Here is a 72,089-nt window from a genome sequence, read left to right as displayed (position 1 = left end):
GCTGCAGACATTCAGTGTTACTCCAAATCACCAACAAGGCTTGCAGTAGCCCTGTGCAGTGCATGCCCAGTTGCACCTGCATGTAATATCCCTTTGGCCCATTGAAGGACAGATGGAAGTCCCCTGTGGGCATGCGTTTGATCTCACTGCTTTTACCAGCAAGTGCTTCAGTAAGGGACTGGTTTTTGACTAAGACAGGGCACTTGATCTCCAGTAGTGTGTCTCTGTTCATGACACCATCCGGACTCGCAGCAAGCCATGGCTCACTCGGGCAAACCACCAAACCTTTCACATCGATGTCATGACCTTGGTCTTGCAGGTATTGCCTGGCGTGCTCTTCACCCTCTGCTCCTTGCCGGGTTGCCGCGTTACCGTGAAAGGTTAGGATGGAGGTGTTCAGACAAGAATTTGTCTGGTGCTGTGGTAGCCCGAACTGGCACATTCTTGGCTGTGCTTGCTGTTATCCGTACCCGTCGCATGTCATGCCACAGTTGTTCCCTGCTCTGTTCTTTTGTGTGCTGCTCAATGTACATAAATTGGGTTGTGGTCATGTCAATGTATGTGGTGTAGATTTCTCACATTCAAGTTCTGTGTTGTGATCACCATGATGTAGGGGCAGTGGAGCTTTTGATGTCTCGGCAGACTGAGCAGGGAGGCTGGTGTTAAAAGTGAGCTGCATTAGTCCACTGCCAGGTGCAGTAAAAAGTGCCGCTATTGGTGTGGAGAGACAGTAATTTTGCCATTCTTCCAGTGTCTCATGGACTTTTACCTTGCGACTAGGCGTAGAGACTATGCTGGAGGAGGATGCCTGTGATGCTGGTTGGTATAGATTATTTCTGCTGTGTCTTCGGAAAGACACATCTCTGATTTTTTGCTGCCCAGTATTGCTTTTTGTCCCGGCATTCCAGCAATTCTGCACATCAGTGCAGGCAAGCCCTGTCTTCCCTTGCCTCACAGCATTTTCTACCTGCAGACAGATAGAAACAAAATCACACACTTTTTAAATAATGGTTTGAGCATCACAGCACAATTGACTTCTTTTAGAGAAAACATTTTGTAAATCAAAATAACAAGGGTATGATGAAGGTAGAGCGTTTTTGTTACTTTTCAAAACAATTAATGAGCTGGGCCTGCAGCCATCAACATCAATGTTTAACCCCTTAATGCCTGAATTTATTTAGACTTATATAAAAAAAATCTGGAAAAATATGAAAAGAATAATAAAAGAATAAAAGAAAATATAATTAAATATTAAATAAATACATAACATTTAATAAAGTGATAAATGATACGATATGGTTACACGTTTGCACAATAAACTTAGACACAATCTCTCTCTCACATGCATACGCACACACACACATACACACACACACACACACACACACATACTCACGCACACTCATGCACACACACTTGGATATGTGGTTTGCGGGGACTCTCCATAGGCGTAATGGTTTTTCTAATGTACAAACTGTGTAATCTATCCCCCTACACTAACCATACCTCTAAACCTACCAATCACAGAAAACTTTTGGCCTTTTTTGAATTTCAAAAAACACCATTTAGTATGTTTTTTTAGCCGTTTGGTTTATGAGAACACAGATGTCCTCATAAACCATGTTTACGTTGTAATACCCATGTCATTATACACATTTGTGTCCTCATAAACCACACACACACACACACACATACAAGGGTTAAAGCACTGTCAAACACCCCCACATTCTGCGCTCACTGTAAACACCTTGCTGTTGTCTTAAAAGTAACTCTAAAAGTAAAAGTAACTCGCAATGTATGCAAAGTGTCTCTCTTCCTATCAGCGCCGATCAACGAGCATTTAAAATGCTAGGCAGGCAGGCTAGAGGGGATTACTTTTTATTTGTATTACTCTTCGTGTTCTGTTATAGATTAACACACGGATACATACAAACATCTTAATACAAGCATAAGATGGGCTAACGTACCTTCCAAAGCACGGCGGCTACATGGCTACAGGAACGTCCGGGTCCGGCGATACAGGTACAGCCTGCAGTCTCCACATCTCCCGTCTTGGTAACCAAAACCCAGGCGTTATGCGCTGAATTGTTAACGGACTGGCTTGGTTGAACATCGGCCTTTAGGTAAATTAAACTACCCATATCGTGTAAAAGTACACAGCCCACTTTGTCGGAATGTAGGTACTGAAACGCCTCTGAGCTTTTCAGGTTATTAATTGCATTCCCATCCACCGCCATGGAATCAATAAAATAAGAAAAGATCTTGGATGTTGTGATGCTGGGCCATATCGACATGTTGTCCGCCCATGATGTTACCTTACTTGGATGCGGAATGGTCAAAACACCATTTTTAATAAGATTTTCGGTCGAATGTTGCCATTCCAAAGCCATTTTTACACCACTACTCAGCCTGCGCCGGAAGTTCTTGGCAGAAACAGGAAGTAAACCGGAAGTGCCCGGGAAACTTGTCTATAGGGATCTCCCAGTCACGTGACCCCTAGCCGCGTGTCAGCCATTTTGACTGAATACTTCAGCGCACCTACATACATGAGAATGCGGATTATCACATCTTTTATGGCTGCGAATTGATTAAAATAATGAATAATGGTCACTGTATTAATTATCTTGAGCCTGCTGAAATGTTCCTATAAATATATTTTCTTTCCAACTGTGCAATCTGAATAAAAAAATAGGCTAAATATATTTTTCCACTAAGCTGCAGCAGTCCTATGCTCGTCTTCCCATTAACAGTTTTTTTTTCTCTTTCTGACATTTCATACCTGTTGGGTTTACATTTTTTTATTAAATTGACTATAAAAAAAGATTGCTTGTGTGTGCTGGTGTTTATTCCAGTCTTTTAAAATAGTTGAATGAATGCTCGCGAGGTGCCTACGATGTTAAATTGGCTAACGTTAGGCTATTTAATGTAGGCTACACGGGTAGAGGAGAACGACAGTCAACTTTGAATATTATAGCATTTTGGCCATAATGTAAATAGTGAAAAGATTGACATTGAAAAATGACACAGAACGATTAAAATTTAATATTTAAATATTTAATCCAAATAAATAAATGTTTGTGGTTCGCACTGATGTTATTCATTTGTTCTCACACACTTCAGCGTCGCCGTCACTGGTTTAGACGAACACTGACCACTATCTAGCGCAGCGGCCGTCAGCTAGGCAACTCTTCACGTCATGTCATCACAAAAAGAAATATACAAGAGTAAGATAAAGGAATTAGGAATCATAGATCCTTATGAAGCACCACAAGTTCTTTTTACAGGCATTAAACGTAGAAAAACTTCCTGACATTGAGTTCGGTGACATTTACAGCTACCCTATTCACTTCCCATCACGCTACACCAGAGCTTCATTAAAAGCATACAAAAGCATACAAAACTTTTCGTTTTGCCTGTTTATTGCCGCCAACCACTTGTTTCTCCGTTTTATTTCTTTTGGGATACAGTATAAAGATATTGCTTTTGTGTGATCCCGTATCTCATCGCATCCAACTGCACAGCATCGTTCAGGCATGATAGAAGAATAGGTGAATATTTCGCGACGACCTGTAGGCTATTATCACCGGCGGTTTAGCATTTTCTATACCGTCAAAATGGCTGCTCCGAATGGCGTGACGTCACGCGGGACGTCCCTATAGCTTGTAAATGCTTAGAATCTTTTCCACCTGTGCATTTACATATGCCCCTATAATCATCATATATTTTACAGGTAACAAACCAAAGGAAGAAAGAAGGCTGCAGCATTGCTGTGTCAACCGTGGTAAATAGCCTAGAGGAACATCCTTCATGAAGATAGCTATGTGCGGCAAGCTTAACATTCAAGATTACCTTTTCTCAGTTTGCATGGGTCATTTATCTATATTTGTGTGACTGATAGTTGTTTAATTCCCTGTAAAGTAGCAATACAAATGTTCTCTATTTTTAACCACTTTAAGCCCAGAGTCAGTGAAGATGGCGTGGTCAATGGAATTCTGGTGTTTGTAGGAAATAGAAGGAACCTTTACCAGCTTTCTACTACGATGTGACCCTGATGACTGAGGTAATTCATCACATCACACGTTCATCAACAGTTAGCAGTCAGAAGTTTATGTACGCTTTGCAGAATAAACTGCTTCATCAGGGTAGTACTAAATAAAAAGAGAACATGTAGCCTACATTTTTGTGACCCCTCTTATTGCTAAAATTATTAACATTTTGCAGATACTGCAAGGTGTAGCCTATATAAGGGGACCTATTATGCCCCTTTTCACAAGATGTAAAATAATTCTCTGATGTCCCCAGAGTGTGTATGTGAAGTTTTAGCTCAAAATACCCAACAGAATTTTATTTACAGCACGTTTAAATCATAATTTTTTGGGTCTGTGAAAAACGCACTGTTTTAGTGCTTCTCCTTTAAATGCTAATGAGCTGCTGGTTCACGGCACAGGGGGCGGAGCCTAAGCAGCCGCGATCAGAGCCAGAGAACAGTAAAGATGATAATAATAAAACAGACAGTCACAGTAATGGTGTTCATTTCGACCATAAAAATGCCTACAGAGTCAGAGAATATATGCTGTATGGAGTTAGAAAAGGTATAGTTTAGTTTAATTACGATTATAACCTATTTGGCATTGCTTGTACACAGTGGCGTATCCAGGACATTTTTACTGGGGTGGCCAAGATGGGACACAAAACTAGAGTGGGGTGGCCATTTATAGCCTACTATAAAGTAATGTTATGTAAACCTTCAAACTCTTATGAACAATAGAGGATTTTAATAATAGTAACAAAGTGCAAACTTTATTTTTAAATAATGGTACTATTTCATAAAATGTAAGATACAGTCACAGGCCTATTTAGGAAATGTGTTTACTATAGTCTGTTATTAATTACCGTATAGTGGGAATATGATTTAGGCTACTCAATTAACTTGTCCATTAACTTGTCTGAAAATGCACTTGTGTTTATCTGCAAAAAGGTTCACATACACTAGATTGCAGCCTAGGCTACTTTTAATGTAAATATAATGTTAGTCGTTTGTTTTTCAATTCATAACACATGTGGACAATATGGAGTGAGCTGTAGTCTCTGTCTTATATATTCTTAAATTCTGTCTTATATTTTTTATATATTTATTTATTGTTTTAACAATTTTTATATTTATTATGCACTGGCCGTAGAGCATTGCAATTTCATTGTATACTTGATATACATTGACAATAAAGATTCTTACTTAGATTCTTACTTACTTTTTAAAGTCTACATTAGAGACCTGCGCAGGACGGATTTCTCCCATAATAATTCCTAAAAAGCTGACATCTCAGTTCATCGTGATCTCACAAATCTCTGTTATTATCAATGAAACTGGCTGCATAATTAATCTTTCATAATATATACACTTTGTTTGCTATAATCAGATGATTTGCCAGTAGCTTATGCAGAAATCAGCACTGAACAAAAAGTCCATTTTGAGTTGTGAGGGGATTCTATCTTAAATGCCTCTGATTGGCCACTGCGTTCAAGAAATCAACACATATGTCTGTGATTGGCTACATTGTTGCAAACATGTTATAAATAGAGACTCTGGCCCAGGCCCGGCTGTAGAATGAAATGACTGAGGGGGCATGTGAAATTGTTAAGGGGGCTTAACTTTATACCATCAATGAACAATACACACTGATAACTTGCTTAGTAAAAAAGATAAGCCAGCGTCATTTATTATGTAAGGAATAATTGACGACAGGCCGTTGAATTATTAGAAAAATAATGCACACCCGAGGTGGTAATGCGGTCACGACGCGAAGCGGAGTGGCCGTTCACCTCGGGTGTGCATTATTTTTCTAATAATTCAACGGCCTGAAGTCAATTATTCCGCTTATACTACAGTTACCACACCTCGAAACATTGTTCAGATTATATATTTCTAGACGTTTGTAAAGTTTTTGTCATTAAAACGCTCTTGTATGTAGGACTAATTTCTTACGCATCTAATCCACTGCCTCCGTTGCTAATTCCAAAACGTCATTTTAGAGTTAGTAACGGAGGGTTGAGCCACTGATAGCAGACTAATGCTGGGACACACGCACACGACTAGCTGACACATTCTCTGACTGTTTTCATCGCAGCATATTTTAAACACAGACTTTGAACACAGACTGAACGCGCTGAACACGCGTTTGGACATGATCAGTCATAAGTATCAAATTACATTCATAACCGGCCTTAAAGTGTGTCCCCGGCTTTATGCAGTTATTAATGCAGATATTAGAGAGAGATGTTGCAATAATGAGACAGAAAAGCATGTGCGTCAATATTATTATTTATTTATTAATTCAAATCCTTTTAATTAATTCGAATTCATTCTTTTTTTTTTCTATTATTGACAGACTAGCCAAATAAATTAAACACAAACCCCTTTTAACAAGTAGGCCTGTCAATAATTATTTATTTGTTATATTATCTGCAATAATAATCCGTGCTGCAGGATTATCCATTTATTTAGCCTATATTCAGTTTAATTTTCTATTGATTATAGATAGGACTATATACTTTATTTATTCACATTAAACTGCATGTTTCCATTGATTGTGAAGCTAGACATTGAAAATTCCAGATCAAGAGTATGCGGCTAAATGTTTTTTCTTGTTATGAATTGTATCCTATTTTCCGTTATTACCGTTAACTACGCGAAGTGATATGGAACTGTAATGCGGTCAAGACCTGCCTGGAACTACTTTAGCCGTGCGTTTCCCTGAAAATAATGCACACCTTAGAACGTTCGTCAACCAATCAGATTCAAGCATTCAACGGCCCTGTAGTATAAGCATATATTAACCCTTTCACGCTTAATTTTAATATTCTAACTGACTCCCCATAGTGAATTTTTTCAAGGCTGTTATTTTAGAACGTTCCCCCTTAATGTTTCCATGGCGACGCGTCATATTTGTCACGTGACACACCGCAGCTACAATAACACTGACAGATGTATCGCTTTTATTTCCTTTTCCCTTTTTTTATTCAAAATATTCACAAACTTGCTTACCATGTCATCAACTATCTAATATTACGATTCTCAAAAATGTGTATGTGAGTGTGTTTGGTCATTCAAAAACCTTTATAAATAATCTTGATCTTGATCTATAACGTGAGATGGGCGCCACAATGTGAATGTTTCTTTGCGCCGCAGTTCAGAGAATCCTGTGAGTCATCAGTTTCTCCCGAAATACATGCAAGAAAGTGGCCGGTGTCGGTGAACTGTGAGAAGAATAGAGTAAACTATATAGTTACTTCCACTATGTTTGTCTGATATGAATAACACACGTCGGCAAATTATATTTGAATATATTGTTATTGCTGCTTCCACAGACATCAGTGTGTATTTTACAAACTCCAAATGTATTGTTTTACTAGTGCTTATGAGTATTTAAATGTCTGAAACCTAAAATAAACATTATGAGGTTGAAAACACTGCTTAGTTGTGATATATGACAGCGCTGAACGCGTCCGACTCTGGCTCAGCGCCAGCCAACGCGCGAAAGCAGTTGAATCTGGCAGTTATGTCGTCGCTGAATATTCTAAATCCCATATATGGGACTGTACCACTCAAAAGGTTAAAGATTTCATTTGTAACCATGAATACAAAAATGAAACTGAGGGGGCACAAATCAGATCTGAGGGGGCAATGCCCCCTTTTGCCCCCTCGTGGCGCCGGGCCTGCTCTGGCCTGTAAATCGTTTCTATTTTGTTTTAGTTGTTCTTGTTGCTTTTGTGCAACAGATGAATGACAATTTATTTGTTTTTAGATGTTCAATTTATAGATAATAGATTCTATTTTATAGATTCTATTTTGCGGGAGTCCCGCGAATCGTTTTACTCTCCCGCAACCAGCACACACACGAGTGCATTACCGCCCGTGCCCGCACTCGGCCATCAGATCTATATTCCCGAGCCGCACTCTGCTGCGTTGGGTCCCGACCATACCTCTCAATCGACTGAGTCCAGCGTTTTTATTGTTGTTGTATTGTTGCAACTGTGTGACCGTCACCGTCCTCTTGTTTCACGGACTAGCAGCAGCAGGTGCACCGTGCAGCGCACGTACTTTCATCTCATAAGTCACCTGACCTGCATGGCCAAACGTCCGCTGAGCAGAAATCAGCTCTCAAAGTCTCAGTTTGACCGTTACTGTGTTAGTTAAAAAAATTTAACTGGCCCTAAATCAGTTGATCAGCTGTCATCATTGATTGACAACATTTCTCATTTCTTGTGTTGACGAACTTGACCAACTACCTATCAGATCTGGGGTGGCCACAGGGGTGGCCAATGAGCTTTCAGGGGTGGCCCCGGCCACCCCAGGCCACCCCCTAGAATCGCCACTGCTTGTACACTATTAATGCAAGCCTGCTGTAGGACTGCTGTAGACGTCTGACGATCTAATTGTCTGAATGATGACAAAATATAGGCCTACTGATGAGTTTAATAAAGTTTACTGTATGTCACACAAAAGATGAAGCATCAGTTTTTCTTCAGAAAATCACTGTTAGAGCTGAGTAAACAGTATAAGAAGTGCATAAGTAACTTACATAAATTTCTGTTGAGTTGAGGGAGGATTTTCTTTGAAAACAAAATGAATCCACCTCCTCTTCAGTGGCTGGCAGATTTCAAGAGTAAAAAGAGAGAGCTATGTGAATGAATACATCCAGCTACAACACCTTCAACGCTTGGGAGATGCTTCGACGCTTCTCGTGAGTGCATTGCTGCAGCAATGGCTGATGTGTACAACTCGCAGTGAACTCGATCAGGGCGGGTCTAAGTTATAATGTCAGTCAACACTCGTGGGTGGGGCCTGTGGCTTTAGTGATGTCACTAAAGCCACATTCTGAAAACGGGTCGTTTGGAGAGACTGCTTATGCTTTATGGAGATTTAAAAAAAAGGAGTGAGTGGATTTTTATCACTGTAGGGTGGTTGTGTACACACACTGCCAACACACATTTATGTCCAAACACCATACAAAAGTGAATTTTGCATAATAGGTCCCCTTTAAAGCGCAACTGTATATCTATCACTTTCATTCATTTGAGCCAAATATAATAATGGTCTGGATCTGTTTTATAACCATGTTTTCCTTCTATTTTTGTTTTTTTCCTCAAGGTATTTTTTCTGACTTCCCTGCCTCGGAACATTTCCATTCACATTTACTGTGGAGAGCACCTGGGACATTGACATAAACAGCACTTTCCAATAACTACAAAAAATTTGGTGACAAAAGATTTTGGTTTTCTTGTTTTTGTGCCTTTGGATTTCTTCAGTTTTTGTTTTGTTTTTAGACAAACTTATATTCACTGGAGTAAGCATTTTGTCCTGTTTAATGTTGGTGCTATGTAAAGGTTTAAGAGCTAAAATTAACAAGGTTCGGTAACACTTTATTTAGGTCTCATTTGTTAATATTAGTTTATGTATTAGCCAACATGATCTAACAATGAGCATTTTTTTTACAGTATTTATTAATCTTCTTTGTTAATATTAGTTAATTAAAATATAGTTTGTTAAAGTTAGTTAATACAATTTATAGGCATTGTTCATGTGAGTTCACAGTGCATTAACTAATTTTCATACACAACTTTTGAATATAATAATGCATTATTAAATGTTGAAATTAACATTAACTAAGAATAATAAATGCTTAAAGTATTATTCATTCTTAGTTCATGTTAACTGAAGTAGTTAACTAATAATACCTTTTTGTAAAGCATTACCCGTTAAAATCTTAGTGTTGTACATGGAATGATACTTTTCTTCACATTTTGTTTGTATTAATTCATGAGTTGTGTGTTTGAGGTACTGTGTGTTTGCTTCTAAAATGTGTGTACTGGTAATCCCTAGGTTATGGGGACCAAATTACCCCAAAAGTATAGTAATACCAGTGAATTACATGGAAACAATCTTATAAATCATACAGAATGATGTTTTCTGAAAATGTAAAAATGCAAAATGTTTTCTGTGATGGATAGGTTTAGGTTTAGGTACCTTTGTATGAGGGAGAAAATGATTGTGCATAAAAAGCATCATTGTCCTCCAGACTCTTTCTAAATGAGAGGGATAGTTCACTTTAAAATGAAAATTCTGTCATCATATACTCACCCTCAAGCTGTTTTAAACCTGTATGAATTTATTTCTTCTGCTGAACACAAAAGAAGATATTTTGAAAATGTCAGTAACCAAACAGTTTACTGGTCCCATTGACTTCCATAGTGTGTTTTTTTTTCTACTATGGAAGTCAATGGGACCAATTAACTGGTTGGTTACTGACAATTTTCGAAATATCTTCCTTTGTGTTCAGCAGAAGAAATAAATTCATACAGGTTTAAAACAACTTGAGGGTGAGTATGATGAAAAAATTTTCATTATAAAGTGAACTATCCTTTTAAAGTGTTGTCACTGTTTATAGTGTTTCTTTGGTTTTTCTTGTGCATCAACAAAGGTTTTTATGTATGTATTTGAGATTTTGTCAGTAAATGTAGAGTGTTTTAAATTGAATGTGTTGATTGTAACTAGGTTAAGGTTTTTTTTTTTATTCAAATTTGAAATAAATTGCAACTTTATTATTAATTTTAATTACAAATGTATATTCAAGATTCAAGATGTTTATTTGTCATATGCACAGAGTTACACCATGCAATGAAATTCTTAAGTTGCAAAGGTTTCCCACAAATATAAAATGTACACAATATACACACAATATACTTAAAAGATGCAAGTGTAAAATTTGCATTCAGCAGAGAGACACTAAAAAAAAAAAAAAAAAAAAAAAAAAATTAAAAATAAATAAATAAATATACACATATATATATATATATATATATATATATATATATAATATATATATATATATATATATACATTGAACAATGCAAACATTCACAGTATAGTGCAAACAGTGATTAAAGTGCGAGTATGGAGTTGTCAAAAGACTGAGTCATTCAACAGCCTGATGGCCTGTGGATAAAAACTGTTTTTAAGTCTGGATGTTCTGGCTTTCATGCTCCTATAACGTCTGCCAGAATGTAGCAATGTGAATAGTATACGCTGGGGGTGTGTAGTGTCTTTGATGATGTTGTGTGCCCTCTTTGTGACCCGGGTTTTGTAAATGTCCTGAAGTGATGGAAAAGCTGTCCCACAGATGTATTGTGCAGTTTTGATCACACGCTGGAGAGCTTTCCTTTCCTGTACTGTGCAGTTTCCAAACCACACTGTGATGGAATTGGTCAGGATGCTCTCCACTGTACATCTATAAAAGTTGCTAAGAAGTTTGGTGGACAGACCAAATTTCCTCAGCTTTCTTAGGAAGTACAGCCGTTGTTGAGACTTACTGACAATGTGCTGGGTGTTGTGAGACCAGAAGAGGTCCTCACTGATGTGGGTGCCAAGGAATTTAAAGGTTTTCACCCTCTCTACCTGTGCCTCACCGATGTAAAGTGGGCCGTGCAGGTCTCTCCTCCTCCTCGGGTCGATAATCATCTCCTTAGTTTTCTCTGCATTTAAGGAGAGATTATTTGTGTGGCACCAGGACACCAGCTGAGCCACCTCCTCCCTATAGTCTGTCTCAGCCCCACCAGTGATCAGACCAATGACTGTTGTATCATCCGCAAACTTGATGATGGTGGTGTTGCGCTGAGTGGGGGCACAGTCATAAGTGAAGAGGGTGTACAGCAGAGGGCTCAGCACACAGCCCTGGGGTGTCCCTGTGCTCACCGTCCTTGTACCTGATGTCTGGGTACCAACTCTGACTATCTGGGGTCTGTCAGTGAGGAAGTCCAGGACCCAGCTGCAGAGGGAAGGTGCCAGTCCAAGGATGAGGAGCTTCTCAGCCAACTTGGTTGGGAGGACCGTGTTGAATGCTGAGCTGTAGTCGATAAACAGCATTCGAACATATGTGTCCTTGTTCTCCAGGTGTGTGAGGGCTGTGTGGATGGCAATGTTTACTGCATCAATAATGGAGCGGTTCCGACGATATGCAAACTGTAAGGGGTCCAGTGTGTCTGGGATGGTCTTTTTAATGTGGGTCATGATTATCCTCTCAAAACACTTCATCACAATTGAGGTGAGTGCGATGGGACGGTAGTCATTTAAGCAGGTTATGGTGTTTTTCTTGGGGAGGGGAACAATGGTGGTGGTCTTGAAGCAGGTGGGTACAAAAGATAGTGAGAGGGATAGATTGTAAATGTCCGTTAGTACGTCAGCCAACTCCGCTGAGCAGACCTTCAGCGCACGGCCCGGGATGTTATCAGGGCCTGCTGCCTTCCGGGGATTCGTTCTCCTCAATGTCCTGCGCACCTGAGCTGATGTCACCGTGAGTGAAGAGCTCTGTGCTGCCTCTGTTGAGATAGTCCCTCTGCTGGTGTTGAGGGTGTCGAAACGAGCGTAGAACTTATTCAGCTCATCTGGTAGTGTGCTTTGGCTAGTTGTGACCTCCCTGCTCCTCTGCCGATAATCTGTGATGTGTTGCAGGCCCTGCCACATGCGCCGGGGATCCGCGGTGGTATAGTATCCCTCCAGCTTCACTCTGTACTGTCTCTTGGCTTCTCTGATGGATCTGCGTAGATCGTATCTGGCCTTTTTGTAGCCCTCAGCGTCACCAGAGGCAAATGCAGTGGAACGGGCACGCAGCATGGACCTTACATCACAGTTTATCCAGGGTTTTTGGTTTGGGAATGTTTTGTAGCACTTAGTGGGGACAATGTTGTCTATACATGTGCTGATGTAGCTTATAACCACTGAGGCATATTCTTCTAAGTCCACAGTACAGTCCTCTCTCACAGCAGCAGTCTTAAACACATCCCAGTCAGTACTGTTAAAGCAGTCCTGCAGCACAAAATCAGTTTCTTCATTCCATACTTTAACAGTTTTACTTACTGCGGGAGCCTGTTTGAGGAGCTGCCTGTAAGATGGGTATAGAAACACGGAGATGTGGTCGGACTGTCCGAAGTGGGGGCGGGGTGCTGCCTTATAGGCACCCTTAACGTTGCTGTAGACGTGGTCCAGAATGTTGTTGTCCCTCGTCGGGAAGCTCACGTACTGGTGGTACTTGGGGAGGACAGTCCGAAGATTGCAGTGATTAAAATCCCCTGCCACAACAAACACAGCGTCGGGGTGCGTAGTCTCGTGCTTGCTGATAGTGTCGTGCAGTAGTCCGAGTGCTGCGGTCCGGTTTGCCCGCGGCGAGATGTAAACAGCCAAAATAAACACAGCACTGAACTCCCTCGGTAAATAAAAGGGTCTGCACTTAACCATCAGCACCTCTATGTCCACTGAACAATGTTTCTCCATCACCTGAGTGTCTAAACACCATCTATCGTTGGTGTAGACACAGACGCCGCCACCTTTATTCTTCCCCGAGGCCGATGTACGGTCTCCGCGGTGTACAGAGTGGGTCTGAAGTTGGATGGCTGAATCTGGCGTGTTGTCTGTGGTCCAGGTTTCCGTGAAAATCAGAGTACAGCACTCTCTGATTTCACGCTGTGTTGTTGTCCTGGTTCTTAGCTCGTCCATTTTATTTTCAAGGGAGCGGACATTAGCTAGCAGCAGACTCGGTAGCAGTGGACGTGTAGCTCTGGCCTTTAGCCTAGCATGTAGCCCGCCTCTCTTGCCTCGTCTCCGCCGTGTTCGTGCTGGCCGAATGTAATAGGTGTCCAGGTATGGTTGGATGTTAAAAAAAAGTTCTGAATTAAGCTCATAATGAGCTGCTTTAATGCTCAAAAGTGCTTCTCTGCTGTACACGATCCTTCTGTACCTGCACCTTACATTAACTGTACACAGTAACACTAAAATAAATACAAAAAAAAAACTGTAACGGGAGCACTTCGCAAACACGTCTGCCACGCTGGGCGCCATATATATAGTGGTGTACATGTATATTACATTAAAGTATATTTAGTTCACATTAATTGCTTGTCAGTATATTTGGAAGTACACTTTTACCATATTTCAGAGTTCATACAAAAATGTATTAAAGTCCCACTTAAGTTGTTCCAAAAAATCACTCTTAATTTCAACTAATTGCATTTAATTTGAGCTTAATCTTTGATACATTTGAAATCGATTACATATAATATGCAATACGTTTGTCGAAAACATTACTCTTAATTCACATTTAAGTGTATTGTTAACTGACATTAAAGTATATTGTAGTTCACATTAATTGCTTGTCAGTTCATTAAACTACACTTTAACTATATTTTAAATACACTTTTTGCAATTATGTAAGTACTTATTAAATATGTATTAAAGTCCCATTAATGTTGTTTAAAAAAAAACATTCAAAAGTTCAACTAATTGCATTTAGTATGAACTTAATTTGTAATACATTTGAAATTAAATACAAATAAAATGCACTTAAGCGGTGAAAACATTACATTTAATTCACACTTAAGTGTATTGTTAACTGACATTAAAGTACATTTTAGTTCACATTAATTGCTTGTCAGTGCATTGAGCAGTGCACTTAAAATCCATTTTAAAGACACTAGAAGCAATTATGAAAGTAAATATAAAGTTGTATTAAAGTGCCACTTAAGTTGTACCAAAAAAATCACTCTTAATGACAACTTATTGCATTTTATTTCAACTTAATATGTGATATATTTCAAATCAATTATACTTAATATGCATTCAGACCGGTGAAAACATTGCACTTAATTTACACTTAAGTGTATACATTTAAAGCATATTATTTGTATAATAAGTACACTTTATAAAAGTACACTAAAGTGCTTTTTTTTCACAAGGGTCCTTTGTTATCTTTCTAATCAATCATTCTTTTCTTGTGTTCTGATGACATTGAAAATATCATTGATACAAATTTTGTATTGTTTACAAAGTTGTGTCATTAATGTCATCTCTGAATGGTTTACGAACATAATTTTTTTTTTTTTAAATAATTCACTCACTTTCTACTGGATATGAGGACTATGCAAATTATACACCATCAAAGTCACAACTTTTTGCACAATTATTAACAACAACTTTAAAGTTGAACAGATAAATTCATTAATTGTAATCTATAAACATAATATTCTAGAATGTGTCATTCTGAGTTTTTACTTTTGAAGGTAGTAATAATTTTAATTAACACAGTTGACCATAATGGGCGAATACACAATATGAAACTATTCACGATATTGTAGAAGGTGACAAGAAAGTATTTTAATAGCCTATTATTTTCAAGAAATCAACAATGAAAAAAATATAAGACAGGGAATTAGTCTTTTAGTCACAAAATGCAAAACAATGTAGCCCAATGTTCAAATGTCCAAAATAGGGCTGTCAGTGTCGACTATTTTATTTATATATTTTTTGGTCATAAAGATAGATCTGAAGTGAACAATAGCCTTTAGTATGACTTAAATACATATTACAAATGAGGCAATATAATTGGTTCAAATAAAGTAGGCTATTAAAGTAATTAATTATTTTATTTTATTTAACAACACTATTAAAATACATGAAGAAATATATAAACAATGAACGTATATTATGTACAAATGCCAACAGAGGGCGCAAGAGGGCTGACGATAATTGTTACACTTTACATGAAGAGCAGAACTACGGGTACGGAAGCCCTGAACCGCAAGGTGAGAAAAAAAAAAAAAAAAAAAAACTTATCTCGTTATTTCGACTTAATAAGTCGTTATTTCGACATAATATCTCGTTATTTCGACATAATATCTCGTTATTTCGACTTAATAAGTCGTTATTTCGACATAATAAGTCGTTATTTCGACATAATATCTCGTTATTTCGACATCTTGTTATTACGACATAATAAGTCGTTATTTCGACATAATATCTCGTTATTACGACATAATAAGTCGTTATTTCGACATAATATCTTGTTATTTCGACATAATATCTCGTTATTTCGACATAAATATCTCGTTATTTCGACATAAATATCTCATAATTTCGACATAAATATCTCATTATTTCGACAGAATAAGGGGACATTCTAATATGCATTAAGCTACATTTAGCGTTCTTATAATGCGTTTCTATGGGAGGAAAATGCTTAACGTCAAATTAAACGCTTTGCGTTCATATTATACTTTATTATGATTTTAGTATCATATTGATTCATAAATGCACGCACAATTATCCGTGAACTTGATAAATGTTGCAGATATGTTTTAGGCTACTATCCACAAACAAATTGCTTTCAATTATGTGTGCAAAATTCAGAATTCAACGAATGCAGTGCAACAACAACAATAATAGTTAAATTAATATTAGTATTATTAATAATAATAATAATAATAGTCGCAGTAGTGCTAGGCTAAGGCAGTGCAAGCCAAGTCAAGTAAAACAGAGTTTCTTTGCGTTCATAGTCTGGACTTATCTGATTTTTTTGTAGTATACTTTATTATGATTTTAGTATCATATTGATTAAGAAATGCACGCACAATTATCCTTGAACTTGATAAATGTTGCAGATATTTTAGGCTACCCATAAACAAATTGCTTTCAAATGTGCAAAATTCAGAATTCAACGAATGTGCAGCAATTTGTACAAATAGAGACATTTTTGTGTATAAAAGACATTTTTGTTTTATTTTGTATTAGTGATTATAATTTGCGCGTCCATTTATTGACGTCTGAGTCGATCTCATTTGAGTGTATTCGGCAATTTGCTTAACGTGGAATTAAACGCGTATATTCTGAGCTCATCAGATTTTGTTGTACATATACTTTATTAGTATGATTATTTACTGTGTTTGGTCTGTTAGTAAATATGTTAAAGGACAAGTTCGGTATTTTACACTTAAAGCCCTGTTTACAGATCGTTTCTGATGAAATAGAACGGTTAAGATTAAAATTTGGACACATGCTGCTGTCCCGAGAATTTTAGATTTATTTCGCTTCTCCCCCCCACCTACACAATGGCAGCCTATGGGCACTGGAACAATCCTTCATAAAACGTATTAAACTTTCGTTTACAAAGACGTGAAACTCACCGAGTGGTCAGGGGTGTTCACTGATATGCTCACTCAAAAATCGCTGCAAAAGATGCTTTCCAACAGGTGTTTTACTATTCGTTGTAAAATATGGACCTATTTTTCCAAACGTCTCACACCCGTAGATTCTTCCGTTGAGAGCTTGAATAATAGACACTCCAGCCCAGTTGGTGGCGATAATGCACCTTTGCCAACTGCAAGCAAACCACTGGCATTTCATTGAATACACAGAAGAAGCAGAAGAAGAAGCGGCGAAGTAATACCGTACCGCACACAGCCCATCCAATTCAAGTCAATGGAGTTGGACAAAAACTACGATAAAACCTGTTGGAAAGCATCTTTTGCAGCGATTTTTGAGTGAGCATATCAGTGAACACCCTTGACCACTCGGTGAGTTTCACGTCTTTGTAATCGAAAGTTTAATGCGTTTTATGAAGGATTGTTCCAGTGCCCATAGGCTGCCATTCTGTAGTGGGGGGGAGAAGCGAAATAAACCTAAAATTCTCGGGACAGCAGCATGTGTCCACATTTTTATCTCAACCGTTCTATTTCATCAGAAACGATCTGTAAACAGGGCTTTAAGTGTAAAATACCGAACTTGTCCTTTAAGGTTTGTATTCATTTCGATATGCCACTAGAGGGCAGAATAAGACCGGGAATTATAGAATGCATGCATTGTAGTTATGTTGACCTACTGTTTTCATAACACTGGATATTCTACTAATTTATACTTTTCTAAAACGTTGCATATTAATGGCAATTAACTTTGGCAATTACACTAATAATAATAAAAATGATAACATCCGCAGTAGTGGTAAAAGGCAGTGCAAGCCAAGTCAAGTAAAACATAGTTTCTGATCTGGCCAATAATGACCAAGCATGAAGCAAAATAGGCTATCTGCGATTGAGTTGTGTAAAGTTAACAAATAAACCAAATCTAGATAAACTATAAAGCTGGCTGAAAGAGCAATACTGACAACAAAACTAGCACAAAACTATGTGTAATTGCCAAATGTTAAACAGTTTGAGAATTCATGAGTAGGCCTACGGTTTATAAACTGAGCGGACGGGATGGGTACTTTTCAATCAACATCTCTACATTCATAATCTGGACACCTGTTGGGTACGCACTGCGCAGTGTAACGAAATATTGTCTCTGCTAGTGTCTCAAGGACACTTCTCTTCACTTCAAAATCTTTTGTTTATTTGTGATAATCTTAGCACTTTATTATTATTGTCTAACCTGTATTATGACTGATATTTGACGAATTGCCTTGTTCCTTTTTTTGTAAGTTTTGGACAAAAGCGTCATCTAAATATGTAGCCTAAAATGTTATTATTAATATTTGAGTTTATAACTATAAATGAGTTAACTTAAGACAGTAATATGTTTATCATAAAATAGTTTATGAATGCTATATTTGTAAGCAAAAATTATGCAAAAAATGTAGGCCTATTTTATCCAAAACTGTAAAAGCGTTTATAAAAATAAAGCATTGATAAATCATATTATTAAATTATATTATGACAAACATATTACTCTATTACTAAGTGAAGTGAACTCATTTATAGTTATAAACTCTAATAATAATAATTATTATAATTATTATTATTACATTTTAGTCTACATATTTAGAAGACGCTTTTGTCCAAAACGTACAAAAAAGGAACAAAGCAATTCGTCAAATATCATAATACAGGTTAGACAATAATAATAAAGTCCTAAGATTATAACAAATAACCACAAGATTTTGACGCCCATCATTCATATTAAATCGTCTATTCCAACATATTCCACCATTATTGTGGAGCGCACACTGCATGATAAGTCCAGAATTCCACTGTTGATAGGAAGATGCAAGCATAGGGATGCAAGTGATCTCGCCGGCATGGAGGCGCCGGCGAGATCACTTGCATCTTCCTATCAACAGTGGAATTCTGGACTTATCTGATTTTTATAGTAGGCCTAGGCCTATTCTATATTACGATTTTAGTATCATATTGATTAATAAATGCACGCACAATTATCTGTGAACTTGATAAATGTTGCAGATATGTTTTAGGCTACTATCCACAAACAAATTGCTTTCAATTATGTGTGCAAAATTCAGAATTCAACGAATGTGCAGCAATTTGTACAAATAGAGACATTTTTGTGAATAAAATACATTTTTGTTTTATTTTGTATTTATATACACACACACACACACACAGTAAAATACATTTAAAATTCAAAAGCATATGAATGTTGTTAAATAAGGTTAGATGTTAAAAACATGGTTAATTTAATATTCGGTTTAAAATTTCGACCACACACTGCATTCTTACAATAGCCGTTCTTACAATATCACTATGTGTAATTGCCAAATAAGTTATTTGCCACTAATATGCAACGTTTTAGAAAAGTGTAAATTAGTAGAATATCCAGTGTTATGAAAACAGTAGGTCAACATAACTACAATGCATTCTATAATTCCCGGTCTTATTCTGCCCTCTAGTGGCATATATCGAAATGAATACAAACCTTAACATATTTACTAACAGACCAAACACAGTAAATAATCATACTAATAAAGTATATGTACAACAAAATCTGATGAGCTCAGAATATAGGCCTACGCGTTTAATTCCACGCTAAGCAAATTGCCGAATACACTCAAATGAGATCGACTTTAGACGTCAATAAATGGACGCGCAAATTATAATCACTAATACAAAATAAAACAAAAATGTCTTTTATACACAAAAATGTCTCTATTTGTACAAATTGCTGCACATTCGTTGAATTCTGAATTTTGCACATTTGAAAGCAATTTGTTTATGGGTAGCCTAAAATATCTGCAACATTTATCAAGTTCAAGGATAATTGTGCGTGCATTTCTTAATCAATATGATACTAAAATCATAATAAAGTATACTACAAAAAAATCAGATAAGTCCAGACTATGAACGCAAAGAAACTCTGTTTTACTTGACTTGGCTTGCACTGCCTTAGCCTAGCACTACTGCGACTATTATTATTATTATTATTATTAATAATAATATTAATTTAACTAGTATTGTTGTTGTTGCACTGCATTCGTTGAATTCTGAATTTTGCACACATAATTGAAAGCAATTTGTTTGTGGATAGTAGCCTAAAACATATCTGCAACATTTATCAAGTTCACGGATAATTGTGCGTGCATTTATTAATCAATATGATACTAAAATCATAATAAAGTATAGGCTACTACAAAAATCAGATAAGTCCAGAATATGAACGCAAAGCGTTTAATTTGACGTTAAGCATTTTCCTCCCATAGAAACTCATTATAAGAACGCTAAATGTAGCTTAATGCATATTAGAATGTCCCCTTATTATGTCGAAATAACGAGATATTTATGTCGAAATAACGAGATATTTATGTCGAAATAACGAGATATTATGTTGAAATAACGACTTATTCCCAGATAGCACACGTACGTCGGGCCGACGTTGGCCCAACATCGAGCGTCGGCCTCCTCCCTCCCTATAACATCGCAAAGGCGTCGGCCAGGCGTAGGCAGATCTCTGGCAGACAGTGCTCTATTTCCCAGCTCCGTGACCGTCGGCTTTAGGTCGGCCCACTATACGGGAGGCCGATGTCGCGTTGTGCGCGTGAACTTTCAAGTCGCTTTCAAACACTGGAGCGGCCGCGCCGCAGAGTTGCCATGGAAACGCCGCGGTACCACTGCGACTGGTAAGCAGGAAAACTCCCTCTCTCGCTGTTGTTTTTACTGCTTTCAGGTGATATTAGTCTCTAAAATTACACGGATAATACACTCAACTGTTCTTGACACTTCTCTTACTTGTAATTGATACGCTTATGTTGAATATTTACTTTTATAGACATGGTTTTGTGTCTTCGGAAAAAGTCCGTTAGCATCTCAACCATTTTCAGAAGAGGTAAGTTAAGCTAAGTTAACGTTAACTCGGTTGAGCTTTTGTTTATGAAAGTTTGGGCTTTTAATCACCTCTTATGTGTATATGAGAGGTTTTGTAAAGGTTTTTCTTGGAAGCGAGCTAATTTATTTTACACAAACGTAAACATAAACGTATGTAATCGGTGACGTCACTTACATGGAGTGATAAAATTGGTTGAAACTAGCTCAATGGTAAACAAATATTGATTAAAAAAAAAATGTTCTGTGATTTCAGCAAAATAACCCATAACAGAGGGAAAGCTCCACGACTTCAACATTTCTGAAGAAAGCTGCTGCCGGAGAAGTAGGAAATACAGGTAGGAAATCCAAAACTAAAGAATTAATTACTGATTTTAAGAAACAGAGCCCCCCTCTTCCCCCCACTATCATTGATGGCCAATCTATTGAGATAGTACAAGAATACAAGTACCTTGGCACAATAATTGATAGTAAGCTATGTTTTGAATCACACACTGATGCTGTTTGTGCCAAAGTCCAGCAGCGAATGTATTTTTACCGTAGACTGAGGAATTTTAACATTGACCCCACTTACCCAGGGGGCAAAACACCTGTTTTTTAGGAAATCAGACATGGGCTGCTGTAAAAGGTTGTCATATAAAAATGAAATCTATGATGTCTGAGGATCACAACCTGGGTGGCCAACCCGGTCAACAAGCTGCTGGAAACTTGTAGGATGTGTTCAAAGTATGCGTGTCCCCCCGCAAAAAAAAATACGTTTTTGAACTCGCGCAGTTCCCTACGAGGCAACTAGCAGCAGCGATCAAATGCCATCATCCATAACTGCTTTCATATCTCTGCTATAGATCATTTTAGTTTTGAAATCAACAGCCCTGCCGACACAACGGGAATACAGCTTTCAAACGATATCTTGATTGTACAAGCAGTATGAAATAAAGTTGTGATCATGTAGGCTACATTAAAAAACTTCTGTTGTTGATAATTGTATTCCATCTTTCTCCACTAGCACTAGTTCTAGCTTAGTCTGCTGCAAAGAAAATAGTTTTGATTGGTCAAATAGTTTTACTTATAGCCTACTTACCAAAAAGGTGACCTTGTAGCCTAAGACAGACCATGCAAAGTTAAAACAAATAACACATCAGTCGGTTCTGTCTTTGTATCTTTGCACTTTTACTGCAAATTTAGTCCACAAACAAACACATCAAAAACACAACTTCTGCATTGGTACATGTTTGCACGATTGTGTTAACGCTACTTCCTGTATTGTTGGAAATCTCATGTAAAATAGGCTACTTGGATTTTCATTACACCACTAGATGGCACTAAATAACCACTTATTGTTGCTGTGGACCGCAAAGACATCAACGTTAGCAGCGATACAATATCAAGAAGCTGGCAAATTCAAGGTCGAGAATTTCATGGTAAGTGCTTTTCAGTTTTCATTATCAAACAATCTTATTTCAAGTCGCTATAATATGAACACTATAATAATGATGATGGCCAGTAAAAAAATCAGATCCTCACTGAAAACAGTGTTTCAAGGACTTATTTTTAAAAACAGTAATAGCTCGTAACTCACCCCATGGGGGCATTGTTTCTTTCCATCCTAATTAAAATGGTCATGTTATGTGTCCTGACATCCATATCCATTGTGTTTTGCTAGACACATTGGCTTAGTGATTTAGACATAATATATGAACTCAATATTAAAAAAAAAAAAAACCTCAAGATAGTATCGGATTGCTAATGTTACCCATAATGTTAGCTATAGGCTAGCTATTTAACAGTTAATCGTATCTTATAGAACTCCTGAGAGTTTGCCTGGTGTGCATTTTATAATTGTTCTTGCTATTTGGGATAAGTAGGACCTAATAAGTATAATAACTAAAATTGGTTTTTGTACATGAAGTAGTTTTTGCAGAAAATGATGTCCTCATGTGAGGACAGTGGGTCTATGATTTACCATAGTACTAGCAATTATGTGAAGTGTCAGTACAAATGAAGTGATGAACACTGACAAAATCTGACTGTGTTATAATAGTAATGGTAATGGCCAGCAGAGAGCAGTAGAAGACCACTTATTGGCTCACTTTCATTTTAAACTTCTTGATTTTTACCAGTTTTCTGCACTAAAGCAAAACAGTTTTTCCATGTTAACTCAATAATGCATGCTCACACACACACACACACACACACAGACAAATGTTGTTGTTTTTTCAGTTTAGCTAACCACATGGTAGAATAAATAACATTATATAGTCCCAATGTCCTCAAACGAGTGCTTCACATTTACTGATGTCCTAGAGTGCTACTATTACTAAAATATGGCAAATTTTAATCCCCATATGATGATAGAGACAGTATTGTACATAAATAAAAAAAATTATTAGTATTTGCCTCATGTTTTTGCTATTGATTTATTCGACTTGTTTGAACTAGGCAAATAACTATGCTAATTTCAACTCAATTTTCAGATTTGGTTCCTGCACTATGACAAGCCAGAGGAAACGTGTGGCAGAAGTTGCCGTGTCACTGAAGCATGAGGTCAAAAGACCTTCACGCACAGACTACACCAAGTGCATTATATGTCAAGGTCAGTGCAACATAAAGCTGCAGTCTATTCAGGCCTCGACAACAACCAATTTCATCCAAGCCATGAATGCTCGGCAAGATGAGGTATTTCTGAGATTGTGTCATGACACATCTTTAGAGGACTGGTTGGAAGACAATGCACCAAGATGGCACAGGAAATGTCGAAACTTGTATTTGAATGAGAAGAGCATTAAATATGCTGAGAGGAAACAACTGGGTGAAGCAACTGGAGGATGCAGTTCATCACAGCATGATGCTGTCAAGGTCACCAGGCAGAATAGTGGGGTATTCGATCCAAAGACGATGTGTATCATCTGCAATAAACAGTGGTTTCAGGGAAAGCAGCCAATGTCTAAAGTCTCTACGAAAAGCAGCCAAAATGCCATAGAAGAAAAGGCAAAAAAACTGGGGAGAAATGACATATTATTAAGACTGATTGGGCAAGGCCATGACATGATAGCAAATGATATAGCCTATCACAATTCATGCATGAACAAATTTAAGGCTCAGCGTGTTCCATCTGGAGAGTCTAAGCCAAACTTTCTGAAGCAGGAAGAGTCATTGTCGATCAGGCAACAACAGAGAAATCCCTCATCACCTCACAGCACATCCTGCAGAATTTCTTTGGAGTACCAACACCTTTGGGCATAGCCAATGCGTACCATATATTCAATCAGACACGCAGCAAGTCGTTAATTACACTGAGCAATAGACTTGGGCTGGGGATCAGCTATGAGCGTCTGCAACGTCAGCTGACAGCAGAAGGTGAAAAGGTGATGCTGCAGGTAGAAACAGATGGTGTCTATATTCCTGAGGCCATGACCAAGAACTGCAAGATTCCCCATGTCTTTGCCATGGACAATTTGGATTGGAAAAAGAAGACGCTGGATGGGGGAAGTTTCCATGCCACAACAGCACTCATTGTCGAAAATAGAGAGAGTAGTAGAGTGCAGGAGGGTGTCAGACTCCCTACTTCAACATCCGACAGGAGAAAGACCCTTTCTGATGTCCCTGACCGACCAGCTCCTATATGCCACATCTCAACTAAAGACAGACAGAGATCCAGGTCACTTGAACACATTAAGAGCCTTGACAGTGTGATGACTTCCTCAGATGGCAGAGCTGAAGACCTTTTGCTTGTGTGGCACCTAGCAAGGATAACTACAACTTCACAATTGCTGGATTCTCCTCCAGAGGCCGAAACGGTACTGCCTGGCTTCTCTGCCTTCTGTGCGGATCTCCACCCACACAGAGAGGCCAGCACCATTAGTTATCTTCCTCTTATCCCAGCATCTCCAACTGATCCATCTGTCCTCAAAAAAGCGATGAAGAGGCTGGTCAAGACATCACATGCACTTGGGGATAAGTATACCATCATTACTGGAGATCAGGCCACATATGAACTAGCAGTTACAATCAGAGACAAACACAGAGAAGAGTTTTGCAATGTAGTCTTACTGCTAGGGGGATTTCACCAAGCGCACAATTACATGAAGGCTGTTTGCAAAATTATCAGGGATGCTGGTGCAGAAGATCTTCTGGTTTCAGCAGGTCTATGTCAGGAAGGGACCATCAAGAAAATGTTTGGTGAGAAAGCTGACTATTACCAAACTATACATGCCATCAGGATTCTCAGTGAAGCCATGTGGCGCCTGTACTGGGAAGCATTTGAGGCATGGGTCACAGAGACAGGCACAGAGCATTGGCAGTCACAGGTAGAAACAGTCATGAAGATGTTGTTTAGAAAAGACACCACGGGTACTCAGAAGCTAAAGGTCATCCAAGTGTCACACCCACACTTGTCAATCCTGCGAGAACAGATGCTGCTTTTTCAGAAATCACTGCATGGACATCCAACTGCAACCTTCTGGTCAATGTTTCTGGAGATGTCAGACATTCTGCATAGATTTATCTATTATGAGAGGGAGGGTGACTGGGTAGGACATCTCTGTGAATCAGCGCGAATGTTACCTTACCTCACTGCAGCAGGTCACTACAAATATGGGCAACAGTCTTTGCCTCTGTATTTGGCCGAGATGAAGAAACTGCCTGAAACAGCCCCAGAGGTACATGCAGCTATGATGACAGGGGCATTCGTTGGACGGAGAGATGACGGCAGCCATAACAGTGTGTCTCCAGACATGCTTCTGGAGCAGACTTACAATGCAGATGCCAAGGAAGCGAGTGGACTAGATGGCATTACGCTCAACCCTGCAGCCCGAATAAAGTGGGTCTACACCAAACCTCTCACTGCAGCTGTCTCTGCAGAGCTAAAGTCCATGTTACATCTCCATTCATCCAGCCCACACCATGAATCTGGCCATAGTCGTGTCACCAGGGATGCAGAAATGGTTATCAAGGTTATTGCAGCAGTGGAGACCAACCCATTCACAGTAGCCACACCATGCTTGATAAACATATCAACAGGACAGTGTGCGGAACCCACAGTCAAGGACAACTTAACACATGTGAAGGAATTGGGTCTACAAGCGTTGTCTGAGTCACTGTCCAATGTTCAGAAGAGAACAAGCATCGTGAAGCTCAACACTTTCCACACACAAAACAAAAAAACAAACATCTGGTGGAAAATCTTCAGCACCTGGCAAGAGCCAAGAAGTTACTGCCCTTCTGCGTATGACACAGATCATTGCCAGTGGTGGAGAACTCAACATTATTGACTTTATTGGCAAACATGAGTGCAGTGACTTCCCCCCATCCCTCTTCCAGGAAGATGGCAGTATGAGGACTGGTACCAAGGCGAGCTTAGTGAAGATCCTGAAAGAGGAGACCAGAGTGACAAGTCAAGTCAAGTCAAGTCATCTTCATTTATATAGCGCTTTTAACAATGTAGATTGTTTCAAAGCAGCTTTACAGAGATAAGCGTATAATTTAAGGTAACAGAGATTGTTTCGGCTTTACAGCAGAGTTAAGTTATTTCCATCTAAAGTTAGTTTTGATTGATTTGCTTCCGTCGCAATGATCATTTGTTATTAAATTAGGGGTAACGAGTACATCAGGATTTTTGGGAAGTGTTCCCGGTTCCGGCTGACCTAATCTATGCAGCCTAACATTAAATTATAGAAGTCTATAATGTATTATGTGAAAGCTAGGTCAAAGAGATGTGTCTTTAATCTGGCTTTGAACTGACAGAGTGTGTCTGCTTCCCGGACAATGGTAGGAAGACTGTTCCAGAGTTTTGGTGCTAAATAGGAAAAGGATCTACCGCCAGCAGTCGATTTTGATATTCTAGGTATTATCAACTGGCCGGAATTTTGAGATCGCAATAGACGTGACGGACTATAATGCGTTAAGAGCTCGCTCAAGTACTGCGGAGCTAAACCATTTAGTGCTTTGTAAGTGATCAGCAATATTTTAAAATTGATGCGATGTTTAATAGGGAGCCAATGCAGTTTTGACAGAACCGGGCTAATATGGTCATACTTTCTGGTTCTGGTAAGAACTCGAGCTGCTGCGTTTTGAACCAGCTGTAATTTGTTTATTAAGCGTGCAGGACAACCACCCAGTAGAGCATTACAATAATCTAGCCTTGAGGTCATGAACGCATGAACTAATTGTTCCGCATTTGTCAATGAGAGCATATGGCGTAATTTAGATATATTTTTAAGATGGAAAAATGCAGTTTTACAGATACTAGACACGTGACTTTCAAATGAAAGATTGGTATCCTAGTGACCATCATTCCTGATCTGCCTCAAAGTGACAGAAAAACATCAGTTGTCATTGACGCTATGTGTGCCATACGCCACTGGTCTTTTCACAAAGGTGAAACATTTGGACACATTGCTGATAGATACAAAAAAATGCTGATGAATGATGTACCTGCTGGCACTGAGATTATACACTTCTGTTGTGACAGATACAGTGGACCAAGCCTTAAGTCTGCTGAGCAAAGCCGGAGGTACACACCAAAATCTGCAAAAGTATATGAAGTTAGTGAGCAGTTCACAGCTCCAGATCCACAGGAGTTTTTTTCTGTATCAGCCAATAAAGCAAATCTCCTTCAATTCCTCTGTGAGAGGTGGTGTGAGCATGAACAACTCGAGCCTCCTATTGGCCTGACTCGTATCTACCTGGGTGGTGGATTTAAAGAAGAGACAAAGACCGTTGTGCTTGCAGATGGTTCTGTCAGGGATGTTCCTGCTCTTGAGTCCACACAGAAGGAGGCAGACACAAGGATAATACTCCACACCCTCTACAGTGTCCAGAATGAAGGAGTTGGCAGAGTTGTCATCCATGCCAATGACACAGACATCATTGTCATGTGCCTGTACTATGGTTCAACATACCTCAGTGCTCTGCCAGAGCTGTGGGTGAGAACAACGCAGAATGCCTATCTGCCTATACATGAAATGGTAGCAGCACTGGGACCTTCACTATGCTGTGCTATGCCATTTGTCCACAGTCTTAGCGGAAGAGATACAACTAGTTATCCTTATTTCACTGGTAAGAAGTCTTGGTTCAAAAGCAGCATGAGAATGGACATACCTGCACTTGAAGAGTTTGGTCAAAACACAACTGATGACATAACAGATGACCTGCTTCACCAGGCACGAGGCCTCATCATAGATGTGTATACATCCTCAGCTGATCACTTTGAAGATTCTGATCTGGGGACACTGAGAGCATACAAGTTCTTGAACAACAAATCAACACTCTTAAAGCTACTTCGTCCGACTGAAAACGCATTTCTCTTCCACCTTAAACGGGCAGCTCTGGCAACCATTATTGACAAGAATGCACACATTGCCAAGCCAGAAATTCCCTCCTTCAGAAATTTTGGATGGTCTCTGGATGAAGGCCAAGCAGTTGAAGTTCCAATTCCATCTACACAGCCTGCCTGGCCTGTGTCATTGGCCATGGCAATATCATGTGGCTGTGTTAAAGGTTGTCAGAAGAACTGCTCCTGTGCAAAGAGGGCAATTCCATGCTACATAGGATGCCGTTGCCAGGGGTTGACAACCAAATGTAGTAGGATACAGCATGCTGAAACACTAGAGAGCAGCGACAGCAGCAGTGACTCTGAAAACAGCTAAACAAATTGTATAAATTATTATAGAATTTTTTCATTATTACAGAAATTAGTTATCACCCTGAATTGTAATCTGTTTGTCTGTTTCATTAATTGTTTTTTTTTTTTTTTTTGGTACAAATTGCTACTTAATGTAACAGTTTTAATCAGTAAATACTTTTAAACCTACTCCACACATGACTCCTGTGTGTTTTAGTCTTTCAACATTTAGTTGTCAGTACCTTTGTCTCACACTCCAAACACCTGGATTGAACAGTAACCAGCATAACCCAAAATCCTAAAATCCTTTTTTTTTATTTCGATAGAATAAATAAAGCTATCCCACTTGTGAAAGAATATTACAAATACTAGACATTGCAATACAAATAATAAATATTGTATAAATATGCAAACGGTATACTGTCCATACAAAAGCAGAGCAGTATACAATTAACACCAGTTAATGGTAAACTTCTTTCTTGGACCTTGTTTGAATTGACAGGCTATTATAGGCTTGACATTGAATTCCCTCTAAATGTGTTATGGGCCATGAGGACTGTCTGGTTAGTAAAACAAAAATCAAAATATGATTTCATCAAGTAAAAGTTAACTTTACATGGTAATTTGTTTATTTTAACAACAACAAAGGGAAAAGAATGCTGCCGATTACAAATGGAATGTTCAATATTTTTTTTTTTTTTTTTTTTGCCTACCTATGAATTAAGAGGCATTGTTAACTCTTACATTCTAATTACATGTACAATCAAGGCATCAGATGAAAGCTTACCTTCCACTCTTTCTAAAGGTGTGCTCAGTTTGTTTCTAGCATAAAGTATCAGGGAGATATGGCTCATGATTCATGAATATAATTAAACCGTTTTAGCATGTTTGGGTGATTTTGGGAGTTAAAGCCGAATTTGAGGTAACATTGTTTTGACCCTAATTACAAGTTCCCAGCAGCTTGTTGACCGGGTTGGCCACCCAGGTTGTGATCCTCAGACATCATAGATTTCATTTTTATATGACAACCTTTTACAGCAGCCCATGTCTACTAAACCCCCTTTGCCCCCTGGGTAACTTTGATGAGAATGTTTTATTCTTGTTTTATTGAGTCTGTTTTAACCTTCTGTTTTATCTGCTGGTTTGGTTCCTTGTCTACAAAAAACGATTAGAGAGTATTGTTAGGACGTGTAGCAAGATTGCAGGCATTAACTTTCCCCCTCTCACACATTTACTCCAACAGAGTGGCAAAGAAGGCACTATCTATTGCAGCTGACCCTAGTCATCCTTTGTCCTGCCAGTTCAAGCTACTTCCCTCAGGCCGTAGGTACTCCATGCCCAGGTGCATGTCAAATAGATTCAGAAACTCATCTCAGAAAAGCATTTCACCTCTGCTGTAGCTTATATATAATATAGCTTAGCTATAGCTTCTTACTTGTAATAAACCTGGCATTATATAATAATATTGTTGGCTCTGTGACAAATGGTTTGTTGTGTTCCTAGATCCTTCAATGTTGATGCCCTGGCCTCCACCGTAGCAGAGTTGGGCGGATCATCATCTCTAAGGCGCTATGAACCATATGATTAGTAAGTAAAACTTCAAACATACACTAGTGTCAAACATACACTAATTGTGTTGGTATAAAAATTATGTTTTGAAAGAAGTCTCTTATGTTCTCCAAGACAGCATTAAAAACAATAATATTGTGAAATAATATAACAAATTTTAAATAACTGTTTTCTATGTAAATATATTGTAAAATGTAATTAATTCCTGTGATCAAATCTGAATTTTCAGCATCACAGCTTCATATGATCCTTCAGAAATCATTCTAATATGATGATTTGACGCTCAAGAAACATTTATGATTATTACCAGCTTTCATTTTCTCAAAGGCGTAGCAGGATACCCAGGGCTTGGTTTACACCTATCACAATTTCTAGCCACTGGGGGACCATAGGCAGGCTAGGGGAACTCATATTAATGTTAAAAAACCTCATAAAGTGACATTTTCATGCCATGGGACCTTTAAGCGTTTTCTACCAGTTTTCTATGGGAGGAAAACTCTTAACTGTACATATTAGTCTATTTTTAATTAGTATGGTGTTTACAGAGTTATCATTTATTTATTTTAATATCACTGTCTATGCGTTAAGTCACGTTCTGTGTGTGCAAATCTCTAAATTCAACTTTGGACTTGTATTTTACAGGGGACAAGTTCTCAAATTCACATCTTTATGCTCTCGAGTTTTGCTACAATTTTACTTTCATAAATAACCTTCCTGATAATGTCCCAATTTAAATCTAGACTAAAGACACAACTCTTTAGCCAAGCATTCAATTAACACATCTCATAATCTTGTTTTACAGTTAATATGTGATGAAATAGTAAAAAGTGCACATGATCATCTTTTGCCTGAAATAATATGAACTGCAGCTATGCTAATCTTTCTCCTGTTGCTTCCCTGTTTCTATCTCAGGATGCTCAGCAAGTTCACTAGAGATAGCTCCAGTGTGGATCCAGCCTCACTTGTGAAGACTTCAGATGATGGCAACTATAGATGGACACAAAACTGCCAGATATTAAGGTGGGGTAAGCGATATTTCAAAAACGCTGTTGGACACTGTTGATATTTGGAATGAACCCAAACAAACACACTCCTCTCTTCAATACTCCACCTCCAAAACTCACCAGATTGCCCAGCAGCCGCATCACATTATTGGTGTAAATAACTCATTTATGTTATTGCATGACCTGCTCAATAAAAGCGCAACACTAAGAACGTTTCAGGAAACACGTTATTAATTATGATAAGGGCTGGATTTCCCGAAACCTTCTTAACTCTACGTCGTTCCTAAGTTATACCTTAAGCTGTACCTTATCGTTAATACGCGTTTCCCAAAACGTTCTTAGTTAATTGTACCTTCTGTAAGTCATACGTTTGGATATTTCCCCACCAGTTAATCAAGTGTGACAACACCGGTAATACCATAATAGAAGTAACGCGCATGCGATGCGGCGTGCTCGTTTTTCCAGGTGTGCATATGCCACAGCGAGATGAAAACATCTAAACTTTTCAGAATGCCACAAGCGCACCGCAGGTCATGTGACAAAAACCAACCATCATAGCTGTACAGGGCGAGTTTTTATTTCTCATCTCCATAAATATATCTAGTAGTAAAGCTAATGCAAGGGCTAGAAATCAATTAATCCTTTGCTGATACTTCCTTGTCATCATGGAGAGCGCAGTTCATGGTTGCATAGCAACGACAGACGCCACGGGAGCGCTAGCGCTTGTAGAAAGGAGAGAGCGCTTTCCACACGTTTTTAGACGCGATATGTGAACAGCCCCTAATTCAGGATAAACTGAGAATCAATTTGGTTTAAAATAGTTTTTGTTTTGTTTAAAATGGAGATCACGATAACATACATCAGAATAACATGTTCCAGTCTATTTAAAAAAAAGATACTCAATTGAATCATTAATTCAAACACTTTTAAAACCAATTAATTCAGTGTCTCATTCATAAACACCTGGACTGGGTTTCCCGATAACGTTGTCTCTTAGCGTGCTACGAAGACTCTTAAGGTATAACTTAACTAAAGATATACCATTTATAGGCGTGTTCCTTAGAACCTTAGAAAGCTGCTAAAGATATTCCTTCTTACGTGTGACGTTACCCGGTGCTGTCCGTGGCGATGCTGCTGAATCTGCTGATATCGACGGCCTCGAGAATCAGTTATTCTCTCGTGCAGGGGCTGCTTCACTGCGTTATGTGAGAAAGTGCTGTTCTTTATAAAAGAAGCAATTCAGAAATGTACGCGGGTTGGGTGAGAAAAAACACTGACATTATGGATTCGGATGGCAATAAAATCACAGACTTACCCCTGTAAATGTTTAAAATACCATACGACCCCATGAGAAACAGTTAGCATCTACTTACAACTTAACTGACAGTATGCTTTCACTGGCCTTTGAAAGCGCTCCGCGGACGGCGCCGTCTTTTAGAACAACTATTCGCTGTATCGCTGCCATAGTTTGAGCAAACTCCCCACCACAATCATTCCCTTTAAATAGACTATTAAACCTATTAAAGTATTAAATGGTTTGCCAGCTGATGTACCTTTGATTGTTGTTAGATTTTTAATTATATTATCCAGTGTAATGACAATTGTATTCTTAGCTTTAGTCCTAACTGCTTTTTCTCAATGTTTTTCACTCTGTTACAGGTTGCCAGGAAGAATCCTTCTCTCAATTGTTGCTGTTCCTTTTTGATCCCTTTCTCCTGGAGTTCTTTCTGGTGTCATTAAAATGTCTTAACTTGAATTGTGTCTGTTCATTATACTAGAGACAGTTACACACAAAATTAAGAAGATATTTTTCAATGTCAGTATAGCCTACTTTTTTCATATTGGATAGTCAAGTAACTCCAGGGCTGTATATATGTACATAGACATTGAGGGGGACAAGTCCTATAATTATACGTCAATAATAACAATAGTATGTCAATAGTTAGAAATGGACAAACTGGAAATTCAATATTGGAAATTCTTGCTCCGCTATGTTTTTAGGATGGCAAAAAGGTTTAAAAGTTACATTTTAGGCTGGTCTACCTTACAGCGACCATCCAAATAGATAGCCAATCAAATCATAGAAGGCGGGGTTTAACTGTTCACAGAAGCAGAGCATGTATTCCAGCAGTTTAACGTTGAAAGAGTGCGAGGTAAGATGGAAATGTAAAACTACTCCACTTTTTTTCTTGAATATGGCCATTTTGAGGGATGAAAGTTGCATGTGTTCAGTATCAAAGCTATTTTATCAATTTAAGTCTCTAGTGTGGGGAATTGTGTTATTTTAGGAACGGTTCATATAGATTTTTGCAACTGGTGTTTTTTTACTTGCTAGGACCCCACTGAATACAAAACAACCTGTTTCCAATTTTTTTCTTCATTTTTAGTGCCAAAATTCAAGATGGCAGACAATATATGCAGAAAAATCACAGAAAATAAAATATATAATCTTTTCACTTCTATGAAGGCTTTAAAATGGTAAACTTTTTGATGAATGTATTCCTAATAAGGCAGACAAGTGAGACCCAGACTATTTTAAAAATATTTAGTGGATCGTTTGCCAAAAAATTGGGCTAAAAAAAAAAAAAAAAAAAATCTGAAAAAAATGAAGAAAAAAAAAAAATCTGCATTTTGTTTCATTATTGAAGAGTTCAACAAAACAGTCAGTCATTGTCACTCAAGTATTTATCCTCATTACTCTCACTGTCACTGTCACTGTCTGACTTTTCAATATTGGTGCATGTCTTCTCTGTATGGCAAGCCGTTTTAACTTTTATTCATTTCCAGGATATGAATTCTTGATATCAACAATTCAGTTTTCACTAGGTAAAACGATAGCTATTGATATCAGAAATTAGATTTCTACTAGTAACAATGGCAATTTTTGATATCAGGAATTACATTTCCACTAGTAACAATGCTAATTCTTGATATCAGCATTTACATTTTCACTAGTTAATAACCCCTCTGGGCTTCTTCGGTCAAAAACGGACGAAAACTTATACATTTTTAATTTTTAATTTTTTTTGCTTCATCGGAATGGGATGACACTTGTTAACTTTTGTTGTATTAGCTATGTGAACACACCAAAAAATCATGGACATGATTCGGATATGTTAAAGGGTCGTAAAAAAAAATAGTCACACTTAGCTTCCTGCCGGTCAAAAATGACCGACATAGGAAATGAATGGGAAATACGAAAAAATACGAAAACTCAGAGAAACTTTTGGTGGTACAAACTACAAATCAGCCACTGTGCTGAAAAAAAGTGCACAGCAATAAAGGGGTGACACTCTAAAACATCAAGAGTGCAAATATGACACCCCCCCCCCCCACACACACACACACCCACACCCACACCCACACACATAACAAATTATGCTCCAAACTATATAAAAACTATATAATCATAACTCCAAAACTCTAGCAAGGAGAGTCAAAAGGTAGGTATCATTTGAAAGAACTCTTTTTAAATTTTTTGAAAATATAAATTAGATTACATTTGGACATTGTCCTGCCGAGAAACGGCTGATAAAAGACAAAAATATATATCGAATTTTTATTATGATTTTGCATATCTTTCTTATTTGTCATAGAATAATTCAGGAAAGAAATAAGGTAGGAGGAAAATTATTTTTTAGTGAAGTCCCCCTACATGTTAGCTGCATCTGGATAAAAAATAAATAATTTTTGGATAAAGGAATCAAAAGTTACAGCATTTGGAAAAGAGATAGCCTTTTTGTACAGTCTTTGACACCCCCTCATGGGCAATTTTTTCTCCATGAAGAATATCTTGTCATAAAAGCAATAGATTATGTTAATTTTGGGCTCATTTTAATTGTAATAATATGCTGTAAAAAATGGAGTGCCATTTTCAATGATCTGTGAATGTTTCATGAGCTGTATGATGTTTTTGACACATTGCAGTACATTATTTTATAGATTATGAAACAAGTAATAAAAACTCAGTGAGTGTTTTAGCGCAATTTTCTCACGTCATGGGATCACAACACTAAGAGATAGTAAATCTTTTCCTGGATTTTTTTTGTGCGTTCCCGAGATTAGACCTTCCTTAACATAATGCCGAAAACCCGAAGTCTCTAGGTGGTCTGGTTGAGGAGTAGATAGAAGTGCAAGATTGGTGCGCACAGACAGAACAGAAATCATGAGTTAACAATCACAATTTTGTCCGGTGGAAAATTGCGCTAAAAAAGAAATTCTATTTATCAGCAAATAACTCAGCAATACTTAAGAGTTTTTCAAAGTGGATACATTCACTGTTCAGACTCTAAGCTTTCAAATGACATCAACTTTGTGTTAATCAAGGCAAGATTTTTGAAAAATATGGTAATGAATATTTTCGCAGCTAGGTGGCGCCTGCTGGCGGTACACTCGGTTTTAGAGGGATTACTCAGCACTCTTTAGGAGTTAATAAATGAAATTAGATGCATTAAAAAGCTGAGATCCTAAGCTTTAAAATGATATATAATTTGTGAATTTATGAATACAATATAAATATAATTTTTGATATTAATAATTACATTGTTACTAGTAAAAATGGCAATTACTGATATCAATAATTAAATTGTCACTAGTTGAAATGTCTATTCTTTCTTGATATCAACAATTGAATTGCTATTAGTAAAAAATTTCATTTTTGATATCTGAAAATGTATTTCTGATATCAATATAATGATTAAAATGTCAAAATGGCTTGCCTATTGCCATTCCCAGGATATAAATGGTTAATATCAAGAATTATAGTTTTTACTAGTTAAAATTCAATTGTTGATATCAAGAATTATAGTTTTTACTAGTTAAAATTCAATTGTTGATATCAAGAATGAACATGTTTAATAGTTGAAATGTAATTCCTGATATCAAAAATTGGCATTGTTACTAGTAGAAACATTATTCCTGATATCAAGAATTATAATTTTAATTAGTGAAAATTGAATTGTTGATATCAACAGGGCTGGACTGGGACAGAAAATCGGCCCTGGCATTTTGGCCCAGACTGGCCCACTACATATGACCATAAACACCACCCATCCTTGCACGCCCTTGAATATGTTTTTGTTCAACTCCTATTCATTAAAACCACTAATGCCATGTAATGAGTGAGTAGGAACGAGTTAACAGATGAAATAAGTACAAAATTGTAATTTATTAATACAATTGAACTATACTCCACAGTGATGCATTCAAAAAACAAGCTATAAGCTGCATTGGCATAGCAATACCAGTGTTTCCCACAGGATTTTGGTAAAACTGTGGTTGGTGGACCTCTGTCCCTCTAGGGGGGTCCGGGGGCATGGGCATGGGCATGGGCATGGGCATGGGCATGGGCATGGGCATCCCCCCCCCCCCCCCCCCCCCCCAAGACAATTTTGTACATTTGAATGTTAAATTCATCAATCTGGTGCAGTTTGAGAGTTCAAAATTAAAAGCTCCAACCTAAGTGTGCAAATTAAACAAAGAAAAAATCAAACCTCTTTTAGTAACAGTGTCTGTCTATATTACACTACTACATAATAATAGTTATAATATTAATCTCATGACAGTAGCCTAATAGCCATATATTGCAAAACAAATGCACTGAAAAATAAAGAAAACTTTCATAATTAGATTTGTACTAATTTCTAAACTTGAAAGAGATAAGCGCATGATCTTTTATTTTGACGGAAACTGCATCAAGCTATTATTTTGGCGGAAAACATGGATAAAAACGCGTCTCATTAAAGTTCTAGTAAATTTCTGTAATCGTCAACAATGCAGATGTGGAAATAATGCGTAACTGGGTAATGGGTTCCTACACTCATAGCCAAAGTGTTTTGAAAGTAGTTCTGCTTACCGCGGACTCTAGTCTACACTTTCTCATCTCTCTCCTGATCCTCCTCATCAGCCACTGGAGCTGATGAAGGTCCTGCTGCTGCAGAAAACATATATATTTTGACACATTTTACAGCGTCTGCTTGAAGGGCCTCTATCGTTTTCACGCTATTTCTCTGTACATTCCTTGCGTTTCTTCTCCATCTCTCAGACTATTTTGACAGATACACACTTGACACTGCACGCTCACTCAAAGCCCAAAGGGGGAGGTGTTTAAAGATGTGATTGGGCCAGCCCACTGTCAATCAAGAAAACAACCAATGGGCCGCTGATCTACGGGTTTTCACGGGTTTCAAAAAAACTAACGCTTACTTTTTTTTTGACCAATGCTTTACACCGGCACTAACCCATCGCCGTCAATTAAACAAAACAAAACGAATGGGCCGCCGATGTACGAGTTTTATGGGCCGTTAAAAAAAAAAGTATTAGATGTATCGGCCCAAAAAGCACGTCGGCCCACCGGGCATTTACCCGGTATGCCAGATTACCAGTCCAGCCCTGGATATCAAAGATTCATATCCTGGAAATTAATAAAAGTTAAAACAGCTTGCCATACCTCAGAGCCCTCACACCTGCAAAGTTGCGTGCATGGTAAGTTGTTGCTCTTGCAAGAACACCTTACTGCATTGGCTGGCAAGACAACAGCACTTCACAAGCTCCACAACAGCCTCTGGTGCTGGTGGAAGTTTTGACAGGACAGGAGCCCATTGCCCATCATCAGTTTGCCTTCATCCCAGTGATAGTGCGTCAATAATCTTTGGAGCAGGCACTGCATCTTGTGCCCAAACATTTGCTTGCCAGTGTGCTCTCAGAATGTGCTCTGTAACTGCTCCTGAAGTGGGACATAGTTTTCCCACTCCCTGGTTGGGTTTTAGAGTTTAAAACATGTTCCACCGAAGGGCTTTAGCTGTTTCATAACCAGGTTTGCAAACAAAGTGCATTAATGACATCATTATCTGTCTAACATTATCTGTCTAACAAAGGTGTTATGGCCTCAAAAGTTAACATGGTGAGCATGAGGAGCTCACAAGAAGAGGCGGACACTCTACTGATCATGTACGCAGTAGCATTACCAGGGTTCCATGCACTCACAGGTTGCGATACCACAGGCCATATCCATGGGAAAGGAAAGGTTTCTTGTTTCAAGTCATTCATGGAGACAGACGATGATGTCATTAATGCACTTTGTAGGCTTGGTGTAGGTCCTCATCTATCTCCAGACGTGTTAGCTGGATGTCAGAAATTCATGTGTCAGCTCTTCAAACCTGGTTATGAAACAGCTAAAGACCTTTGGTGGAACATGTTTAAAACTCTAAAACCCAACCAGGGAGTGGGAAAACTATGCCCCACTTCAGGAGCAGTTACAGAGCACATTCTGAGAGCACACTGGCAAGCAAATGTTTGGGCACAAGATGCAGTGCCTGCTCCAAAGATTATTGACGCACTATCACTGGGATGGAGGCAAATTGATGATGGGCAATGGGCTCCTGTCCTGTCAAAACTTCCACCAGCACCAGAGGCTGTTGTGGAGCTTGTGAAGTGCTCTTGTCTTGCCAGCCAATGCAGTAGAAGGTGTTCTTGCAAGAGCAACAACTTACCATGCACGCAACTTTGCAGGTGTGAGGGCTCTGAGGAGACATGCACCAATATTGAAAAGTCAGACAGTGACAGTGACAGTGAGAGTGATGAGGATAAATACTTGAGTGACAATGGCTGACTGTTTTGTTGAACTCTTCAATAATGAAACAAAATGCAGATTTTTTTTCCCATTTTTTCCAATGTTTCTATTTTTTTCACCCATTTTTTTGGCAAATGATCCAGTAAATATTTAGAAAATAGTCTGTATCACTTGTCTGCCTTATTAGGAATACATTCATCAAAAGTTCATCACCATTTTAAAGCCTTTATAGAAGGGAAAAGATTGTATATTTTATTTTATGTGATTTGTCTGTATATTGTCTGCCATCTTGAATTTTGGCACTAAAAATGAAGAAAAAAATTGGAAACAGGTTGTTTTGTATTCAGTGGGGTCCTAGCAAGTAAAAAAACACCAGTTGCCCAGGCTGGAAAAATAATTTCCCTCTTCCTGCAAAAGCTCAAAAGTTTCATTTTGTTTATCGTTTCCTAGTAACAAAGGCTGGCTATCTTTCCCATCTTTCCATTGGCTTCATGTAATCCATTCTCCCCAATAATTTTCCATGTCATCTGATTGTTAACAGAATTATTGTGGTGAGCGCAGAACATTATTTTAATTAAAATGATTATTAGGTTATATGAAGGAAACTTTTAATCAGTCAATGCGTTTTTCCGGGTATGCCAATAAATAGCATAATGGTGGTTACACCCATCACTGGTTGATAATCATGATAATTCATGTTACCCATGGTCATATTTATTACCCAAGTCAATCAGTTAATTAGAAAATGTATGTATATAATAATATACCTAACATATATCCATTTGAAATGTTTAAAAAGGCGATTATTTGCAATTTTTGGTGATATGTCCGCCATCTTGGATTTTGGGCCTGTGCAACCCGGGAAAAAATCGGAAACAGGTAGTTTTGCAAACTATAGGGTCTGAAGAAGTCAAAAAACATAATTTGCAAAAATCTATATGAAATGTTCCAAACACTTTATTTTGCTACATATGGCCCTGCACTACTCGGGGCAATGTTGACTATGTATAAACATTGACTAATGTTTACGTGCTGCTGAGTGAGTGTTGCAGCGCGATCTCCGCTCTCTCTGTGTGTGTGTGTGTGTGTGTGTGCGTGCGTGCGTGTGTTCGTAAGTGCGTGCCTCAATGAAAGCAGCGCATGGTGTCTAATGTAAGGAGTAGCTCGAAAGGTCCGACCTATATAAATAAAGGTCCTATAAAACCCATGCAGAGCTGCCAAAAGATTTACAGCTTTGCATCGTTCAAACATCGGCCGGAGATCATTTGCGATCAAAGGCCGACGTCGAGGCGACATATTGCCGATGAGCAAACGATCTCTGAGCGACGTCGTGCCGATGGAACTTTGTACATCGGGCCAACGTCAGCCCGACGTACGTGTGCTATCTGGGAAATGCATTGCGTTCATATTCTGGGCTCATCTGCTTTTCTGTAGGATAGTATGGTTTATTAATAAGGTGTGTACAGCATTTGATCTTTATCACTGAAGTAGCCTATTAAGCCATAAGCGTTTTCTTTATTATAAGGGTTTTCTATGGGAGGAAAACGCTTAGCCTAATGTGCAATAAACACAATGTTCGTATTCTGGGCTCATCTGCTATTAATAAGGTGTGTACAGAATTTGATCTTTAAACATGAATGTCCGTTGGGGGCTATTTCTTCAGCTTTTTGAACGTATGATAAAGACATGATTGGCTATCAATTTTATGTGGATAAAGGCATATGTTGTACATGACACATGTCCTTATAAGGCCAAGAAAATATGTCGTTTTAACGACATAACAAGATCTCGTTATTACGAGAAAAAGATGTCGTTAAAACGACATAAGATATCGTTATTACGACATAATTGAGTGGAAAAAATAATATGTATGTGGCAGCAATGCGTCACCGTAGGTTTTTCATAAACCTCGATTTATGAATAAAGAATTTTCCAAGCAAAATTATTAAGTTGACTATATATTGTACAGAGAAGTTTGAGTCAGAAAAGTAAAAGAAGATATCAAAATTAGATAAATGTATGTTTGAGCCAAGTTGTCCATTAATGAAACATTGTATATCATTCCACAGAGAAGAGCTATGTGAACAACTATATAATAAATGGTCTAACGTTTCCGTGTCCATAAAGCAAAAGCTGCATTTTTCATCTACGGGATAAATTTAGAGATAATCTTGTTACAGGGGTAATAATGGTGAAGAATTTTAAATGATATTTCTTTTACTTTGTTTGTAATTAAAAATGTAGGCTATGTGGGTTATTCCATGCTCTATTCCAATTAATATTTTCATACAAGGGGGACCATTTGTATCTGGAGGCAGGGATAGATTTTGCACATAAAAGATTTTTTATTACTTTGTTGTTAACTTTTCTGTCTAGAAAAGATAGACCATTTATTGAAACACTGCTGTAGAAAGACCAACAAGTTAGAGCCTGTTTATGGAATATTCACTTCTTTTTTATTAAATCCATCCAATTGGTTGATGACAAATTGCTTAAAATTAAGATAAACAAAATTCACTTTAAAGAAAGGCTTCCTGCAAAACAAAACTTATTAAGTCGTCAAAATCATGTCTCCCATTTAGCCTATTGCAAATCCAATCTTACTCATGCTATTCACTTTTCATTATCAACATGGGAAAAATAACATTATAATATTGGGACGTGTGTATCAGGCGTCTTAGGCGACGTACTGAGGGACGACTTGTGTATCAGGCGTCTTATTAGGCGACCTACTGAGGGACGACGTGTGTATCAGGCGTCTTATTAGGCGACGTGCCTGGTTCAGACATTATGATTTATTATATATTTCTCACGTACGCCTTTGCCACGTCGCCGTAAGGTATACGTTACTACTGTGCAGTGGTGTAGTGCTGGGTATACGCAGGTATACGGCGTATACCTACTTCTTTTTCAGTCGGCATTGCGTATACCCACTCCTAAATCCCCTCTGATGCGCATCATTTAGTAGCTAATTCAATCTCATGTGAAAAAAAAAACACCCAGTAAAGACAGTGATGCAGTGATCCCTTGATTCCCCCACGCGCATGCACGCTATTGGGCTAGGCGGGTATACCGTCAATCTGACAACGCCCAACGCCAGATTGGATCAGTAGTACTGTGACGTCGCCGCCGGTCTGTCGTCTGACGTCTCTATCAATCCCATTCAAAAATAGACACGGACTGACGGCGACGGAAGGGTAGACTGCTCCTTCGCCTTCTTCAATCTTAGAAAAGTCACTTTTTACTCTCCATAGTATTGTGCACCTCTCCAAAAATGTAACCATGCTCCCTCTGCATGTGTAATTGCGCGTCAACGCAGACAACAACGCAGAAGTATGAATTAAGCATTAAGCATGGTTGCCTTGCAGCAAGAAGGTCCCTGGTTCAGGGCTAACACAGAAAGGCCTACCACTAACTACTGGGATTTGCTCAGATTGAGTGGAAAGTCATTATCAAGCCAAACCATGCTATAGAAATGGGATAAAGTAAAAAAGGGGTGAAAGACCAGTTTATGGCAGTAGCAGGATGTATGAATATACATTGAATATAGTACATAAATGCATGAATATACACTCTAAAAAATGCTGGGTTGTTTTTTAACCCAGAATGCTGGGTCAAGTCTGTTGGGTAATTTTGTTGGGTTATTTTATCACATTTTAAACACCTTTGGGTAGTTTTAATTTTCCAGTTTTTGGGTTAAACCTGCTGGGTCGCAACACTGGGTTGTTTCACGAGCTTCCCGCCTTGGAGATGTTTAAATTCGCTCCCAAGCTGTCATTTTGAGAGGACAAAGGACAAAGGACAAAAAAACATTAATTTTTATTAATAATTAGTTTGAATTAGCACAATTATAACTTTTTTCGCACCAATAATTCTTAAACTTGTAGTCAGACTAAAATTGGTGATGCAACTTGTACGACAAACAGTTATTACCTCAGAATCAGATATTGACTCGCATAGTCATTTTAATGTGAGACGACAGATTAATACAGTTAATGATTCCGTATCACACGGAACTATGAAATATGTGAATATCTGTGAAAACAGAGGAAAGAGTCGTTTCTGTCACTGACAAGCGAATTGAACAAAGTGAGTCGAGTCACTCAAAACAAAACAATTAATTGAGCAATATGACTCGCTGCTCTTAGGTAAAACCATGATGTCTATGGGTAAAACGCCTGCAATTGTCCTTACCGACATGTAAAAGGCATAAAAAGTAGCCTACGTAAATGTCGTGGGACCGCAGGTATAAAAGAAACTACCATCCGGTTCAAACAAACCGGTTCACACTTGCAAGTTTGAAACAAAATGATTCCCGGAAATGAATCGACTTATCAGCACCGCGAACACTTTCAAAGTAGAGATGGGGAGTCGACTCCAAAAGAGTCGATTCCTCGACTCTCACTAGCCCTAGTGTCGGAATCGACTCCAGGTCAGGAATCGACTCCCCGTGTCGAGTGTTTTTTTCAAGTTCAACACAGCAACAGTTCATTATAACAAAAAGATTATAATGAATGTAAAGATACGGAAATTAAAACAAAAAGATAAAGAAATGAGAGGAAAAAATAAGTAATGCCAGGAAAACAAAGAACAATAATGTATAGATAGTTTTTTTCTGTTGGGTCTGTTTTGCGGCTCAATCAATCATGATGTGGTTCAATACAGTCAATTGGTTGTGATTGGCACAAAACACTGCAGTAGGTTTTACGAACCAATCATGTACCAGTCCTCAGGGTGAGAGTGGGACATGCCCATAATTGGTAAGTGGTGGTTGATTGAGTGATACTGTTGAGTGATGACTGTTTTTGAATCCAGTAACGTTAACTTATAATGGCAACCCCGACCTCAACCGTGTGGAAATATTTCAACCAGACCGTAGACAAAACTAAAGTTCGTTGTGAATTTATGAATAATATATGATGTATTATAGTATGTGTAGCAACGCTGTGTTTATGAAAAGCAAAAACGGCAATAAAACTGGTAATGTGTTGCAATCAGTCATTAAATATACTTTTTTATTTCATATAGGCATTCTTAGAGGTGATTTTTGTTTCTTGTCTGTGTTGATTAATTTTTCAATATTAAACATTTTAATAATGACCTTTACTTATTTGTATACAAAATTAGACGTTTTCTACAGAAGAGCTTTGATATCTATAATTTCCAGGTAATGTATGTAATCATGTAGGTTATCCCTAAATAAGACATTAAAAGACAAGTGCTGTGTAAATAAGAGTATAGTGTTTAGTGTTGTACTTCTGAAAACTGAAGGGAGTAAATTAAGTGTATAACAAAAACTATGTAATGCTTTGTGTGCTTGTCAATTCTTATATATGCATCCTTGTTTCCTTTCCTCTTACCTCCATCCCCTTAGGATGCGAGGATGGAACATTAACATTAGTGAAATGGCATGTACTCACTCTATATGAAGTTCATTTTCTATTATTAAATGACAAGTGCATTAAAAACTATTATTAAACAACAGTTATTATTGGTAATAATATAACTAATATTTTTCAATGTTAAACAAAAAAAGTTAAAAAATAAAGTTAAACATGCTTAAGTTAAAGTTCATAGCTTCACTACATTAAAATTATATAAAATAATATACAAAATAAATAGATAAATACACTGTCTAAAACAAGTCTGCTTTTACAAGTTTAATGATTAATACTAACATATTGCACACTTAAATATGATTTGAAGAAGCTGCGATGTGAAAAGGAGGGGGATTTATAAGGTTTAGTTGATTAAACATTTTAGTAGGAAACATTTGTATCCTCGCTCTTGACTCCTCAGGAAGCCTCCTCGTTCCTCGCCCTCCTCCCGGTGGAATTAAAGAATTTAGATGTCCTACATGAGAGCGGAGCTCGATCGGTTTCAGGGTCGTAGGACATACGAACGAGAAGTGAGGAAACGAGGAAGCATATTGAGACGCACCTTCTGAATCCTGACCCTATTTTAATTCAAAGTAAATGGAGTCGAGGAGTCGATTCCACCGACTCCAAAATTAGGAGTCGGGAGTCGGAGTCGACTCCAAAAAAACCGGAACCGAACACCCCTATTTCAAAGTGCGTGCGTGCATCAGTGCCGTGGGTTGGGGACCAGTGAGGTGATTTGGTGTGGTACAAAAAGTATTTTTTACATAGGCTACATAAATTCGTTTTTGGTAAGTGATGTAATTTAAAATTTCGTTTTTTTTTTCCTAGTTAGAAAACCATATGGATATGAACTCTTCTCTTCGAGTGGCAGTTACCCAGTCTTATCGACAAGTTTAACGGTAAGTTCATGTTTATTATACACTTTGCTGCTTTTACATCTATAATTGACTGCCTGTGATAATCAACTCAACCTCGCGGAACTTAACGCATATAAATTTGATCCGTGCTTAAATATAGGTAGCTCACAAGGCTGCCAACTTCTGAATTAAGCTTGTGGTTCGATTCCGATCTCGATTCAATGTCGATTCATTTGGATAAATATCAGTAGCTACATGTTCATTTTTTAAAGTAAAAAATTACTTAAAGGGGCCCTACTATTCTTTTTAATTTTTTCAACTTTAGTTAGTGTGTTATGTTGCTGTTTGCATAAAAAGATCTGTAAGGTTACAAAAATCAGTCACTCCAAAGGGAGATAGCCTATTTTATGTAACAGAATTTTAAGGATTGCAATTAATTTAGAAAAATTGAATCAGTCTTTGGAAAATATTCCACAAGGTGATGTTTGTTGTTTTAAATTTTCAATACAACATAAAAGGCAAGGTATTTAGTATCATTGTTGCATATTTATTTATGTCTGTAGCTTATTGCACAAATTTTAGTATATTTGTTGTAGCTGGTCCTTTTTCTGAGATGTTATGTCTCTTTTCTGCAGAGAATAGAGGTGATTTTGCTCTTTTGGTCCTTCCCCTTCTTCTTCCTGCCACAGTGTATTGGTCAGAAGGTAAATCGGCCATCTATTGACGAAGCTAGAAAGGCTTTCATTGATCTTCATCTAGTAAGTATAAAACCGCATAACTGCTATTTAAATTGCATTGTAACCTGACTGGAACTGCCTGTGCATTATGCAAGGGGTACATCCAGCCAGTTGATATTGCATAATAAACTTCAACAGGGTAATCAACACAAAGTGGAGGGATCTCGTATCACCCTGAAGGAGTTTATTTTGTGATGAAAACTGACTGGATGTACATTACCTCAAAACAATTCCTGTTAAGCAACTTTGATCCTAGACAAAAAAACAAGATCAAACAAGACATAATGTAAAGCATACCACTTATTATATGGCTTTTCGCCTAATAAAAATATTGATTGTTGAAATCATGATAAACTCCATTTTATGATAAACTTCACACAGTTATTGAACTGAATTGAATCAACACTGAACTGACTTCAACTGAATAATGAAACCGTTGCCATTTAAACAATCTGTATTGTTGTGTTTATTTTCTTTTATAGGTCGGAACGCACATGGTGGATTTTCTAAACCGGGCAGAGTCTACAAAACCCGCGTCTAAGAGTCGTCTTCTTCTTCGGAGTCAAAATTTTTTTTAAATTTCACTGTGTACATACTGTAAAATAGGCCTACAATTTTGCACATCTGTGAATTTCACTTTAATATCTTAAGAATTAAATTATATAAATTACATTGTTCAAAACTAATTTTCTTTCTTTCTCAACTGTATTTGACTTTATTTAACTATACTTGTGTACATTTTTGCATATTTTAAAAATGATTTTGCATTTGCTGGCTTTAAAATGAATTGTCTGTTGATTTCACTGCATATTTAGACCGTTACATGTAATAGTTAAATGTATAAATGTCATTGTTCAGAACTAATCTTCTTTCTTTCTTTAATTGTATTTGACTATTTAATACTTGATGTATTTTTAAATGATTTTGCATTTGCTGAATTTAAAATATAATTGTCAATGTCACTGTATTTAAACCGTTAAACATGTAATAGTTTTAGAACTAATCTTTATTTATTTATTAAAACTGACAATATTGAACTACTTTGATGTCAGCACTAAATGATTTTTGCATTTAAATTTAATGTGCAGTTTGTTGTCATTGTTGCCAATTTTAACACATTTGTGAATGTCAGTTGACAAGCATTAAAAATTATTTTAACAGTCTAAACATGTTCTTCGTTGTTTCTTAATTCAAAGTTTTACAGTAAAGCACAGGTGAAATTATAAGAAAAATAAAAATAACCCAGCAAAAACAACCCAGAATAGCAAATCCATTAATGGTAAAAAAATTACTACATCTTGGGTTTCTAGACAACCCAGCCTGCTGGGTTAAAATGTCACTGGGTTAATTTAACCCAGCATGTGTTCTGTCCAATATTTACCCAGCACTGGGTTGCCAATTGGGTTGTTTTTAACCCAGCCAATTTTAGAGTGTAGCATGTACTCTGCTCTCAATAAATGAATTTATATAATAAGAAAGCGTGATTTCGGCAATTGTAATAAATGTGGATTTTTAGAAACTGTGCATGTGCTTATAAAGTGTATAAGGCATAAAGAATCAAAAAAGAAATAGCTTTGTATAATAAAGATACCTACCAAACCCCCCAGATAGCACACTTCTATTTTATGTGATATTTACAACTGGAAGACGTATTTTTAAGAGTGTTTGCTCATCTGCAATACATCTATAGGACGTTTCCTGTCAGATGTCAAATAGACGTTTAGAAGATGTCTTTAAGATGTAATGATTTAGAATGTATGTTAAACTGACATCTTCTAAACGTCTATTTGACATCTGACAGGAAACGTCCTATAGACGTATTGCAGATGAGCAAACACTCTTAAAAATACGTCTTCCAGATGTAAATATCACATCAAATAGAAGTGTGCTATCTGGGCCCCCCTCCCCCGCGCCCGCGCCCGCGCCCGCGCCCGCGCGCGCACACACACACACACACACACACACACAAAACAACGCTTTACACTCCATCCCAATAGGTGGCGGAAATGCACCAACAGTTAGTTTCCCACCCGCTATTAAGCTTAGAAGAAGAAGACACGCTACCGCAGTGAATAAGCATTTTAGTTCATTCGTCGTAGGTTTAAGACGTCACTGTATGCTCAATGTTTACTTCCCAAGAAAAATATTTTTGATTATACAGCATCCACCAACCGAAAAGTTCATTTTATGGTACAGAAACAATGATGAAGATCTTTCTGGAGGGCGTGGAAAAGTTTGTTGTTATCACGTGATATACCTCTAATGTTTGATAAACTATTTCTTTTTTAACCTCCAGTTTGGTTTTGACGTTCAAAAGTTATTTTCAAAGAATGCCTCAACCTAAATACAGAAAGATTGCTGTATTGGGGTATCGGTCAGTTGGTAAGTGTTTGATATCAATTTTTGAGTAGGAAGTATTTGATGTTATGTAGTCGTTAAGTTAGCAGAGTTATTGCAATTATTTCATTAACGTTAACTTACATTTCATTTGAGCTGTTTACTGGTTTCCAGCCACTTTAAGTTTTAAGTATTTACAAATTTACGTATTTATTTCGATGCTGTCAACAAGCTTCTAAACGCGCAGCAGCATTTGGCGACATAATGGAAAAGCGCATGGTGCTGGCAAGAATTAGCAACGTGCTTCTTCAGTCTCATCACGCGCGATATGCCGACCAATACTCGAATATCATCAATCGGGCAATTTTAGTAACATGTAAGCATGTCTTAATATTGATCTGTAACGCGTTGCACTTCCCTTATAACCAATTATTCGATTAGATAAAAAGAAATCGCTTTCCGTTCCACCTTAAATGACGCTACGCTACGTGTCGATGTGAATGGCGCTGTGTCCATAAAGGGATTTAAAGCGCTCATTCTCGGTCATTTTCAAGGGTACGTAAAAAATGACACTGTGGAATGGTAAACAGTGTAGTGCCCTATCAAGTTTTTGGGATAATCAGAATGAGTAGACCCCGAATTGCACTGTAACATTTTTAATTGTCTTGTGAGGAAATTGACATGTACGATAACAAAGAATAAGCTGTCCTGTTGCATTTTCTCTAGGCAATTTGAGTCTGCGTTTCTCCGTCAAAGTTTGAACAATTACGGTACCATTCTGTTTTAATTAGCCCATAAACTTTACATTTGAGACAATACATATGAATGAACCAAGGTTTATTTGAGTATATCCCCGTGTGGATAATTTTTAAGGGTGCGTGTAATATGAGGGCTGTTCCAAAAATGCCAAATTTGAAGAATTATTACTGTGCCATCTCAGAAATCAACATTTCAAAATCAAATGGTTCTAACAATACTGTAAATGTAGATATTTTAAGCCACCATACATGAGCATCATTTTTGTTTATGTTAGCCGTGTTCGGTTTTATGTGGAAAATGTGTATTTGTAGATGAATATCAACCTATGCATAGCTTTATCTTGCACGCCCAACCACCTGTGAAATCTTGTATATTTGATGTATTGCCTCTTTGAAGTGGCAGGTCTTGTGGTGTTGTTTGCAGATTGGTGCCATTAGGTCTGCTGGTTGTCTGCGAGTTGAGGGCAGCAAACTATATCTCTCTTGCTCTACCAAAATTTTTACATGCAGTGAGTCATGAAGTTAAATGATAATGTAAAAGCACATTAGTGTGATATTGTTTGCATCCATTAAAATTAAATGCTCAATGGCAGTAGTTGTATTGAATTAGGGGAAAGCTGTAAAGTTAATTGCTCAAATGTGATAGATATAGCCTATTATTATTGTTTTTTCAGTGCGTTATGAACAAACTGTTTAATCTTTGTACTTTGATACAAGGTCACACTGTATCAGTTCTCATTATCATAGTTAACACAGAGATGCCGAAAGGAAATGGGCAGAAGGTTCAATAAGATTTGAAAGTGGCATGTGAAGGCCAAGTATGGTAACCTATACAGTTGGAATTTGTCCTCTGCATTTAACCCATCCAAGTTAGTGAACAGACATCCGGAGGAGCAGTAGGCATGTTTTGCTGTGACACCTGGGGAGCAATTGGGGGTTAGGTGCCTTGCTCAAGGGCACCTCAGTCGTTTCCTGCCGACAACCTTCGGATTACCAGTCTGACTCTCTAACCTTTAGGCTACGACTGCCCGACCCATCTATATTTACCCATATGTGAAGTTCATGGGTTCATTAAAAACGGTACGCTAAAAATGTTCAAAAGAAATTGGGCAGAAGGAACAATGAAATTTATTTTTCATTTCATTTATTTTGCAACTTATTATTTACTATCCCATACTGTATGTTGACTTAATGGAATCATACAAAATTGGTATTAGCATTCAAAATGTGTATTTTCACAATGCATTATGCCATGTATCAAGCCAGTGTCATATTTAACGCACCCATGAAATGACTGAGAATCTTTTACTCCGATTTGGGCAGAGGTTGCAATATCATCCGTATCATCTGTATTTATGAAGTTCATGGGTCCATTAAAAAAAAAAAAAAAAAAAAAAAGATTGCTTTACAGTATCAGTACATTTACATGTGTTGGTGGCATACTCTTCATCAGTAAGCAGCTTTCTCAACACTTTAACATTCTTTCCATTATAATAAAATAATAATAATATTTAATGTCATTCAAAACCCTTATAATAGCTGTCTCTGTTTTTGTTACTAATTATTTTTAACATTACTTTGTTAATCATTTTTATTTATTTTACAACAGGAAAATCCTCCCTCACGATACAGTTTGTAGAAGGACAATTTGTAGATTCCTACGACCCTACTATTGAAAACAGTGAGTACTGAAATACTTTGACCTGCTATATTATTAATATTATAGCCTGCATGACTCTAAAATGCCATGATGGTCAAATACATTAAATTTAGTAGCTAGCAACTAGTAGATCCTAGTTTTAAGACCGTTGTATGATGTAGAAGAATCATCACAGTATTGTACAAAAGTATGAGAGTGGGCTAGACCGGTTCTGGCCAGTGTGGTGCCTTGGGCACAATCAATCATTGAATCATGGGTACTAATTTGGGAGAACCCATGCCTCTTTCCATGTGAAATAAACCCTGTCCTTAAGTCTGTAGAACTACATATTATAACCAGGTTTGTTTATTATTATTAATTTATATTTTTATTGTTTTGCTTGTTTCTTTTGGATTTTAGTTTATTTTAATGTTTAGGCAAGTTTACTGTGCATTACGTCATAACATTAATTATTCATTAACAAACATTGTTACATAATGCTTAACAGATCATTGGTTATTTTCAAATATTAATTAATTTCAATGAATTTAAATAAAAATGAGTAAACAAAATTAGTGTATTTCATCAAGTGATCAGTAATAGTTGCTATTGTTTTAGTGACACCTGTCAGCTTAACTAACTATGAAATTTGATACTGAAATGTCATATCATGTATGTGTTTCTGTAATTTATAATTTAGTTTTAATGCCTGCTTGTGTTTTCTCAGTATGGTGACTGAATTGTGGAAATTCATACAACTACATGACATTTGGTCCCCAATTTAAAATCTTTTTGTTTGTCTTTAAGCTTTTAATAAAATGGTGTCTGTGAATGGCCAGGATTTCAATCTCCAGTTAGTTGACACTGCTGGACAGGTAAGACCCCCTACAATTTTTCTATTTAAATCTTTTTCTTTTTTCATCATTTTTCATACCAGTTGTTCCCCTCCCCTTTTCTGTTTAGGATGAGTATTCCATTTTCCCCCAGTCTCATTCTATGGATATTCATGGTTACGTTCTGGTGTACTCTGTCACTTCAATGAAAAGGTCAGGTTTTTTTTTTTTTCTTACTTGCATTGTTATTATTCTTTTATGTTTTGTTTTGTTTTCTTTAGTCATACAACTGGAATGTTTAAATGTTTGGTCTCCTCTGACCATTTAATTTTAAGTGACAGGTTAATAATGCAAATAAACAAACTTGCATGGTTATGTAATCACTCTTTTTTTTTTATTTTGTTCTTCATTCTTGGACTCATCAATATACCCAGTGTTGTTTTTGTATTTGCATCTTTGTTAGGTTTCTGACTTTGTTTTTCTGTCAGTTCTATTCTTTTTGAGTATAATCTATTGGCCATGAGCTTGAATGGACAAATGTGATGCATGTGTACTACGACTGATCTGTGGTACTTTCTCTTGGTTGTCATCTTTATGCTGTTTCAAACTCAACATTTTTTGTTGTTGTTTCCAAATTCTTTGATCATTTATTAATTGAACAGCCCTGTTAGAAACATTAGTGCAGTGAATTCGGTCAGGCACACAAGAAGGCAAAGCACTCAGACGTGAGGCTGGAAAATTTGGACTGCACATGCACAGTCCTTGCAGCTGGTCCTGCTGATGATGAAATTTACATCATGGACTGTGCAAGACCGAAGAAAATAAACAACTCTTTAAAGGGTCATAATCCCTAATTTTAGTGCTGGTCATCATATCACATCACAGATTTGAAAAGGCTCATAAAATTGAAAGGAGAGCAGAGGAGGGGAAAGGAGAAGCACAGTAACCTACAACACCAATCAACAGATCTTCTGCACACTTACTATAGAGATGAAGTGCAGATTCAAATGTTTGTGGAGATAAAAGACAAAAGAGTTGTGGGCACGGCAGTTCACTTTACATTTTGTACTGCCTAACCAATACATGATAGTGCTTTCTATGTAAAACTTACCAGTTAGTTCAGAAGAATTGAGCATGCAGACCACGTTTAAGCTTTAGTCAGCTATACTAGTTACCTAAACATGAAACACAAATATTTTTGTTCAAATAACGTCGTTGATACAGAAGTAGTGTGCACAATTTCAAGGCAGCTTACTCAAAACAACAAACTAATTATTATTAAAACTAAACCCTCAAAGGCTAATCATGAATGACATCTCCAATTTACAGATTTGATGCCATTTATGACCAAAATTGCTGTTTCAAATGTGCAATAACATATTTAAATCTTACCAGATATATGCACTAATTCTACTTGGTACACGTATCAAACTTGCATTAGTGTACTAATTAAACTTTGGGGCTGTTTACACGACACCATTTTCAGCTAAAAATGGGAAACTTTTTTTTGTGCGTTTTGGCCATTCATTTACACGACATCTGCATTTTGGGGGCCTGAAAACGCAAACTTTTGAAAATGATAGCGTTATTGTCTCTGTGTAAACAACAAAAATGTGAATTTGTGAAAACGGAGACATTCATATTACCCGTTCAGTGTACAGGCAGGTAGTGTTCTTTACAAAATGACATTGCCAACCACTGGCTTCTTAGTCATTTTCACGGATCTGTGTGAACAGGGATTGTTTTGACAAAATCGTTTATATGCGGAAAACGCGAAGGAAAAACTTTTCCATTTTTAGTACAATGTTGTTGTGTAAACGTACTCTATTTAGTAGAGTAAAAATAAAAACATTTGAAATATGGTGTCTTTTTTTGTCATAACGTACTCTGTTACTGACGTAACCTCGGTTCTCTCTAGAAGAGGGAACGAGTACTGCGTAATATCTTACGCTATGGGGAAAATCTCTTTTCCGCGAGATATTGAATCCAAAAATTATCCTTAATTTTGTAATAATGTAAAACGCGTTGCGGCAGCATGCAGACATAGGCAAGACGGCTCGCGTGCCTATTGGCTGACCTGCGGCAACTGCAGCAGCCTATCGAGAGAGGCCTCTCGTGACGTCAGATCCAATGAGGGCGCTTCGCGCCCACTGTGTCACGTCCCGCCGAAACAGGCGTGGCTTAGGCCTGTAAATATAGCTCGACAGGCTGATAGAATCTGGTTTTTCATCGCCGAAGCAAACCAGAGCGTTTTGCATGCACGGCTAAGATACGCAGTACTCGTTCCCTCTTCTAGAGAGAACCGAGGTTACTTTAGTAACCGAGTACGTTCTCTTACGAGAGGTTCTCTCGTACTGCGTAATATCTTACGCACTGCGTAATATCTTACGCTATGGGGAACACAGTGTAAAACGCCGTGTGTGCTGAGATCCAACACCAAAGTCCCAAGGGCAGGTGCCTGGGGCTCATATAGTTCATGATCATCAGGGACTCACAGAGAGTCCGGGAAGAGGGGCTAAGACAGCGTCATTCCCTAAATGAGTAGCACCTTATAAGGGGCAATATATAGAGTTCCACACTGTCAGGGCGAGAAATCGGCCTGGACAGATGAATATAATGGGTCTTAAGGGGGTCGCACACCGGACGCGCAGCTCAGCGCCGCGCCGCGCCACGTCTTTTAAATTCGAACACATTATTCTCTATGAGAGTACACACACCGGCGGCGCCTTTCGGCATCTGTCCGCGGCGCCCAGCAACGGCTCAGGACCGTGTTCAAAATCCTGCCGCGCCACAAAGCGCCATTTACATAGTTTTATATTAAGTTTACATTTATGTGTCTCAAATCGTAGTTAATGTATATACGGACTTCACCCCGTGCTGCAATATACATTTAGTTTTATATTTATTTACAGAAATCAGAAAATTGCTGATGCTAACGGATTTTCAGGTGAGAGTTGTCCTAGACGTGGCACGGCGCGGCGCTGAGCTGCGCGTCCAGTGTGCGACCCACTTTAGACACTGCCCGTTAGAGATTGTTGGAGCTATTTTGCACTTTATTTTAGGCTTAAGTTATAGTCTCATTTATTTCTTTTCTTTTTTTTTGCTAAAAGTTAACTTGCTTTATTTTGCATTTATGCTTATTTTCTTGTTTATTTACATTGTCGTTTATTGGTCACGTGGTGCTATGTTAATTTGCATAAATAGGTCAAGGTGGGAGGAACCAGGAGGGCTGCGAGGGCATATGGTTTTTTACCACAGCGTGAGAGAGGCAGCAGGAAATGTCTGTGAGCTTGCTTATATGTGTAAATAAACCTCCTCGAACTCATCTTTTGCTATGGACATTAGTTTATTTTGGTACCTCTAACCATGCGTAAAGCCTAACCCATGACGTAGCCTCAGTGGCCATTTGAGAAGTTTGGTATTATTAGTTTTGTTTAAGTTTATGGACAAATAGCCACTACACTAAGTAAAAAACCCGCCCCTGGATGTATATCGTTGGTTTACCTGGAAATTGGATTCGTTGTTTGCTGGATTACCCTTTTGAAAGTGGATTACTCACCTGGATGCTCGAGACAACGCTGGGCCTAGGAGTGGCGGAGGCGCGGGCTGGATACAGCGCAAACATCAAGTAATCCGACCCATCCGACAGTGTAAAGCTTCCCTGGACACCGTACTGGATAACGGTGACGCTACTGGAGCGCTGGAGCTGCATTTACGGAGTGGAGGATTGATGTTTGTTGCAACTGGGATTCGCAAAAGCTGGCCCAAAGCCTTCACAGGTGACGCGCACGGCCGCGCGCAACAACAATCACTGCGCGCATTCAACTCCGTGCGCAAAGGCAACCACCGCTGCAAAAAAAGTTCCGCAAGGTACGTGCTTTATTCAACCTTTGCAAAGAACTGTGTGTGCACCTGGCCAACATCAATAGAAAGTAAAAATGTCTGACGTTGCATCCAAAGCCACAAGTGACACGGCGCTTTCGATAAGGAGGCGCACAAGTTTTACTGCTAAAGGAATGATGTTTTTCATGCAAACGTGTCAGGAAAAGAGATCGACGAAATGCAGACAAGCCAAATTGTGCATGAATCAAATGGATAAATTGATGCATTCTGCAGACAATATTGATGCAGTCAAGTCTCTTTTGGATCAAATGATAACATGTGTTAATGAGGCAAAACAACATCATTTGTCATTTGTGTCACTGAACATACCTCAGGATGAAAAGGAAAAACAAGATAAATATTTTGAACAAAAGGAAAATCTGTTTTCAAACTTTATTGATGATGTCAAAGGGTGGTTATCAAATGCAGGTCATTCATATGAACTTCCAATCAAACCACCTGATAATCAAACTGATATTAGGCCTGAGGACAGTGTATCCAATAAAGGTTCTGCAGCGCGCTCAAAAGCTGGCTCTAAACTGTCAAGAACTTCATCCAGTGCATCTGCAAAAATATTAGCGCAAGCAGATAAAGCAGCATTACAGGAGCGCATGGCTGCTCTAAAACAAAAGCACATTTTGGAGGCGCAGGAGGAACAAATAAGACTTGAACAAGAGGAATCAAGAAGGAAACAGGAAAAGGACCAAGAGGAATTACGGAAGAAACGGGAACGTTTAAGGAGAGAAAAGGAACAACTTGCTCTGGAGGCAGAATTAAAGGTGACAAATGCAAAATTGAAGGTTCTGGAAATAAATTCAAAGTGTGGCTCTAAAGTGTCAAAATGTGCATCTACAACATCAGATGGCATGAACTCTTACTTGGAAAGGTCAGAAATTCCAGGAAAATATGAACTAAATCCAAATGCTGAACGTTTTGTGCCCACCAATGAAAACTCTGAACCTTCCTCCAGTCGCTTATTAAATTCTGTCTCTGCTGGTGTTAAACCCAAACATGTTGTAATACAACCACCCATACCTAATGTTATTCCTGTTTCTCAAAGACAAAGTACACGACCACTGGTTTTGCAAAATGCTCATGACAATAATCAATCCACCAACTCTCCGGACATTTTGAACATCATGCAGCGTCAAAATGAAATTACTGCCCTGTTGGTCCAACAAAACACAGCCTCTGCTCTGCCTATGAGAAATATACCTGTATTTGATGGTGATCCCCTGTATTTCAAATCTTTTCTCAGAGCTTTTGAAAATTGTATTGAGGATAAAACTCAAAATTTCAGTGATTGTTTGTACTTCCTAGAACAGTACACTAGGGGGCAACCAAGAAACATTGTAAGAAGTTGTCAGCATCTGCCCTCTGAATCGGGTTACCAAAGAGCAAAAACACTTTTGATTGAACATTTTGGCAGTGAACACAAAATCTCTTCTGCTTATATGGACAAAATCAACAACTGGCCCTCAATAAAACCTGAGGATGTTAACGCTCTGCAGTCATTTGCTTTGTTCCTTCGAGGTTGCTCCAATATAGTACATCATATAAAGTACATGAAGGAGTTGGACATGCCAGCTAACCTCAGGACAATCCTAATGAAACTCCCATACAAACTGAGGGAAAAGTGGAGAAATGTGGCATGTGACATACTGGAACAAACTGGAAGCAGAGCAGTGTTTGTTGATTTTGTAAATTTTATTGAAAAACAAGTCAAAATTGTTTCAGACCCGCTGTTTGGAAATATTAATGATGTTTCCCCAGCCAGCCACACAAAGCTATCCACTCAAGTTAAGCAGAAAAGGAAAAGTGGTACCTTTGCCACCAGCATCAATGCAATAAAGGATGGACATAAAGAAAAGGAAAACTTAACAGCTCACAGTAACCAGCTCAAATGTCTGTTCTGCCATTTCACCAATCACACTCTGGAAAAATGCTTTCAGTTTAAAAGAAAGACACAACAGGACAAGATTCACTTTCTAAAGGAGAAAGGTGTTTGTTTTGGGTGCTTGAAATATACAAGCAAAGACTGTAGGAGTCGGTTGGATTGTGAAGTGTGTCACAGGAAACACCCATCTGTCCTGCATGTGGAGAAGGAGGATACTACAAGGATAACCTCCAAAGAAACTGTGAGCACTGTATCCGGGCAGCAGCAGACGTGTGGTCATATTGGGGCTGGTGAAGAGGATACTGCTGTTTTCTCCATTGTGGCTGTGCAGGTGAAAAGTCAGAAAAGTAATAAAGTTGTGCACACTTACCCTGGACTTACTTGGACCCTGGGAGCTCTGGTACCTTCTGCACTGCAAGTCTGGCTGAAAGGCTGGGAGTATCAGGTAAAAACTGTAACATACTATTAAGGACAATGGGACAGACTAAAACCATTAATACCACTGTGATAATTGGTCTGGAGGTGTCTGGTTTTGATACAGAGGATTTTATTGAGCTGCCATCTGTTCTGACACAAACAGAAATGCCTGTATCCAAAGTCAATGTGCCATGTCAGGATGATGTTGCCAAGTGGGCGTATTTGAGTAGCATTAGGCTACATGAAGTAGATGCAGATGTGGACTTGCTCATTGGAACTGACTCTCCCAAAGTTTTGGAGCCATGGGAACTAATAAACAGTCAATGTGGTGGACCGTATGCAGTGAGGACCAGAGTTGGCTGGGTCATAAACGGGCCTCTTCGTGTTGGAGACTCTGGAGGTGCTGGTGTCAAATCAGGATGCACCGTTGTAACTGCTAATCATATATCTGTGGAGCACTTGGAAAATATGTTGATGCAGCAGTACAATCATGGCTTTGCTGAAAGAACATATGATGAACAACTTGAGATGTCAAGAGAAGACATTAAATTCATGAAAATTGTGAAGGATACAACAGTGCTTAACAATGAACATTATTGCATTGACTTACCTTTCAGAGTTGAAGATCCTGTTTTGCCAAATAATCGCTGCATTGCATTACAAAGACTCCAAAGCCTGAAGAGGAGATTTAACAGAGATATTTCATTCAAAGTTCAATACATTAATTTCCTCAACAACATGTTCGAGCAAGGATATGCAGAAAAGGTTCCCACAAATGAGCCCACTCCAAAGCAAGGAAAGGTGTGGTACATTCCCCACCATGGTGTACATCACCCAACCAAAGGGAAATTGCGTGTTGTGTTCGATTGCGGCTGTACTTACAAAGGTACATCATTAAACAGCCAGCTCCTGCAGGGCCCAGACTTCACTAACACGCTTATTGGTGTCCTCCTCCGGTTTAGAGAAGAGCCCATCGCTGTTATGGCTGACATCAACGCCATGTTCCATCAGGTCCGGGTCCCACACAAGCATGTCAACTTCTTGCGCTTTTTATGGTGGCCCAATGGAGACACTACAACGGAGCCAGAGGAATACAGGATGTGCGTGCATTTGTTTGGAGCTGTATCCTCTCCAAGCTGCTCAAACTATGCACTGAGAAGAACTGCTGAGGATAATGCACTGCAATACTCACCCGACGTCCTCAGCACAGTCAAAACAAATTTCTATGTGGATGACTGTCTTAAGTCCACTGTGACAGAGGAAGATGCAGTGAAGCTCATACATGGACTAACATCTCTCTGTAAAAAAGGCGGCTTCCATCTCCAAAAGTGGGTCACAAATAGCCAAAATGTGTTTGCACTTATTCCCATCAATATCAGAGCAGTGGGTTTGGAGAACATGGATTTGGACAGGGACCAACTCCCTGTGGAAAGAGCTCTGGGGATGCAATGGTGTGTTCAAGGAGACACGTTCAGCTTCAGGACGGCAGTGCAGGAACGTCCACACACCAGGAGGGGCATCCTTTCTGTGGTGAGCTCTCTCTATGATCCACTGGGTTTTCTGTCTCCTTTCATAATCCCTGCCAAGTTACTGTTACAGGAGTTGTGTAGAATGAACTTCAAATGGGATGAGCCAGTCCCCAGTGCCGTCTCCAGACATTGGTCTGAGTGGCTCTCTGAACTTCAGCATATGAGTGGATTTAAAGTGGAACGGTGCATTAAACCCAAGAACTTTGGAACACAAGTGAAAGCAGAACTGCATCATTTTTCAGATGCCAGTCAATCAGGATACGGCACTGTTTCATACTTGAGATTGGAGAGTACTGACAGTGTACATGTTTCATTCATCACAGGCAAGGCTCGTGTTGCTCCTCTAAAGCAACTAACCATCCCACGCCTTGAGCTTGCTGCAGCTGTGCTTGCGGTTCGAGTGAACACAATGCTGTTGAAGGAGCTACAGTTGCCATTGCAAAGGTCATTTTTCTGGACTGATAGCACTACTTGTTCTCAAGTACATCTTCAATGAAACAAAGCGCTTTCACACATATGTTGCCAACCGTGTCAGCACCATAAGAGAAGCCACGGACAAAGATCAGTGGAGGTATGTAAACACCAAAGATAATCCTGCAGATGAAGCATCTCGAGGACTAAGAGCTCAGGAGTTTGGGAAAGGAAAATGGCTAAAAGGACCAGACTTTTTGCATTTGTCTTCCACCGAATGGCCAAAACTCGACTTGGACTCCTCCTCCATCCCATCTGATGATCCAGAGGTAAAAGGGGAACTTAAAGTGAATGCTGTTACAACACACAGTGACAATTCCCTCAGTCGGCTCATTCACTATTTCTCATCCTGGAGAAAGCTTAAAACATCAGTGGCCTGGTTGTTGGAGCTGAAAGAAAGACTTTTACTTTTGAGCCGAAAGAGGAAAGAATATGTGGTCAAGCAGAATGAAAATGTGGAAAAGGAGCTTAAAAAATTCAAAGCCGCACTTGGAAGATCCAGCTTGACACCAGAGCGCTTGGAGGAAGCCGAAAAGGCAATAATTCAGTTTGCACAAAACCAAAGATTCAGCACTGAAATTTCCTCACTAAAACACGACCCAAAGACTGTTTCCAAAGACAGCCCTCTGTATCGCCTCGACCCCTTCATCAAAGATGGCATCCTCAGAGTTGGTGGACGCCTGTCTAAATCTGCCCTGCCGTTGGAGGTAAAACATCCTGTGATTCTGTCGAAGGATCTGCATGTTTCCCAGCTCATATTACGTTACATCCATTACCAACTTGGACATGCTGGACGCAATCACATGCTGCACAGATTGAGACAGAAGTATTGGATTATAAATGCCAACTCTGCGGCCAGGAAGATTCTCTCACAATGTACAGTGTGCAGAAGGTACAGAGGAAAACTTGGAGAACAGAAGATGTCCGATTTACCAGAGGAACGAGTTGTGCCTGATAACGCACCCTTTACAAATGCGGGAGTGGACTATTTTGGACCACTGGATGTGAGGAGAGGGAGAACTGTGCTGAAGCGATATGGAGTGATATTTACCTGTCTGAGCAGCCGCGCAATACATCTGGAGGTGGCGAACTCCCTCGACACAGACTCCTGCATCAATGCTGTGCGAAGATTTATCTGCAGAAGAGGACCTGTGACAAGTATGAGGTCAGATAACGGCACAAATTTTTTTGGTGCGAAGAAGGAGCTGAGGCAGGCTCTGGCTGCTTTAAATCACTCTAAAATTGAAAGGACTTTTGTGCAGGAAGGAGTGACGTGGAGTTTTAACACCCCAGCTGCATCTCACCAAGGTGGCGTTTGGGAGCGTCTGATTCGCTCTGTGCGCAGTGTACTTACCTCTGTTGTTGGACATCAACTGCTGGACGAGGAAGGCCTGCAAACACTATTTTGTGAGGTAGAAGCAATACTCAATGACCGGCCAATAACTAAGGTCTCAGAAGATCCCAATGACTTGGAAGCGCTCACTCCAAATCACATTCTCCTGCTGAAAGGCAAGCCCATTCTGCCAATAGGTCTGTTCGAAAAATCTGACCTGTACATTAAGAGGAGATGGAGGCAAGTGCAGTACGTTGCGGAGCTTTTCTGGAAAAGGTGGACATCAGAGTATTTGCTTGTAATGCAAGAAAGACAAAAATGGACAAAGCAAAAAAGAAACTTCATCCCAGGAGATATTGTTGTAATCGCTGATGCTACAGCTCCAAGAGGTTCATGGATGATGGGCAGAGTTCTAAGTACCACAGCTGACTCAAGAGGACTGGTCCGCTCTGTGAAGGTCCAAACGAAGACCAGCATCCTGGACAGACCAATAACCAAGCTCTGTCTTCTCTTGGAGGCTAACAATTGACTATGCATCTCATTCTCTCTCCTATCTCTGTTTTCTATCTATTTGTTTTTTGCAGGCATGGAAAATCTGAAGATGCAAGATTCAAGCTTGGTGCTTAGGTTATAATCAGGAAATAGCTCCTTTGTGCTAAAAGCTAAGGTTAATTGTGGGTAAATTACCGTCACAATTAGGGGCTGGGTTGTTGGAGCTATTTTGCACTTTATTTTTGGCTTAAGTTATAGTCTAATTTATTTCTTTTCTTTTTTTTTGCTAAAAGTTAACTTGCTTTATTTTGCATTTATGCTTATTTTCTTGTTTATTTACATTGTCGTTTATTGGTCACGTGGTGCTATGTTAATTTGCATAAATAGGTCAAGGTGGGAGGAACCAGGAGGGCTGCGAGGGCATATGGTTTTTTACCACAGCGTGAGAGAGGCAGCAGGAAATGTCTGTGAGCTTGCTTATATGTGTAAATAAACCTCCTCGAACTCATCTTTTGCTATGGACATTAGTTTATTTTGGTACCTCTAACCATGCGTAAAGCCTAACCCATGACGTAGCCTCAGTGGCCATTTGAGAAGTTTGGTATTATTAGTTTTGTTTAAGTTTATGGACAAATAGCCACTACAGAGATATTTGATCGATCCGCGAGCGTTGCTCGAGCAGTTTCAGTATTCTGAGCCAATAGCATCGGGGCAGACAATGCTGATTTATTGGACCGAAAGCAGCTTAGCCTGCAAAGCGGGAACCTCTAGGTTATAAAACCTTATCAATGTAGACGGGGAGGCCCAGCCTGCCGCCATACAGATATCTTGCAAGGCAATCCCACTAGACCAAGCCCACGACGAGGCCATGCCTCTAGTGGAGTGCGCTCTGACACCTAATGGGCTCTGCAGGCCCTTAGAAGTGTAAGCCAGGGCTATAGCAACCACTATCCACCTGGATAGACTCTATTTCGACGCAGCTAGTCCCTTAGAACGTCCGCTGAACGAAACAAAGAGCTGCTCCGTCTGTCTGAAGACAGTCAAGCGAGACACATAAGCTCTTAATGCCCTGACCGGGCAAAGGAGGCTCGCGTCCTTCTCCTCAGAGACCGGCAGGGCTGACAGGGAAATCACCTGTGCCCTAAAAGGTGTATTGAGGGATTTTGGAACGTACCCGTACCTTGGTTTGTGTATGACTTTCGAGTCATTTGGCCCAAATTCCATACACGTCGCGCTCACTGAGAGCGCTTGTAAGTCCCCTATGCGCTTCACTGAAGTGAGAGCCAGAAGAAACACTGTCTTGAAAGACAAGTGTTTAACATCTATCGTTTGGATTGGCTCGAATGGGGCACCTTTCATGGCTTCCAAAACCGTAGAAAGGTCCCACACGGGGACTGAAGGAGGTCTAGGAGGATTCAGCCTCTTAGCTCCCTTAAGGAAGCGGATGACTAAATCATTCCTTCCGAGTGACTGGCCGAGCACCGGTTCAGTAAACGCTGCTATGGCCGCCACGTAAACCTTGAGCGTGGATGGGGTCCTGCCCTTATCCAGTAGCTCTTGTAGGAAGGAGAGAACCTCCGTCACCCCACAGTCTTGGGGTGATATGCCACGAGCTGTGCACCAGCTAGAGAACACCGACCATTTTGAGGAATAGAGCCGTCTGGTAGACGGGGCCCTAGCCTGCGTGATCGTGTTTAACACTCCCACTGGGAGGTTAGCGGGTACCGTTGATAGCCCACACATGTAGGGACCATAGCTCTGGGCGAGGATGCCAAATCGAGCCCTTGGCCTGAGATAGGAGGTCCCTCCTCACTGGTATTGGCCATGGGCCAGTGCTTGTCAGCTGCATCAGAACTTGGAACCAGGCCTGGTTCTTCCAGAGCGGAGCCACGAGTAGCACTGAGCATCCATTCTCCCTGATTCGCTCTAATACCTGAGGCAGGAGCGTGACGGGGGGAAAAGCATAGAGCGGGCAGCGGGCAAACATGGAGAAAAACTCCGGACAGTGAGCGTTTTCTTGAGACGCAAACAGGTCTACCTTCGCTCTGCCGAACTTCTTCCACAGCAGTTTGACTGTCTGTGGGTGTAGAGACCATTCTCCTGTCGGAACATTGTTCCTGAACAGTCTGTCTGGTCCTATATTCAGAAGGCCTGGCACGTGCGCTGCTCTCAGCGAGCGCAGATTGTGCTGAGACCATACCAGGAGGCGTTCCGTCAGCCTGTAAAGGTTTCGGGACCTGATACCTCCCTGGCGATTTATATAAGCCACCACTGACATGTTGTCCGAGCGGACCAAGATGTGGTGTCCTCTTATCTGGGGACAAAAACGCGTCAGCGCGTTGTCTACCGCCAACATTTCCAGGCAGTTTATATGCAGAAGCCTCTCCCGTTCTGACCACTGGCCGAAGAACGGTCTGCCCTCGAGCAGCGCTCCCCATCCCGAGGTGGAGGCGTCCGTAGACACCACCTTCACACTCGAGGAAGTCCCCAGGCTTACACCTGATTGGTACCAGTCGGTTGCTTTACAAGGATTCAGAGCTGAGACGCATTTCTGATCGACCTTGAGACGAAACAGACCGGAGGTCCACGCTCTGCGCGGTACTCGCGCTTTTAGCCAGAACTGCAGTGGGCGCATGCGAAGCAGACCCAGCTGAAGTACTGACGATGCTGAGGCCATGAGACCCAGCATTCTCTGAAATTTTCTGAGCGGGACAATAGCGCCGCAGCGGAAGGATTCCGTCATGCGCTGAATATCCAGTGCGCACTGTGGCGATAGTTGCGCTGTCATAGACAGCGAGTCCAGTTCTGTGCCCAGAAAAGATATTCTCTGACTGGGAGACAGTGAACTCTTCGCCCAATTGACAAGAGACCCAGATTCTCGAGGTGTTCGAGTAAAATGGTCCTGTGCTCTATGATCTCTGAGTGTGATTGAGCTAGAATCAGCCAATCGTCCAAGTAGTTCAACACTCGCATGCCCCGGAGTTTCAGGGGTGCGAGCGCCGCGTCCATGCACATCGTAAATGTACGGGGGTGCCAGGGACAAGCCGAACGGCAGGACTGTATTGATATGCCTGGCCCTCAAAGGCGAATCTCAAAAATCGCCTGTGACGTGACGCTATTTGTATCTGGAAATACGCGTCCTTCAGATCTATTGACATAAACCAGTCCCCTTGGCGAATTTGCGTGAGGATTTTTCTGGTTGTGAGCATTCTGAACCGGCGTTTTGCAAGCGCTTTGTTCAGCTACCAGAAAATATCTGCTGTACAGCCCCCCTTCGCTCTGAGCTTGAGATAAAGGCTCTATGGCCCCTTTGCTCAACAGTTTCGTTATTTCGGCTCGAAGTAGGTGTGCTACTTTTTTTACCGTAGTATCGATTCGCGCCGCATAACTGCGGGGACGTCGAGTGAACTGTAGCGAATAGCCTCTTTCTATAATGTTCAGCACCCATTCTGATACCCCAGGAAGCTTTGCCCATGCACTTGCACGAATAGCTAGGGGTTGAATGAAATCTGGGCTCTGGTCGCGACGCAGTGGCGACCGGAGAGCCCCGGTGTGCTGTAACACAGACGCTGCGCTTGCAGCGTTTGAGGCGGTCTGCCTGCGCTCGATTCTCCTATAGCAGCTTGCTGCGAGAGAGCGAGCGGGGTGAGCCCCGTGGGTTTGTGAGTGAATGTGGGCGCGGGACAGCGGGCACATTTACTACACTGAAAACGCCGTCGGCTTGAGCTGACTGTATGTGCGTTGGTTTCGCTTTTACAGAAAACGTGAGACATGCAGTGTGTAGTGTTTGTGGGCACTGGGTCGTGGGCACATTCACTACATCTAATGCACAATCGATATGAGTCGATTTTATGTGTGCGAGCCCTGGAATGTGGCGGGCTGTGCTTGTGTGTAGGAATGCACACTGGGCCGTGGGCATTTTGCTACACTCATAACACCATCGGCCGTGGCCGGATTTCGTTTCCACAGAAAACGTGAGACATGCAGTGTGTAGTGTTCGTGGGCACTGGGTTGTGGGCACAATCACTACGTTTAATGCACAATCGACATGAGTTGATTTTATGTGTGCGAGCTCTGGAATGTGGCGGGCTGTGCTTGTGTGTAGTAATGAACACTGGGCAGTGGGCATTTTTCTACACTCATAACACCATCGGCCGTGGCCGGGACACCAGAAATACACTATGAGATTTATCTGGGTCGCCGCAGAAATGGCGTTTGAGTGCAGGCAAACGGGCTGTGGTACCGGCTTGTTTACTGCAAAATACACTGGAACAGTCACATTTTCTGGAACTGAACGAGCGGGAAGTTTTGGTGGAAGTCTGGCCGCAGCGGGACTTGAACACCATCGTTTTCCTAGGCGGGCTAGGAAGACTTTGCGCGCAAACGGGGCGTGAGGGCGGGGTAGCTTTCTTGTAACGTAAAGAGCTAGCCGCGTGACTGTCCGCTTCTGACATCCCTTGTGAACGGCGCAGTTTGCGCGGCACAAGCAAAGAGAGAGAGAGAGAGAGCGGGAAGAGGGGCGAGTAGCCAGAGAGCGTCATCATGTTTTGCGTCAGCGTTAGTTTGCAGGCGTGCATGTATTATAACAGGCTCGTATACTGCAATACTGATATTTCCAGTCGCCTGAACTTAAGAGGGGACTGAGAAATGTGTGAGAAATGGAGGTTGGTCCGGCCTCGGCGGGATTAAAACACTCTTTTCGCCTTTCGCCGGTGAGTGACATGCGCGAACTGAGCGCGGGGGCGGGGAAGCTCTCCTGTGACGTAAAGAGAGCTAGCCGTGTGACCGTCCGCTTCTGACATCCCTTGTGAGCGGCACAGTTTGCGCGGCTCGAACAGAGGGAGAGGGACGACCATTCCTTACTGCTCGACGCCAGGATAGAGCAGCTGTAATCGTCATCTATGACGGAAGCGGCGGCAGACGGCGGCCGCTGTCCGTCAGTGAGAGACTCGAGCGAAGCAGGCGGCGAAGCTGGCGGGCGAACCGGCGAGCTTTTGCGGGTTGGAGGAGGTTCCGGGACCTGCTGAGTACGGCGCTTTACGGCACGGCACTGCAGCGGGCGGAGGTGCAGTCTCGACGAAAGATGCCAGGGGAGTCCTCAGAGTCACCACGGGCATCAGCTCGCAGTGAGGGCAGCCGCTGTCGGCGAGCGCGAGAGCTGCATGTTTCTCGCCCAGGCAGGAAACGCGGATGACATGGCGGTCCCGTCGCTGAGTGGGGCTCGGCACGAGCCACAGGAAAGGGGCATCTTGAAAAAGATGCCCGGGCTCTTTTAGTGCAATGAGAGTGTGTGGCTCGTCTCGCTGAAAGGCTTTCTCAGACGGCGCGGATCCAGCGCTGAAGAGATGAAAAAAAAAAGATTCTATCAGCCTGTCGAGCTATATTTACAGGCCTAAGCCATGCCTGTTTCGGCGGGACGTGACGCAGTGGGCGCGAAGCGCCCTCATTGGATCTGACGTCACGAGAGGCCTCTCTCGATAGGCTGCTGCAGTTGCAGCAGGTCAGTCAATAGGCACGCGAGCCGTCTCGTCTGCATGCTGCCGCAATGCGTTTTACATTATTACAAAATTAAGGATAATTTTTGGCTTCAATATCTCGCGGAAAAGAGATTTTCCCCATAGCGTAAGATATTACGCAGTACGAGAGAACCTCTCGTAAGAGAACCACTATGACTGCCATACCATATACTATACTACAGATATAAATATAACAATTCAAATAGAATGCTGAAACCATGAACACTGGCTCTGTCAAGACCCCTTTTACTCTGGCATGGTTCTGGTGCAGGTTACTGACATATTTTGGGCTGGAAAAATCGATTCCACTAATTGTTATGGCAGTCTCTCTGAGCAATGTAATAACATTGCAATGCATTACTCTGTAGGTCTTAATATGTTAAATTGCATGAGAGAGAATGAATCTGCGGGTTCAGTTTCTGTCTCAGTCACAAGCAAGTACTTGAAGAGATTACCGACAGTTTACAGCCAGATCTGTCGGTACACAAGAATGACTTCTGGTACCGTGAACAACATAATGCAGAAGTGCTGCTTACACAAACACTGACGCATCATATTTGTTTTTGGACTGGTTATGTAGTCACATAAACGACACGTATATCACCTTGTATCAACTTTTGTATCAGAAGTCTGTGGAGAAACAGGGCTGGTTCTAGACAGGCTTTATTTCGCCCAGGGAAACACTGGTCAAGAACAGGATTGGCACCAGAAATATATTTCATTGTTTGTTTTAAAGCAAAAACAATTTCATATTGTATTAATATTTTGTTTTTCAAAACCATTGTACTATTTTTCAATACCATTATACTAACACTAGTATTGGCTGAGAAGAAGTACCTTTATTTAACCTTAAATTCTGACATGGGTTATTTTTCTTCTGATTGTAAGGGCTTAGATGCTTATTTGAATATTTCTCAGAGGCCAACACAATGTAAACATAAACATCCGCTCTGTTTTCAGTTTTGAAGTTGTGCAGGTTCTACATGACAAGCTTCTTGATATGGTTGGAAAGATACAGTAAGTGTGGTTTAAACTCATGAACATATGGTCAAAATATTTCACACGGTCATAAAACATGTAGTCATAAATATTACATATTTACCCAGGGTACCTACTGTTCTAGTTGGGAACAAAAAAGACCTTCACATGGAAAGGTAAGCATAACTATATATTCACCTATTCACCTTTAGGGACCAAGCACTTAAACCCTATTATATTGCTATTTTTTTATGGTGTTGGCTTATTTATTTTTATTCTATTTTGAATTTTTGTAGAACTAGATTGTGTAGAACTTCAAATTTGTGTTAAACTTGGTAGAATAGTCTCAAATCCCGCCACTTGTCGAACATACGCCCATCCGTCTTGACAGGTAGCGCTATTATAAAGCCTTTGATGTTTTTGCCTTAAGACATACTGGATCCCAATTTTACCCAGCCAGTTTGAAAGTGTTTGAATTAAACTTGAAGTAAAATTTGTTAGAGTAGAATGGTGCTATTACAAAAATTGGCCTTTATGCACTGCAAAAGCCAGATTGAAACCGCGTTTCTGATGAGGAGGAAAACGGGGGAAAGCAGCGTGAGTGCGTGGATCATGATCATGAGCAGTGCCAGCAGGGAAGGGCAAATTCAATGATGCTTGGTTGACTCAGTATTGAGCTATTAAAAATTGGCTAATCAAAATTCCAATGAATAATCCCTAATAAAGTAGTGTTTATAAGCGCTGTGCTGCTTTGTTTACAGAAGTAAGTTTTACAGAAGTTGGGGAAAACAATATATTTCTGCTGTTCCAAAACCGCCATCTACTGTCAGACATTGAAACTGCATTTTCATTCAGCACGTCTCCCATTTTTGTTCAGACCAATGCGAAGATCGACCCATATTTTCACACAGTGTTGTAAATATGGATTGATAAGGAGCTAATGTGCTTTAAAAAATATATATATAGAATAATCAGGTATCTAGATTATATATAATATTTTAAATTAATATGTAGCTATAATCATTTAGAATTTTGACTCATCCATTTCTTTTCTTTTTTTGTCAACTTGTATTATTTGAACTGTTGTTGAAATCGTCGTTTTTTTAGTCAAAATAAACTGTAAACTGTTTTACAGTTAATATTGTCCATGTTGGCAGTAACAAACCCACCTTTATTGTCTATATTGTGCTTGATACAAAATAAAAGGTGCTTTAAAAAGTCCTTGGATCTGGTGTTCGTGAAAGAGTGGAAACCCTGTTCAAACCCATCCTAGTTTAAAGGGCGTTTGTCTCATTTGCCATATATAACCATTAGATACTTTTGACAAAATGTTATAAAAAGTAATTGTATTTTCTGTTAATGTATGGCTAAATGAATGACAAATTTTTTTTGCAATTAAGTTATTAACATTAAATTCATAAATACTACTCATAAATGTAATTTAATGTCTTTTTGTGCTTTTATTTGTAATATATTCAGCAACAAGGAGTTCTTAAATATTTATCACATTTCAGACCACAAAATTGTCTTCCAGACCTTAAAACTTTAAGGTTTTCTAACATTTTGTGGTGGAAGGCAAAGCATTCCCACTCTGTCATGCTCTCTTTTTTGTTGTTTTAATTTAGAGTGATTAAACCAGAAGAGGGCAAGAAGCTAGCTGATTCTTGGGGTGCTGCTTTCATGGAGTCGTCCGCTAAGGAAAATCAGGTAACACCTTCTTCGTATCTTGAATAGGAACTTTTGCTACAGTTAGTTTAACAAAACATTTTGTTAACACATTTCTGTAATAAGCATATATTTGTTTTCTGTACAGTTTGGTCATTTGTGTATATGTTCTCCTTCTTAAAAGAAATTTAAATTTTACAGACAGCTGTAGAGGTTTTCAAGAGGATTATTCTGGAAATGGAAAAGGTTGATGGAAACGCCCCATCAGAGGAAAAGAAGTGTGCAGTGATGTAAGGCATGCAGTAAACTCACATGCTGAAGTTAAAAGACACATCACCTTGCCTTTAACTATAAAGAACTATATAACTATAAGTTCAGAAATAGGTCCTCTCCTGATTAATTTCCAGATGCGTCAACAAACATTATTCCAAAAAGTCATATTCAGTGTTGGGAATTAAATATTGATGCTATTTGAAGCTCAAATTACTGTAAAAGGTTTTACTTAAAATCTCCCATCTCTGTAACCTTCAGCTTTGATATGTTGACTGACATTTCATATTTAATCTGACAGGAACTAACCTGTCTGCAACTACTATCTCAATTTATCTCAGCAATACACAGTTGTTCTCATTTTGATTTTATTTTATTTTTTGCTCTCCCTCTGAAACATATTTACTAATTTTACTTCTCTTGTGTATCCAAAAGAAATAAAATGGGAAGTCCATTGAAATTTAGTTTATATAGAGACTGTCATTTAAGACAGCACATATGACAACTTAGTGCTGTGCTGCTCCTTTCCTCTTCCTAGTAGACAACCGAACCCCAAAACTCTACTCTTGTCTACTCTTGCGCACACAAAATCAAGTGACTGCAAGAATTGTATTCTTTCTAAACCTTCAGTATAAAGTAAATATGAGATCTTTAAAACTTTGTTAGAATGCTATTTGTGAGATTTAGCATTTTTATTTTATTTTATTTCTTTGCATTTTTGTTGGAATTGTTTTGCTTTGATCCAGAAATGAACTTGGTTACCCGTAAAGGTGCCCATGGCATATAAAAGTCCTCATTAAATAAATACACTTTTTTTTAGGATAATGCTGAACTTCATACAGACCATTTGCCGTTTGTGAGGGCTAATATTTACATAGTTGCCAAGGACCAGTCAATTCATGATCAACAATTTGCCCCTGTGGCTAACCCTAACCCATGAGCTTAATCACCAACAATATCTCTCTAGAGCAGTTAAGACTGGTAATACACCGGCTACTGAAAAATGTTGTTCCAATGCATTTCTTATATCTTTTGCATCATCCTCTCTGCTTCCTATTTAGTAATGGTTAGCGATATTAAATAGTACCATGACACGAATACCATCATGTCATTTCCTGACCCATACTACATTGAATTAGCATTACTGAAGTCCGAAGGTCCTTTAAGATCTGACCTTCTCATTTTCCTGTGAAGTTCAGGGTGCCAGGTTTTTCATTTTTATAATTTTGACAGCCTTCATTATAATTTTAGGGACTTCTGTATATGGAATTTTTGTATGTGGAAAAATAAAACATTTAAAGAATGTGTTTTCAGTTTATTTGTTGTTCTTCTGTTTCCAACTATCAAGAGTTAGTTGGATCTCTCACATCAAAGTTGAAATAGCCAGTCAGGGGTGCATTTACTATATGATGTAACTTGCTGTCCAACCACCTTATTACAATGAATCGTGAATCGTTGGAGAATATGGTTTTGTTTTGAGTGTGGTTTTACTTTGTCATACTTATGTTGTTCGATTCACGCTGTGATGGAAGGGCTGCAGTCACCATCTTCTGGTGAAAGGCGAGAATTCATTCGGTGTGGCGCTCACAGTGCTTGGGTATCTATAGCCGCAATGGTATCCAGCTGCAGAACCCCAACAGCCACAGAGTGTGAGTCAGAGGCGGAGCTTATACACGCAATTTTCTTTTTTAGATGTGAGCTATTTTCACAAATTGATCGGATCGATATCTCCAAACTTTACTTTAAAAAAAAAAGTACCTGTACAATGATAAATATTTCAACCCAGCCTATTAATCATGCTACACAATCAATAGTTCATTGTTAGTTCAGCGATATACAACTTTTTTATTTTATTTTATAAATTAATAGCCTATATTAAAATGTGTTGCCGTATTCTAGTTTACCATTTGACTGTATTGTAATATGTAATAATAATAATGTAATATTATTTCCTTCGTGTTCATGTTGTTACAAATAATATTTATACAGAGTGTGACATATAGACTTATACAGAACAAGTGAATGAATTGTGCATTTCACTATATGAAAACCAATATTTTATAAAATATATGATATAAATAGCTATAATTAAATTTTAAAAAATGCAAACTTCATACAAAAATGAATTCATCTTAAAACACAAAAACTGTTTGATTTTAAGCCCATTGTATCATGGCCTTTCTGCATATGATTAAAATGAATATCCATATTTTCACAAATGCAAAAAAAAACTGTTCATAAACGTAAACGTTTTATTAGCTATTTATAAATAATAAATACAAAGCATACAGTAATTGTAAAGCTCATTTACAACACCCTATCCAAAAAAATAAGTGAACTGACCACAGGAAAATAGCCTACAATAGAGTAAATAAAAATGAATGAGAAAGACGTGTGCAGCACAG

The 72,089-nt window shown here is 39.2% G+C and overlaps 1 protein-coding gene and 1 long non-coding RNA gene across 4 annotated transcripts; both read left to right on the top strand.

Annotated features, from left to right (window-relative positions):
- The first annotated feature begins 44,781 nt into the window (after positions 1 to 44,781).
- LOC307166498 lies at positions 44,782 to 46,831 on the top strand. The gene is made up of 3 exons (XR_013822640.1): positions 44,782 to 44,972; positions 45,566 to 45,688; positions 46,150 to 46,831. It is a non-coding gene; the product is annotated as an uncharacterized lncRNA (long non-coding RNA).
- Positions 46,832 to 47,700: 869 nt separating this feature from the next.
- Positions 47,701 to 70,991, top strand: rhebl1 (Ras homolog, mTORC1 binding like 1). 3 transcript variants are annotated; one of them, XM_079882875.1, is made up of 9 exons: positions 47,701 to 47,857; positions 47,964 to 48,049; positions 50,372 to 50,443; positions 51,209 to 51,276; positions 51,365 to 51,447; positions 67,732 to 67,788; positions 67,878 to 67,925; positions 69,375 to 69,456; positions 69,616 to 70,991. In XM_079882875.1, the coding sequence occupies exons 1-9, from the start codon at positions 47,784 to 47,786 to the stop codon at positions 69,706 to 69,708; spliced, it is 663 nt and encodes a 220-aa protein (XP_079739001.1). In that variant the 5' UTR covers positions 47,701 to 47,783; the 3' UTR covers positions 69,709 to 70,991. The 3 variants fall into 3 exon arrangements, with proteins under 3 accessions (XP_079739001.1, XP_079738999.1, XP_079739000.1); XM_079882874.1 differs by lacking the exon at positions 47,701 to 47,857 and having other exon boundaries at positions 47,869 to 48,049; XM_079882873.1 differs by lacking the exons at positions 67,732 to 67,788; positions 67,878 to 67,925 and having other exon boundaries at positions 47,703 to 47,857.
- Positions 70,992 to 72,089: the final 1,098 nt, after the last annotated feature.

This window comes from Squalius cephalus (genome assembly GCF_949319135.1).
Source record: "Squalius cephalus genome assembly, chromosome: 10".
Lineage (NCBI taxonomy): Eukaryota > Metazoa > Chordata > Actinopteri > Cypriniformes > Leuciscidae > Squalius > Squalius cephalus.
This window is presented reverse-complemented; position numbering and strand designations above follow the sequence as displayed.

Excerpts from the sequence above, each read along its gene's own strand:
- rhebl1 (XM_079882875.1), top strand. The coding sequence starts at position 47,784 with ATGCTCAATGTTTACTTCCCAAGAAAAATATTTTTGATTATACAGCAT. Across the intron at positions 47,858-47,963 it reads ACCGAAAAGTTCATTTTATG|TTTGGTTTTGACGTTCAAAA; the intron begins GTACAGAAACAA and ends TTTAACCTCCAG. Across the intron at positions 50,444-51,208 it reads CGACCCTACTATTGAAAACA|CTTTTAATAAAATGGTGTCT; the intron begins GTGAGTACTGAA and ends TTTGTCTTTAAG.